Source organism: Podarcis pityusensis (genome assembly GCF_964106645.2).
Source record: "Podarcis pityusensis genome assembly, chromosome: 9".
Taxonomy (NCBI): Eukaryota; Metazoa; Chordata; class Lepidosauria; order Squamata; family Lacertidae; genus Podarcis; species Podarcis pityusensis.
In genome coordinates this window covers 3,079,332-3,149,236 of record NC_138034.1, presented here as the reverse complement: position 1 = coordinate 3,149,236, position 69,905 = coordinate 3,079,332, and the positions used below count along the sequence as shown (strand labels likewise).

The following is a 69,905-nucleotide window of genomic DNA, read 5'->3' as shown; positions in this document are numbered from 1 at the left end:
GCAGAGTCTAGAAATCTAAAATTTAAGAAAAATGAAATAAGCACAAAAACACTCAGTAGTCATAAAAAGACAATTAAAGCTCTTTATAATACAAAAGCTATTACTACTTATGATGGGCCAACTTAGACAGGGGGTGGTATGCAATATTAGACATACTCACAAGGGGAACCATCAAAATCAATGGACAGGTAACTTAAGTCCATTGATTTTAATAGGCTTACTCAAGAGTGTGAGTTGGATATCATCCAATGTTCCACCCCGCCTTGCAAAAAACAGCACCTTTCTGTTTTGTCTTTTTCCATCAAGGTTGACTGTATTTTATACAAGGTTTACTGGCAAACCTTCTGTCAGTTTTACTAGTAAACACCTAGCAACCCATACTGAACACAACCCCTTTCCCCATTTAGAAGACCAAGGTAACATAGAACATTTAAAATAGGGATGAGGAACCTGTGTCCTTCCGGGTGTTGTTGGACTAACCACTGGTCCTGATGGCTGGGGATGGTGAAAGCTGGAGTCCAACAACATTTGCAGGGTCACATGTTTCCCATGCCTTAACTGAAACACAGAAACACATTATTACAACAACCACTATATAAAAGAAAGACATACAGTGGTGCCTCGCAAGACGAAAAGAATCCGTTCCGCGAGTCTCTTCGTCTTGCGGGTTTTTTCGTCTTGCGAAGCAAGCCCATTAGAGGTTTAGCGGCTTAGCGCTACAGTATTAGCGGCTTAGCCGGCTTAAAGATCAGCTGATAAGCGGCTTAACGATCAGCTGATAAGCGGCTTAGCATCAGCTGTTAAGCGGCTTAAAGATCAGCTGATAAGCGGCTTAGCCATCAGCTGTTAAGCGGCTTAAAGATCAGCTGATAAGCGGCTTAGCATCAGCTGTTAAGCGGCTTAAAGATCAGCTGATAAGCGGCTTAGCCATCAGCTGATAAGCGGTTTAGCGGCTTGGGAAAAAGGGGGGGGGGAGGAAAAAAAAACCCCGCAGGAACTCGCAAGACATTTTCGTCTTGCGAAGCAAGCACATAGGAAATTCGTTTTGCGAAGCACCTCCAAAACGGAAAACCCTTTCGTCTAGCGGGTTTTCCGTCTTGCGAGGCATTCGTCTTGCGGGGCAGCACTGTATTTTTAATTAAAAAACTATAATAAAAGTTTTGATAATCAAGTTATTCAAATATGTCTCATAACTGCAGAGCCATCGCCACGAACGGGCTGTAGCTCAGTGGCAGAACACATAACTTGCATACAAAAGGTCCTAAATTAAATCCTTGGATCTCTAGGCAGAGCTGGAATAATTTCTTAAATGCTCGGGTTGATTTTTATGTCATCCCATCTCACAGTCTAGTCCTGCAGGCAATCAAATCTTCTCACATTCAGCTACAACTTCAGAGTCCTTGTTAGGAATGAAAATACTTCAGAAAGCAAATACAGTGGAACCTCAGTTTTCAAACGTAATCCATTCCAGAAGTCCATTCAACTTCCAAAACGTTCAAAAACCAAGAATCAAAGGGCTGTTGGCAAAGTGAGTGGATAAAAATGAGAAACGCGCATCGGAAGCCATTCAACTTCCGAGGTGCATTCGAAAACCGAAGCATTCACTTCTGGGTTTTTGGCGTTCGGCTTCCGAAACGTTCACAGCCAAGATGTTCGAAAATCAAGGTTCCACTGTACATCACATAACTCAAAAGAGGCATGCTTAGATATGTGTATCATTACAATGCCTTACCATAAAAGATTTAGCCCAGGAGCGACACAAGCATCACAATACCCATGAACTGGACAAAGAGCACCACAGGTGTGAGGAAAGACCATATGGGCCATAAAGAAATGTTAAAACTGGGAAAAGAGAGAGAGAGAAACATGTTGCATATGTTGCAAGCAGTATATCATATTACAGTACAGGCAATTTGAGAACCAGCCAAATCCCAAAGTGAGACAAGTTTCACAGTATATTTGAACTGAGATACCATGAGAACATTCCTTTACACATAGCCTCCAGAAGAAGAGGTGTACAATGTGCAGAAGATATCCACATATATTTGAAACTTATGTCTCAGTGTCCAGAGTCTTCAAGGCAAAGTTTTGTTATGGCACGTAGGACCCTGGCACCCCCAGGAGTGGACTGGCCACCTCCCCCATGGCTTGGGCAGGGAGAGCCCATCTACCTGCTTCCATGCGCAGAAGTAGACCATTGTTTCCTACATAATTGAAGCAATTCTCAGCCAGCCACACAAGACAGACAGGCAGCCATTGCATATTTTCAGAAGAACAAATATGTGTGTGGTCTGCTATTACTCCTATCTGGGGTCCATATGTAACACCTTTCCCTCATCATTTAACACACAGACTTTTTAGAAGCAATGCAAGCCTGGAAAACTAGTATCTCTTACCCACCAACTTACCAAACTGCTGCCGCAATAAAACTAGCTGTTGTTATAGGTATCAGCGCAGGGTAGGTGGCATCATAGTCCTCGATTCCATGATACCACTCAAGATATATTATGCAATAAAAGGCCACAGACAAACTGATAATCAATAAGCAAATGCCGAGTATAAACCACCAGCTGCAAGAGAAAGAGAAAATGTGCTTTAATAATGTTAAAAACAAAAATACATTGAATTTAACATTGCCTCAGATCAGATTGTGCTCCAAGCCAGGCCTCTCTTAAGATGCAGGAAGCAACATACCTTATCTGCCTTCTGCTACTGCATCCAAATTTTGCAGTACTCCAACTTCTAACTGGCTCCCTATTGAGAAGAGGTCCTCACTTTCTGTATGTGGAATTCTTAGACACGGGGCTTCTTTAATCAACAAAGTTGGCAGGCAGCACTGATTGTTCAGTCATTGTACGACAGGAGAGAAAGCAGAACAGGAGATGGGAAGGAAGGCTAGCTAGGGAATGGAAATTCTTAATAGGTTATCCGACTACTTTTTGCTAAGACACACGTGTCTGCTCATGCAGAACTAAAAGCAATGCTGGGATTTATCCTGACAGAGTGTAGGGGAGCCCTAAACAAAAAATGTCAAATTTCAATCACAAACCCTTTGAAGTAAGCAAAGGGCGCCAGATGCGGAGAAGCTCTCCTAAAATATAAACTCCACTCGTATTAGATGTTAGGACACATTTCTACATAAAACAGTGCTGGTTTCAGCTGGGTGTCTTACTGTATAAATAGAAAGGTATATGGGGTGGGGGTTGAAGCATAGAGGGTATCTGATCTGAGAAAGCTGCACCAAAATTACTCCTTACTTCTTTTATCAGATCAGAATAGAAGAAGACAATGAGGAACTGCCATTTTCACTCACTGCTGTTCTTAGCAACTAAGATGGATCCCTCCTCCCCCTCACACAGATGTTTCAAGTGTTTTAAATTATATTTCTTACTGTTATGTTATACTGATTAATCTACAATAAAGTTTAGGGAGAATCCAACTGACTTTGTACTGTAAATACCTTTGTGTAACTTCTACTTGTAAACCCTCCACCAAAAAAACCCACCACCTCTTCTTCTTACCTTTCTTGCTGAATAATCTCTTTAACAATTTTAAAAAATTCAATGTAGTATGTAGTAGCTATTGATGCCAATATCCAGAATGCAGAGTGAATGTTAAGTCTGGGAAGCGGCTTCTCCTTCTTCTCTACGCTGGTAGTTTCAACTGTAAATAAAACCGCCATTATTTTGCATACGTCATTAAACGAGACACCACCTTACAGAAGTAAAACATGCACACCAGGTTTCTAAATCATTCTTTGTTGCAGTGCAAATGCCTATCAACTCATCCCAGTGGCCTTGAAATCTACATGACTTCTCAATGCTCTGCTCTTCTTAATCATAGGCATTTGGCAGCAGGGTGGTCTATTTATTCTGGTGCAGGCAAAGCAGGGTGTGCACTCAGTGGAATAATCTACATGGCTTGGGGACAAAAGTGGTAGTGGGTACCTCTGAGTCATGTGGCAGAGGGACCTACCTGTGGAAAGGAAGGCGCAAAAAGGTGGGGGTTGAGTAACTCCTTCCTCCTTTCCCACACCCTTGCAGCCATTAGTTTATCACAAGTTCCCACTTGTCATAACATATTGTTGACAATATACTTTGCTGGCTGCCTGAAATACAGCAGAAACTATTATATGACAAGAGGTTAAGCCAATATATTGCTACATATTTTCAGTGTAATAAATCAATCCATAAGTACCTGGATGGCTTTGAACGTTCAGTAACCTCTAAGGTCTAAGGGGTTAACTGTAGTTTGGGGTACTCCTGGATCCAACAGGAGGCTCAGGAGGCTTTTGTGGCTAGGAATACTGTCCTAGCTTTAACTGGTCCAAAATGAAACGGCCGGATTGCTGGCTAGGGGTTCCGTTTAGAACTCATATAACACCTCTTTTAAAACAGCTGCATTAGTTGCCTGTAAGTTTCCAGGCTCAATTCAAGGGATTTAGTTTTAAATCCCTAAGTGACTTCGGTCACAGATACCTGAAAAAAACACCTCCTTCCCTACAAGACCCCCTTAGGCGTTAAGAGAAGCAGAGTGGGCACTCTTGATAGTTCCACTGCCCTCAGAAGTATGGGGTAGTGGCCTGGGAGAGGACATTCTCTGGGCGGCCCCTAAGTTGTGGAATTCCCTCCCCACAGCTGGCATCTTCATTACACAGTATGCTGAAGGCACAGACCTGTCCTCTGACCTTTGACAGTTGACAGGACTGACCCAAGACATTTTGGCAACTGAGGAAGACCCCTGACTCCCTGTCAGGGAAGAAGGGAGGAGTGAAGATCCACATCATGGGTGGGCCAGCCCTGATGCTTGAGATATGTATTTTAAGACCCACCCTATTCTTCTGACTTAACCTGTTGCCGTATTTTTTAATGGATGACCTGCCCTATGCTATGATGAAGGGTGAGTAATATATCAGAAAAAGGACAAAAGCCATTCACTTCCAGAGCTGGGCCCAGGAATGTGACCTCCTTTACCAGATCAGGGAACCCCTTCAGGAGGGGCTGCCTCCCGGCAGTCTTCAACACTTCCACTCAGCACGACTCCTTGCCATGGTGGAGTCATCCATTGGCCTTTACCAATGATAGCTAGCCAAACCTCACTTTTCATCTTCTGTTTGGGCTGGGAGATAAAAGCAAAGGTATCCCTCGTGAACACACTGAGCTAGGAAGCTACGGAGGGTGATCCTCGCCCAGGGAACAGGAGGTAAAACTGAAGCTCTTGGCATAGCGAGCAGCAGAAGTGACCTGAGAAGCATCTCCTCTGCCCAGCGCAGAAGCAAGTCCTCTGAAAGGGACGCTGGAACAGGGTGGTAGGTGGCAAGGGCATTTCAAGCAGGAGCGCCAGCCACAGCTCAACGCTGGGTTTGCCAAACAACCCTAGCTTCCCTCTTTGGCTCTGATGACAATGGCCGGTGCTGGGTGGCAGAGTGCTGGTCCTCCAAGACGTACCCTCGGTGCACCCGCGGACCGACACCTTGGCTGCCTCCGAGTGGTGGGTGGCAGCAGCGCTGCAAGGGCCGCAGCCACTGACCACCACACAAACAAGCCCCTTAGCCTTCCTCACCCCCCTGGAGCCAGAAATGATGGCAGGGTATGCCAAGTGAGGCTAAAACCCCTCTTCCAAGACCAGCTTGGAAGGTCCTCAAAGCTGCGCTGAGATTCCAAGGGCCTCAATGCATTTCATATGCAGGTCCTGTTCCATGGCCTTAAAGGTAAAAGGAGCCCTGACCATTAGGTCCAGTCGTGGCCGACTCTGGGGTTGCAGTGCTCATCTCGCATTATTGGCCAAGGGAGCCGGTGTACAGCTTCCGGGTCATGTGGCCAGCAGGACTCTGGCGAACCAGAGCAGCACACAGAAACGCGGTTTACCTTCCCGCCGGAGCGGTACCTATTTATCTACTTGCACTTTGAGTGCTTTTGAACTGCTAGGTTGGCAGGAGCAGGGACTGAGCAACGGGAGCTCACCCCGTGGCGGGGATTCGAACCGCTGACCTTCCGATTGGCAAGCCCTAGGCTCTAGGTTTAACCCACAGTGCCCCCCGCGTCCCTTTCCATGGCCTTAAATGCACACTTAAATGCATCTACTTGACCTCCCCCAAAGCCCTCTATGGCTTGGGTCCAAGGGGCCTGAAATACTGCCTGCCCTGCCAGGCCTGTTGAGATCTCCGTCCCGCCCCCCTTGGTGGGGAAAAGGGAGAGGGTCTCCTGGGGGGGGGGAGGCTCCCTCCCGGGCAACTTTGCCTGGAGAAGCTGGACGGCTCCCGCCTTGGCCGCCTTCTTATCCCAACAAGTTTTGGGGAAGTGGCTGCTTTTATCAAGAGTCGCTTGTGCCCTGCCATTTTTATTATTGCAGTCATTTGTATGGTTTTAACAGCACACCCACATATGTAGTTTTGATTCTATCGGCGTGCAACTTGTTTGTTTGTTTGTTTTGCAATGATAGCTACTTCCCCCCCCCCCCCCCGAGGTTTTTAGCTGTTCCTAGTTTTATCCCGGGTTCCTGTCAGGGAAAATGGCGGGGTATGAATTATAAATGCACAGGAATAATTTCAGGTGCTCGGCTCGCGCCCAGGCGCCTTTACCCCGGAGCAAGCGCCGCGGCGCAAGGCGAGATTTACTTCCGAGTAGGCGCGCGTGGGGCGGGGGAGAGCCCCGCGCCCAGGATTCACCCCGCGCTTTATTTTGCTCCACTTCCCGGCTTATCAAGGCCGGCTCCTCCCGGGCGGCCTTCCTTCCTTCCTTCCTTCCCTCCTAAGGGGGAGACCTACCGGCCTCGCCCGGGCCCGGCGCCGGCGGCGGCTGCTGCTGCCCCGCGAGATGCCGCCTCAGCCTCAGCCGCGGATCGCGCTCCTCCTCCTCCGGCAGCTCCTCCATCTTGGGGGCCGCGGAAGTGACCCGGGCCGAGCAGGAAGGGAGGCTGGATGGCGGCGGCGGCGGCGGCTGCTTTGCCCGGGATCCGCCCGCTCCCCCGCCTTCCCTCCGGCCGGGCGAGAGAGATTCCCTGGGGAAATCGGGGCCTTCGCGCCCTCCCTCAGAAAACCAGAAAAGATCCCCGCAAAGATTCCCCTCAGAGCGGGTCGCGCGAAGGGGGAAAGTGCAAAATCCACCTCGCCGCTTCGGGACGCGCGAAAGTTAAAAGGCTGAAACGGATCGAGGCTTCCTAAGAATACAATCTTTCTAAGCTAAAGCTGCTGCTTCGTCGTATTTTCTATCCTGCAGTTCGAGGCAGCTTTTTTTATATATAATTTTTATAAAATTTTCTGCCTTACAATTTAAAATACTCATTTTACGTTCTTAAGATATCAATGACTTCCCTTCTTCTCTTTCCATTCTTCATTTTACATATCATAAATCCCTGCATATTTTACAAAAACTATACCATCCGGTATTCCATTATTGCATCCATCAAAATTATTTACACAGTTGAATTTATCTTAATGCTGCTAGCGTTTTCAGCTGTACACAACTATTTCCCATATACTGTATTCAATAGATGTTTTCCAATCTTCTTTAAACGTACATTCTTCTTGTTCTCTAATAATAATAATACAGTAATTTATTATTTGTACCTCGCCCATCTGGCTGGGTTTCCCCAGCCACTCTGGGCGGCTTCCAACAAAGATTAAAAATACATTGAAATGTCACACATTAAAAACTTCCCTGAACAGGGCTGCCTTCAGATGTCTTCTAAATGTCAGGTAGTTGCTTTTCTCTTTGACATCTGGTGGGAGGGCGTTCCACAGGGCAGGCGCCACCACCGAGAAGACCCTCTGTCTGGTTCCCTGTAACTTGGCTTCTTGCAGGGAGGGAACCACCAGAAGGCCCTCGGCGCTGGACCTCAGCATCCGAGCAGAACGATGGGGATGGAGACGCTCCTTCAGGTATACAGGACCGAGGCCATTTAGGGCTTTAAAGGTCATATCTGGTGACTGGGAGCCAATGTAGATCTTTCAAGACCGGTGTTATATGGTCTCTGTGGTCGCTGCCAGTCACCAGTCTAGCTGCCGCATTTTGGATTAGTTGTAGTTTCCGGGTCACCTTCAAAGGTAGCCCCACGTAGAGCACATTGCAGTAATCCAAGCGGGAGATAACCAGAGCATGCACCACTCTGGGGAGGCAGTCTGTGGGCAGGTAGGGTCTCAGCCTGCGCACCAGATGAAGCTGATAAACAGCTGCCCTGGACACAGAATTGACCTGTGCCTCCGTGGACAGCTGTGAGTCCAAAATGACTCCCAGGCTGCACACCTAGTCCTTCAGGGTCACAGTTACCTCATTCAGGACCAGGGACACCTGTCCCCCAAGAACAGTACTTCTGTCTTGTCAGGATTCAACCTCAATCCATTAGCCTCCAACCGCCTCCAGGCACTCACACAGGATCTTCACTGGTTCTGATTTGAAAGAGAGGTAGAGCTGGGTATCATCCACATACAGTGGTGCCTCGCAAGACGAAATTAATTCGTTCTGCGAGTTTTTTCGTTTTGCGAAGCACAGTTTCCCATAGGAATGCATTGAAAATCAATTAATGCGTTCCTATGGTCAAAAAAAGTCCAAACCATGCCAAATTTGGTACAAAAAGAGTTTATTAAGTGCTCGCTCTTTAAAGTCACACATACTGTAAAGAGCATTTCAAAAATTGAAGGAACAATAATATAAGTTTCTAAACATGACAGAAAAGCATTTAAAAATCACCAAAGTGTACTGTACATACATTTTCTAAGACTCTGGGGGACAACTCGAAGAAGGTTCCTCTTCCACTCTTTGCTTCTTGCTGAAGAACCTGTGAAGAATCAGTGCTTCACATCCAAAAAATTCAAAAGCACCAAACCTCCCAGAAAACACACAAGCTTCCAGATTCTTGCAAACCCCTTCTCAACAATTCCCTGACCCCCCCAGCCACCCACCACACAGAAATCCAAACCCAGAAATCTTTTTTTTTAACAACAGCAGAGTGCCCCAATGGTCACAAAAAATCATAAAAATGCAGAAAACACACACACAAGCTTCCAGATTCTTGCAAACCCCTTCCCAACACCAAGTCGTTGAATTCCAAACACCCCAACCCAAAATCTAAAAACCCCAAAAAAAGTTTTAAAAGTTTAACTTACCAAATGGCTGCAAAAGAAGTTTTGGGAAAGCTTCAAAAATCACCAAAGTCTTCAAAAACCTCAAAAAAGGCTACCACACCGCGTGCTATGAGTTGCTCCTCGAAGTCAAGTCACAACTGCACCTCTTCAAGCAATGCACCCTGGGTATTAACGGTTTTAAGAAAAAGGAAACAAACTTGCAAGACGTTTTCATCTTGCGAAGCAAGCCCATAGGGAAATTCGTCTTGCGAAGCACCTCAAAAAACGAAAAACTCTTTCGTCTTGCAAGTTTTTCGTCTTGCGAGGCATTCGTCTTGCGAGGTACCACTGTATTGATGAATACCCAGCCCAAACCCCCTGATGATCTCTCCCAGCGGCTGCATGTAGATGTTGAAAAGCATGGGGGAGAGGACAGAACCCTGAGGCACCCCACAAGTGAGAGCCCAGGGGTCTGAACATTCATCCCCCACCACCACTTTCTGGACACGGCCCAGGAGGAAGGAGCGGAACCACTTACCGTATTTTTCGCTCTATAACACGCACCCGACCATAACACGCACATAGTTTTTAGAGGAGGAAAATCCGTAGGCATGCCACCCGTAGGCATTCCCTCCATAACACGCACAGACATTTCCCCTTACTTTCTAGGAGGAAAAAAGTGAGTGTTATGGTGCAAAAAATACGGTATTCTATATGTCAAGTCTGCAAGTTGTGCATATTCTGTCAACTTAAATTGCCATTCTTCTTTGGTTGGGACCTCGCACGTTTTCCCTTTTTTGGGCTAACAAAACGTGGGCCACTGTAGGTTACTACAGTAAATAAATAACCTTTTTTAACAGTAAATAAATAACCTTTTTTTTACAGTAAATAAATAACCTTTTTTGACACCCTGGGAATTTCAATCTGAATTATCCCCAACAGGAAGGACTCTGATTTTTTGGGGGAATGTACTTTTAAACATTTTTTTCAATTCATTATGGATCATTTCCCAATACTCTTTTACCCTTTTTACAAGTCCACCACATATGAAAGAACGTTCCCGTCAGCTCTTTGGAGAGACAGCATTTTATCATTGCGCCAACCCTGCGAGGTAGGCTAGGTTGCAGGGAGAGCAACAGGTCTGAGATCGCAGGGAGCTCAGTGGGTGAGCGGGGATTTGAACTTGGGTCTCTCTGGGCCCAGCCTGACACTGACCACTATGTTACACTTTGCAAAGCACTTAAAAAAGAAAAAAGATATTTCCGCCAGGAAGTAACGGATTTATTGGGGCCTCGGTTTGCGTGGACTGGGCCCTGGGGCGCCCTCGGATCTCTGCCGCAGTCACTTGAATTTTGATTTCCCAGTGCTGGGGAAAGAGAGTTTGTTATCGCCAACTTTTGAAGCTTTTGGCAATTGGTCAGTTTTGCCTCGGTCAGTCTTGTATGCCTTAGGTCCAAGTCCAGTACAACTCCTGAGTGATTGACATACACAAATTGGATACTGGCAGTTGCTTTGTATACATGTGTGGATACTGGTCTGTAATGGGTGATGAAGATCGGGGGGGGGGGGCACTGCTTCCTGTCATCTCAGAACATATTCAATAAACAGGCCAACTGACTGAAAATGACGTTTTAGATTTAACCCCTCTAAGTTGCCTGTTATGCTCTGCTGCTTTTTCTCCAACCTCTAGCCATCCCTTGAAGGTGAGAAAGTGAGATCTCCAACTGCTGGGCCAGTTCTAACCTAGCAGCTGTTACTAGGTGGATAATTAGTTCCCTACAGAACACATTTGGGGCACAAATTCTTAGGGAAATTGAAATCATTGGCCACTCACTGGTCCTAGATCCCAAACTATGTCTTCTCTCAATCTTTTCAGGAAGAAATGCTGACTTTGCTTTAAAACCTGGGGGGGGGGGGAATGCTGCCACCACCAACACTCTTATCTTCTTAAATAACCTTTCTCTTATTTTCAGAGTTCACCTGTCCATAGAATATAGACTTCAGCTTGCTTTATTTTATTTTTAAAATTTTGATGCAACTGTGCATGTAGTTCATCTTGTCTTACCGTGACTAAGAAACAGAAATAACACTTAGCATATAGCATTTTAGAGTGCTCAAAGTACTTCACACATGCTATGCTGTTCTGCCTGTAGTTACCTTTAATCCTGCCATTGCTTGAAGGGATTTGGGTCATTATAGTGTATATGGCAGGCTTCCTCAACCTCAGCCCTCCAGATGTTTTTGGCCTACAACTCCCATGATCCCTAGCTAGCAGGACCAGTGGTCAGAGATGATGGGAATTGTAGTCTCAAAACATCTGGAGGGCTGAGGTTGAGAAAGCCTGGTATATGGTATCCTGTTTTATTCTCACAACCACCCTGCAAAGGAAGGAGGCTGAGAAAGTGACTAGTCAAAGGTTAGTGAGCTTTGTGGCTGAGCAGGGATTTCAGGTCCAACACACTAGTTGCTACACCACTCTTGACTCTCTAATCCTTTAATCTGCAGGTTTTCAACCTTTTTGAGTCCACAGCTGCTTTGATCAGCTACATTCTTTATGTGGCTACTCTGAGCCTCAGGAACCCAGTTATGTCACACCTTGTCTGCAGAGCCGGCAGTCCCTCACCTGTTTGCAAACGCCCTCCATTGTGGAGTGTTCCCTCAGCCTCCTTTCCTCTTCCCTCTCCTTGGGAGTCCTCTGGGCAGCAGCTGCCATTGCCCCTGGTCTCTGAGCTACTTTCCCACCCCAAAGAGAGGTGCCTCCTCACGCAGCCCTACAGGGGCCTGGGAAGAGGATGCCCCCAGCCTTAGTGGTCCAACGGAGACTGCCCAGAGGTGAACATGAAGCCAGCACCTTGCTCACCTTGGAAGGCAGCAGTGAGTGAACCAGGCCAGCATGGCAGAAAGTCTCCTCTTCAGCACAGAGGAGGGAGGGAAGGAAAGAGGGACAGAGGCCAGAGTTGCCTGCAGCACCCCTGACCATCATTCAAGGCACCCCAGGGTGCCACGGCATACTGGTTGAAAACCACTGCTTTAATCTATAGTCAATGTAATTTTTCTCCTCAAGGCAAGACAATGGGAAAGCATTATAAAAGGCCAGAAATAGACATTTGTGACTTGGACTACAGACAGACTGTGTTGGGTAGAACTGGGGATCACAAAGCCGTTATAAGTCACTGAACTTCTAAAAGAAAGGCAAAGGCAACAGCACATTTCAAGGGAAAGCTACATTTTCATAGGGTTTCCCATCCTTTACAACAAATGTGGAATAAAACTAAAAATAAACAAAGCAATATAGAAAACCGCTGAAGATTTGTATTTATTGTTGTTGTTGTTGTTGTTGTTGTTGTTGTTGTTGTTGTTATTATTATTATTATTATTAAAAGATCTCATTTCTTTTGATTTATTTCAGCATTTCTATCCTGCTTTCTAAGAAATAGCCAATGCAAATTGGTAATCAGAACAAATGCATGCTTTGATCTTCCTGTTCAAACATCCCAACATCAGCATGTTGGACCAACTGAGTTTCCAAACTCTCTCCAAAAGCATAGAATCATAGAATCTGAAATATACTCAGAGTCGCAAAGTGATTTCATGCTCTTTATTCAGCTCATAGTGGTGAGGAGGAATGAATGAATAAAAGTCCCCTCACAGTATCTGCTTTATATACATTATTTACACAATGGGCTGCACATGATTGGCTAATTCTGGAATTCTACTGTAAGCCAATCAGGTTGTGGATTCACTTCTATCTGGAGCAGGATTGGGTGGTTCCTGCCAACCAATCATACTGCTGCATTGTTCTAGGACCAATCAGACTGCTGCATTCTGAATCCTATTGTTCTAGGACCAATCAGACTGCTGCCTTTTGGATCCTATTGTTCTAGGACCAATCAGACTGCTACAGTTTGGATCCTATTCAACTCAGTACATAACACCCCTCCCCTCTAAGTTCCAGTCCTGCCCGGGAGGTCGCATTCATAGTCCTCAAGGTATGCCGGTGGCCTACGTGTGCGTTGTGGCCTGGGGTGTTCCCTGGTCCGGGCTCCGGGTTCTGGCTCGTGTTCCAAGGATGCTGGCTGTGATGCGGCTGTTTGGTCTGGTGCAACCGGCTCGCTCAGTTGTGGTTCTGGTTCCGGTGTCCTTTCGGCCTCACGGGTCCTCTCTGTATTTACTGATTCTGCCTCTCCTGCTGGCCCCTCCTGCTCTATGGGCCTCACTGCCCCGCTGTTCCCTTGGGACTCCTCTGACCTGTCCTCCTCCTGGTTTTCTCCCGGGAATCGTCGCCGTATCTGGTCGCAGTGGCGGCGCCAGCATTGCCCCCCATCCGTTAGCACCTCGTACGACACGGGGCCAGTGACCCTGGTGATTGTGGCGGGTACCCATGCTGGGCCTGCCCCAAAATTCTTTGCGTACACTGGGTCCTGGGCCTCGAAGGTCCGGGGGTTCCTGCCTTCCCCCACCACTACCTCATCCTGAGCTCTATCGGGGTGAAGGCGGTCCAATCTGATTGCAAGGCGCCGACCCATTAGTAGTTCAGCGGGGCTCCGGCCAGTCGTTGAGCTGGGGGTGCTGTGCTGTGCTAGAAGGAATGTGGCAAGGCGGTACTCCCAGTCCCCTTGCGTCATGCGGCGAAGGGTGTCCTTGGTGGTCCGCACCATGCGTTCTGCTTGGCCATTGGTGGCAGGGTGGAACGGCGCCGAACGGATGTGGCGGATGGCGTTCTGCGCTGTGAAGGTTTGGAATTCTCCTGACGTAAATGCAGTCCCGTTGTCTGAGACGAGAGTGTCAGGGAGCCCGTGGGTTGCAAACAGCCTGCGTAGTACCCGGATGGCTGCGGACGTGGAAGTGGACGGTACCAGTGCGACTTCCAGCCATTTGGTGTAGGAGTCCACCACTATGAAGAATGTTTTCCCCTGAAAGGGGCCAGCGAAATCCACATGCAGGCGTGACCATGGTGCTCGGGCGGACTCCCAGGACTGGACTGGGGCCCTTGGGGGATCTGGGCGGGATTCTTGGCAGGCCTGGCAGTGTTTGACCCAGGCCTCTATCTCTCCATCGATCCCCGGCCACCACACATAACTCCTGGCAAGGGCCTTCATTCTTACTACCCCTGGATGTGTCTCGTGTAGGGCTGTGAGGACCCTTTTGCAGAGGGGCTGGGGAACAACGACTCTGCTTCCCCATAACAGGCACCCCTTGTGGGCCGACAGTTCATGTTTGCGGGTTGTGTAGCCGGCGAATTCTGGCCCGGGGCTGCTGCTGGGCCATCCCCTCCACACCCAGTCCAGGACCCGGGAGATGACCCTATCTTTCTTGGAATGGTGTGCAACTTCTTGTGCCTGAATGGGGCGGTCGGGAAGCAGCTCCAGGCTCATAACCTCTTGTGCAGGTGCTGGGTCAGGGCCTGTTTCCGGTAGTGGTAGCCTGCTGAGGGCGTCCGCATGGCCCATCGCCTTCCCAGGTCGGTGAATCAGTGCATACTGGTAGCTGGCAAGGAAAATTGACCACCTGAGGACGCGAGGAGACAGCACTTGGGGGGTCTGCTTTTCGGGGGCAAACAAGCCAAGCAACGGCTTGTGGTCAGTCACCACGGTGAAGGGCCGCCCGTACAAGAAATCATGGAATTTTTTTACTCCCTTTACGATTGCCAGACCCTCCTTGTCGATTTGCGAGTAGTTCCGCTCGGTTGTGTTGAGTGTCTGGGAAAAGTACGCCACCGGTACCTCTCTTCCATCCGGGAGTTGGTGCCCCAGGACAGCTCCAATGCCATAGGGTGAGGCGTCGCATGCTAGCACCACCGGCAGCCTCTCGTCGAAGTGTGCCAAGACCGAGTTTGAGACAAGCAAGTCCTTGACTGCCTGGAATGCGGCCTCCTGGCGCTGGCCCCACACCCAAGGGGCCCGCTTGTCCAGGAGTCTGTGTAGGGGCTCCGCTACCGCCGCCTTGTGGGGAAGGAAGGAATGGTAAAAGTTCAATAGTCCCAAGAAGGCCTGAAGTTCAGTCTTGCTCTTGGGCGCTGGGGCATCACAAATGGCCCGTACCTTGTCCCCAGTCGGGTGGACCCCTTCTGCGTCCACCATAAATCCCAGAAAGTCCACCTGAGGCACTCCCAGTAGACATTTTTCCCGCTTCACCTTGAGACCCGCCGTCTGGAAACGGTGCAGAACGGTGCGGAGGCGGTCCTCAAACTCCTCTGGTGTGGGGCCGGCAATCAACACATCATCGAAGAAGGGGGTGACGCCAGGAATCCCTTTAAGGAGAGAGTCCATTATATTCTGGAATATGCCTGGTGCCACGCTGACACCGAATTGCAGCCGCTTTACCCTGAACGCTCCTCTGTGCGTCACAATCGTCTGTGCCTCTGCTGTGGCCTCATCTACTGGCAGCTGTTGATATGCTTGGGCCAAGTCCAGCTTGCCAAAAATTTTCGACCCAGCCAGGGTGGCAAGGACATGGCTGACCACTGGCACTGGGTATGCGTGGGCCGTGAGGGCCTTGTTTATGGTACATTTGTAGTCTGCGCAGATGCGGACCGAACCATTAGGCTTGACGGGTGTGACGATTGGGGTTTCCCAGGGAGCATTGGGCACCGGCTCCAGCACTCCTTGCTCTACGAGTCGGTCCAATTCCTCGTCTATACGGGGTTTCAAGGCGAACGGGACCCGGCGGGCCTTGAGCCTGACCGGTCGTACTGCGGGGTCAAGCTGTAGCGCAATGGGGGGGCCCGTATACTGTCCCAATTTCCCATCGAAAACCCCTGGAAATTCCTTGCATATGGCGTCCACGTCCACTTGTAAGCTAGTGTGGTTCACCCCGGTGACAGCTAGCCCCAGTGGTCCAAACCATGCCAATCCCAGTAAGCTAATGTAGGGGCCCTTGACCACAAGCAAGTCCAGTTGCCGCGTCCGCCCTCGGTATTGCACCCTGAAGGTCCCCACCCCCATTGTGGGGACCTTACGTTTCTGGAAGTCCCGGAGGGTGAATGGGGCCGGCCTGAGTTTGGGACCCCCAGTGGGACACAGTTTCCTTAAGGTCCTTGCCGAGATTATGGATAGAGTTGAACCCGTGTCAAGCTCCATGCGGCATGGGGCCCCCTCTATCTGTACCTCTACATAAATTTTCTCTACGTTGGGGTGGGGCAACTGGTATACCTGGAAGTCCGTGAGCTCCGTCGAGTTGCCTTGGTGCGTTGGGCCCCGGGACCTGGGGCTCTTGGATTGGTCATCTGATGCCTGGTGTCGGGTGGGCCGAGCCCGACACACCCGGGCGATGTGTCCCGATTTTCTGCACTGCCTGCACTCTGCGTTGCGGAAACGGCAGGTCCTCCTCTCGTGACTCTCCCCGCAGCTTGCGCAGTTCCCTCCTTCTCGTCGAGGCAGCTGTGGTCTGTGCGCTGCTTGAGTGCGCTGCTGTACTCGGTGCACCTCCTCCCTGTCGGATCCTGAGTCGTCGGTGAGGTCTTCATGGTGGACCCTCGGTTGGGATGGCAGGCTCGGCCGTGCCTCTTGGGTCGACCTCTCGGCAGCTTCTGTTGCCAGGGCCTCCTCCAGAGCGACCTGGAACGTTAGGTCCTTCTTAGCGTAGAGGCGTCGTTGCAGCTTCTCATCCTTCAGGCCACCGACGAGGCGGTCACGAAGCATGTTCTCCAGCTCTGAGAAGTTGCAGAACCGGGCGGCTTGGCGGAGAGAGGTCACAAACCCAGTTATGGTTTCCCCAGGGGCTTGCCGCTTTGCGTAGAAGGCATTTCGACGAGCCACCACTGAGGGCTGCGGCGAAAAGTGCCCCTTCAGCTGTTCCATTATTGTTTTGTATGGAACAGTAGCGACGTCTTCAGGCGCAAGGAGAGCCCGGGCGATTTCAAACGTCTCCTCTCCGCAGACGCTGAAGAATATCGCCCTCTTCTTGGCGTCTTCTTCGTCGGTGACCCCTTTGGCTTCTAGGAGGAAGGTGAAACGGGAGGCGTACGCTTCCCAGTCTCCAGATGCTGGGTTGAATGGCGAGAAGCTGCTGTTGGCTGCCATTCTGAGTTCCTTGTGCCCCGGAGCTGAAGCCTGGATACACGGTGCGAGGCAGCGGTGCGGCAGTTGGCGGTGCTGCGGTGCTGTGTGTGGCAGTCAGCTCAGCGGGATCCCACCTTCGTCGCCAGTGAAATATACTCAGAGTCGCAAAGTGATTTCATGCTCTTTATTCAGCTCATAGTGGTGAGGAGGAATGAATGAATAAAAGTCCCCTCACAGTATCTGCTTTATATACATTATTTACACAATGGGCTGCACATGATTGGCTAATTCTGGAATTCTACTGTAAGCCAATCAGGTTGTGGATTCACTTCTATCTGGAGCAGGATTGGGTGGTTCCTGCCAACCAATCATACTGCTGCATTGTTCTAGGACCAATCAGACTGCTGCATTCTGAATCCTATTGTTCTAGGACCAATCAGACTGCTGCCTTTTGGATCCTATTGTTCTAGGACCAATCAGACTGCTACAGTTTGGATCCTATTCAACTCAGTACATAACAGAATCATAGAGTTGGAAGAGACCACAAGGGCCATCGAGTCCAACCCCCTGCCAAGCAGCCCAAGTCCATTCAGTAATCTAATCTGGTGCTGACCAGGGCATGAATGATTGAGACCAGGAATGATTTATCAAGGTGCTCATTCACCAACCAAAGTGGCAAAAGATTCTGACCATCCAGGAGCAAGGCTGAATCCTGAAGAACCCCCAAACTGTGAACTTGCTTCTTTAAGGTCCTGTGTAGATACACAAATTCCTAGGTTGCCAGGACCCTGACCTGGCAATGCTTCCAATTTACCTGGATTAAGCTTCAGTTTTCTCTCTCATCCACTCCAAAACTCTTACGGCATCCCTGTAATCAAAATAAACAAGAAACAGAGGGTTATCCACACTTCTTTTTGTACCGTGTTTATAGTATTATAAACTCATATTATTTACTATTCATGGAGCCTCCTCAATCAGAAATAGAAGCTTGTTACTCAATCGAACTTGATCACAGAAGACCCTCTAGAAACAAGATTAGGACATTCTAAACCAACTCTATGTGAATTGACTGGGAAAACGGGTGGTGCCCTTTCCAAATGATAGAAACAACTTGCATGCCACCCCTGATTAAGAGCTCTGTAGTGACGATTATTACATTGCTCTAGCATCTGTACATTTTGATGCAGAAGCAACGTCAAGAGTTCAGTAGGTGCCAAGGAGTCAAATTTTAGATGGGATCGGAAGTGGTGCCAAGTCCAAGGCAGGCAAGTGTGAACTTCTAAGCACAGCAAACACACAAAGAGCCAGAAATGGACAGTTTAATCCAAGGCATGCCGGAAATCAGGTTCTGTAAGAAGGGGAGGGGGTCAGAGGATGCACATAGTTTGGCCCTGCAAGTCAGAGGATTGTCTTAAGATGTTCAGTGTGGTTTACATGGTTGCCTCCTCTGCATTTGCTCTTTACAACAACCCTGTGAGATAGGTTGGGCTGAGAGACATTGATTGCCTCAAGGTCACCCAATGAGCTTCATGGCTGAGTGGGGATACGAACCATGATCCCCCAGGTCATAGTCCAGCACACTAACCATTGCACCACACTGGCTCTCAGATATATTTTGGGTAGACTTCAAAGGAACTGGGCCTTTAGATGGGGAGCGTAGTCTTCCTCACACCTCAAAAGGTCTCAAAAGAGTTCAGGCCAGTTCCACAAGGCCAACCTTGCCCCACTCCCTGGGGCAATTCTAGAAGGGCTAGGTGAACTAAACATGTGTAATATCTACGTAGCTCATAGGGAAGAATAGCATTCATCAGAAGCGGTAGCTTTGCTGGGACAGCCCCATCCACCTGCCTCCCCTCTCCCTATCCAGAGTATTCACAGTTCAGATCTACTGTGGAAAGTTCACTCACCCATGTCTTTCCTCCAAAATGGTTCTCATGGTCGTGGTGGCTGCTTCTCTGTGGAAGGTGGAGCCCATTTGTTTGCACACCTGGCTGGAGAAAGGTAGCTCAGACTACAGCTGGGTTTTTTAAAAGGAAAAATGCAAGCGGCAAGTGCATCATTCCTTATTACCGTATTTTTTACTCTATCAGACACACCAGACCATAACACGTACCTAGTTTTTGGAGGAGGAAAACAAGGGGGGGAAAATCTAAATCTCAGAAGCCAGAACAAGAGGGATCACTGCGCAGCGGTCCCTCTTGTTGTTCTGGCTTCTGGGATAGCTGCACAGCCTGCATTCGCTCCATAAGACACACACACATTTCCCCTTACTTTTTAGGAGGGAAAAAGTGAATCTTATAGAGCAAAAAATACAGCAGTTGCAGAACAAGTAGAGAGGCAGGCAGGGTATTTATTTATCACATTTACATCCCACCTTTTTATCCAAGGAGCTCAAGGAGGTGCACATGGTTCTCCCCCTCCTCCTTTAATCTCCACAACAGCCCTGTGAGGGAGGCTAGGCAGAGAGGCAGGGACCGGCCTCCATGGCCACTCAGGGAGCTTCATGGCCAAGTGGGGATTTGAACCCTGGTCTTTCCCAGGCCGTAGCCAAACTTGCGGAACATAAAATGGAAGAATGGTATAAAGAGGTGTGGGATATAGCTATTAATGATAAATTAACGTGCTATTAAGGTAAGACGGGAAATATGCAGGAGAAATTATTTTGAGGAGATATGAAGGTGTTTGAAGAATTTGTACTGTTAAAATGGAAAGGGATCAAACCATTGCAAGAGGTGTTGAAATTTTGGGAGGTTGGATAGTTACAATAGAATGGTGGGGTGCACATTTTTATTTATTTCTATTTATTATTATTACTTTGTCAAAAAACAAACAAACAACTCACTAACTGTCACAGCACACTGGTATGTTGAGGTCACACAGCTCACACTTTCAAACCACGGGAAACCGGCAACTCATAATGGCTCCCTCCTGCATTGTTTTTGCAGCGTTAGCAGCACCAAGTGACCTCTCTATTTTTTTTTTTTTAAGCAATTTATTAAATTTTACAATAAAAATAGACATAATAAACAATATAACATCGGTCTTAACCTATTTTCACATTTTCTTTGGACTTCCTCACACCTCCCGCTCCCATTTTCATCGTTAAAACATTTTGTCAGCAATTTATCATCTTGTTTAAATTCTTATATCCCTTCTATATTTCATAATCATATAATTCTCAAAAGGAGCTAATTTTTCACAGTCTTACTTATTTTCTTAAAAAAGCTTCTAAATTTAGTGGTGCTCAGTTGTTTTAGTCTAGCATCTTATTTAGTATTCACTCAAATTACAATACTTTTGTAAATAGTTCTTAAATTTCTTCCAGTCCTCCTCAATCCTCTCTTCTCCCAGGTCACGGATTCTGCCGGTCATTTCAGCCAGTTCCATGTAATCTATCAGTTGTATCTGCCATTCTTCCAGTGTGGGTAGATCTTGGGTTTTCCAATGTTTTGCGAGAAGTATCCTTGCTGCTGTTGTTGCATACATAAAGAATGTCTGGTCCTTCTTTGCCACCCCTTGGCCGACAATACCCAAAAGGAAAGCCTCTGGTTTCTTAGTGAAGGTATATTTAAATACCTTTTTCAGTTCATTATAGATCATTTCCCAGAACGCCTTCACTTTAGGGCAAGTCCACCAGAGGTGGAAGAACGTTCCCTCGCACTCTTTGCATTTCCAACACTTATTATCAGACAGGTGGTAAATTTTAGCAAGTTTGACTGGGGTCATGTACCATCTATAAATCATTTTCATTACATTTTCTTTCAGGGCGTTACATGCAGTAAATTTCAGTCCATTATTCCACAACCTCTCCCAGTCCTCAAACATGATATTATGCCCAATGTCCTGTGCCCACCTTATCATAGCCGATTTAACCGTTTCGTCTTGTGTATTCCATTTCAACAGCAAGTTATACATCCTTGAAAGTACCTTAATCTTTGGTTCTAACAATTCTGTTTCTAGTTTCGATTTCTCCACCTGGAACCCTAATTTCTTATCATTTTTAAAAACTTCTTTGATCTGAGCGTAATGTAACCAGTCTCGCACTTTGTCTTTCATTTTCTCTAGACTCTGCAATTTCCATTTGTCTCCATCCTTTTCTAGTATTTCCCAATATTTTGGCCATTTAGCCTCCATATTGGGTCTTTTTCGGGCCTTGGCTTCCAAAGGTGAAAGCCACCTTGGTGTTTTATTTTCCAGCAAGTCTTTATATTTTGACCAGACATTAAACAATGATTTTCTGACAATATGGTTCTTAAAGGCCTTATTTGCTTTAACCTTGTCATACCATAAATATGCATGCCATCCAAAGGTATTGTTAAACCCCTCCAAATCCAACACATCAGTGTCTTCAAGAAGTAGCCAGTCTTTTAGCCAGCAAAACGCTGCGGCTTCGTAATACAACTTTAAGTCTGGCAGGGCAAAGCCCCCTCTTTGTTTTGCATCTGTTAATATCTTAAACTTAATTCTGGGCTTTTTGCCCTGCCAGACAAACTTGGAAATATCTCTCTGCCACTTCTGAAAGCACTCCGTTTTGTCCAAAACCTGAAGTGTTTGAAATAAAAACAACATCCTTGGCAATACATTCATCTTAATAGCAGCAATTCGGCCTAACAAAGAAAGTTTCAATTTTGTCCAACTATCTAGGTCTCTCTTAATTTCTGTCCAACATTTTTCATAATTGTCCTTAAATAGACCTAGATTTTTTGCTGTTATGTTTACCCCTAGGTATTTCACTTTTTTCACCACATTAAGTTCCATCTCATTCTGAAACCGTTCTGACTCTGTATTAGTCAAATTTTTCCCCAAAACCTTAGTTTTCTGTTTATTTAATTTAAATCCAGCCACCCGACCAAAGTCATTAATCAGTTGTAATACTCTTTTCGTACTGGGCTCTGGCTTCTGCAAAGTCAAAACCAGGTCATCTGCAAAAGCTTTTAATTTATATTGTTTCTGACCGACCTGAATTCCTTCCACCAACTGATCCCTTCTAATCATGTTCAATAGCACTTCCAGAACCGAAATAAATAACAAAGGGGAAATAGGGCAACCTTGTCGTGTCCCTTTTTCAATTTTAAACTCTTCCGTAACCACATTATTAACTATCAGTTTAGCTTTCTGTTCTGAATATATCGCCTCAATCCCATTTTCAAAACCCCGTCCCACTCCCATCTCTTTTAAATTTCCCATCATAAATTTCCAGGAGATATTGTCAAAGGCCTTCTCCGCATCTATAAAAATTAAAACTGCTTTTGTATTTATATCTGTTTGCAGAAGTTCCAAAATGTCAATAATGTTCCTTGTATTAGCAAACAGATGTCTTCCTGGGAGAAAGCCAGCCTGGTCCTTATGAATTACTTCATTTAAAACTTTTTTAAATCTATTTGCCAAAATGTCTGCAAATATTTTATAATCCACATTTAAGAGAGAGATGGGACGGTAGTTCTTAAGTTGTGTCTTTTCAGCTTCCGACTTTGGTATTAATGTGATAAATGCTTCCTTCCACGACTCCGGTGCCCTCCTCCCCTCCATAATTTCATTGCTGACCTCCATCAAAGGTTGTATCAAATAGTCTTTCAATGTCTTATAGTACTTGGAGGTCAGCCCATCTGGTCCTGGAGATTTGCCAAGTTGCATGTTCTGGATAGCTTGTTCGATCTCCTGTCGTGTTATTTTAGAATTCAGGATTGTCCTATTTTCTTGTGACAATTTAGATAATCCGTTTTTTGCCAAAAATTGTTTAATCTCAACATCATCTTGCGGCCCTTGAGTGTATAATTTTTTGAAGTATCTCTGGAAACACTTTCTAATGTCCACCGGATTCTGGATGTTTTTTCCATCAACCTCCAAGTTTGTAACAGTATTTAATCTTTGTCTTCTCTTCAACTGCCAAGCTAGCAGTTTTCCACATTTATTCGCCGACTCAAACGTTTTTTGTTTCATTAATTTAACCTTCCATTCAATTTCCTGATTTATCAACTTGGAATATTGTGTTTGATAAAGTTTAATTTCTCTCAGAGTTGGCTGTGACTTCGGATTCACTCTTAATTTCTTCTCTAATTCTTTTATTTTATCCAAGATCTTATCTTTTTTCTCATTATATGTTCTTTTCTTCACTGCATTCTGTTGTATCAAGAATCCCCTCATTACAGCTTTGCTTGCGTCCCAGATTATTCTTTTTTCCACCATATTATTCATGTTTATCTCAAAATAGTCCTTCAAAACTTTTTGGGCCTTCTTGGTAATTTCCTGATCTCTAAACAAATTGTCATTCATCTTCCATCTAAAGGATCCAGTTGGTAATAGTGTCATATCCATCTTTACTGCATTGTGGTCAGAGCAGGTCTTTGGGCAGATTTCCACTTTTCTAACCTTAGGTGCCAGGCCTCTAGAAATCCATATTTGGTCGATTCTTGTCCAGGTCATTTGGGCTTCAGAAAAGAATGTTCCCTCTCTTCCTAGTGGGTTCTTTGTCCTCCAAATGTCAATCAAGTCCATATTGTCAGTCATTTCAAAAAAGGTTTTAGGTAGTCTGCCGTCTTTTGTAACATTTTGACTTTGTGACTTGTCCATGTTAGTTGATACGACCCCGTTCATATCTCCCATCATTATGATGTTGTTGTAGTCTAGATAATCCAGCATTGTCTCCTGCAACTTCTTGTAAAATTCCGATTTCCCTTCATTAGGTGCATAAATTCCTAATATCAGCAGTTTCTCTCCTTGATATTGTATCTCGATGGCCAAAATTCTTCCATGTTCATCTTTAAATAGGAATTTAGGTGACAGGCTCTCTTTTGCATATATCACTACGCCTCTCTTCTTAACTTTGTCCGAAGATACAAATTCCTGGCCCAATCTTTTATTTATTAACACTTTTCTGTGGAGCCTCGTCACATGTGTTTCTTGTAAACAAATAATGTCCAATTGTTCTTTTTTTAATATATGAAATATTTTCTTCCTTTTTTCCGGAATGTTACAACCATTAATATTCCAGCTCAACAGTTGCAGAGACATCCTGAATTATCTGGTTATTTTTCAAGGGGTGGTATCTTCTCAGGGACTTCAGGTTCCACAGGTGCTGATGTTGGTGTTGGCGTTGCCTCAGGCCCAGCAGGTAGTTCAATTCTTTTTTGAAGGTCCTCTCCGTGTGTAGACAGGAATTTGTCTCTCTCTTCCAGTGTTCTAACTTTAACCTTTCTCCCTCTAAAGGTAAAAGATAATCCTTGAGGAAATTCCCACCTAAATGGAATTGCGTTGCTCCTTAGTAGTTTAACAAGTTCAGAATAGGCGGTTCTAAGGTCAAGCAGTAGTCTTGGGATATCTTTATAAATTTCAATTCTTCTATCCAAACACCTCCAGTGATTTTACAAAGTGTAGTCCCAGAATCTTATCCCTTTCCTCCTTTGATCTCAATGTTATCAAACAGTCTCTGGGCCTCTCCTTCTTTATGAATCTTCCAAGTCTGAAAGCTGACACAATTTTAAAGTCCTTTTCTTCCAAGTTCCAGAACTTGGAGAATTCTTTAGTCAAAAACTCAGTTAGATTTCCTTCTTCTGCCTCTTGTAGTGATCTAATCCTTAAGTTATTCTCACGGTTTCGCAGTTCTATCATCGAGAGATAAATCTGGTGTTCCCCAACTTGTTTAGTGAGTGGTCTTACCTCTTGCTCTAAATTTTCAAATCTTTGTCTAGTGTCCTCAGTCAATTTCCGATTTTCTGCTGAGGCCTCAGTTAGCTGTCCAATTGCTTGTGCATTCTGTGTCACTTGTGTGGTTAATTTATTTAAACATTCTGTATTTTTATCAATCTTTGCTGATTGGGCATCTGCTTTCTTGTCCAAAGCTTCCAATTTTTCAAAGATTTTATCTAGTATAGAAGCAGATGCTCCTGAGGCCATATCTTCCAATTGTAACTGCTCTGCTTCGCCCTCACCCTCCACTTCTGAGGGCAAAGCAGGCACAGATGATCTGCGTGTCTGTAAGGCTGAGGTTAGAGTTGTTAGAGTTGTTTGTTTAGCTCTCCCTCTTTTTCTTGTGCCACTCATTCCAACGTTATCTATCAGTCAAGGTCACACTGAGTTGTTCCCATGGGAATGGAAAGGTCCAGAGCAAGCAAACAGCAAGGGAATCGAAAGTAAAAAGTGTATGTAAAATCACTGTTATAATCCAATCCTCTAGAGGGAGCTTGATCTATCTTTCAGAGTCTAAATTAATGTCCAAGAACCTTCAGATACAAATACTTAGCAGAGTTTATAAATGATTACCTTGTTGCAGACAGTGCTTATTTATCTCCAAAAAAAATGTTTCAAATTTAAAAGGTATCAATACCCTCAGATTGTTTCCAGTTCCAATATGCTGTATCCAAATCTGCAGTACTGACAGCTCCCTTAGTACTCAGGCAGCTCCTGACTCTGGGTTTCACCTTTAAATTTGTAATCCAATAAGAGGAGGAAAGTCAAGTACAAATAGAAATCCCAAATCTTTAACTTGAAGTCTTTACTTTAAAATGCAAGTTCAAATAGATGCTTAGATCTGTAAGACTTAGAGTCTCTTTCTTTCAGCCTCCACTCCTCCAGCTGATTGCTTTTTTTCAAGTTCAATGGCTGCGGAAGACGGACTTCCTGCTTCCACGTCTCTCCGCTCACAGCCAAGTTCAAGCCAATTTAAATTTCCCTTTTAAAATCTCAAATTTCGAGTGATTCAGTCTTTTACTCACGAATTAGTTGCTTTTTCGTCCGGATCCGTAATTTGGCAGGAAAAGGGATCAGCGCTCACCGACAGCAGCAGCGCGGCTTCGCTCCTCAGGCTGCGAAACAGCTCACAGCGCCGCAACCCCCCTCCGTGCTCCGGAGCCCCTTACGGGGTTCCTTCTGCACTTGGAGGGTCGCTCTAGGCGCCCACCGAGCCTCAAGACCCCAGGCTCTTGCCGCCCGGAAGTGACCTCTCTAAGGTGCAAGCTTAGGTAGTGTTTCTGGAGGTCCTGGGCTGCCCAGACTACAGGACCCCACTCTTGTCCTTGCTGATGTGGTCCAAAGGGAAGCAGAGCAATGCATGTGGCACCAGCCTGGGTGCAGGAGTTGCCAGAAGGAGGCACACAAGATGCCAGCCAAACGACTTTGGGACTCCTCTCAAGATTTGTGCAGGGTTTACTCCTTGGCCTTTTCTTCTTCCAAATATGTCCCTCAAGTGGTAAGTGGACAATAGGACAATAAGGTGGACAATATTTGGGAGAAATGTCATCTGAACTGTCAGAAATAAAAGAATGGGTGAATTCTGTCAATGTCATAGGAAAAGTCAACTGCAGACGCACCCCTGGTCTGAATCAGACAGAATGTAAAAGTGAAAGACAGTCATTGCTGCAAGATGAAGACTGCATGGCAGATACAGACCACCCAAGGAAGTCACCACCAGCACTGGCCTCCAAAAGGCATAAGTTCTGCAAAACATAAAACAGAAAGGTTGTTAGAAATTGGCAAATTTCAAAAAATAGTTGATGGACCATGTCCAGCCTTGTCTGAAGGAATCTCATCGGGCCTGCTCCTTCATTTCCCCCTCCCTCAAAAGAAAGGGGGGGAAACAAACCCTTGGGGGCACTGATAGTCTCTTCTTTAGACAAATGTGTGGAGGACAAGGAAGATGGAGTTGGGTATGTTTAGCCTGGAAAAGAGGAGACTGATATGGAAAAGAGGAGAGATATGATAGCCATCTTCAGATATCTCAAGGGCTGTCACATGGAAGCTTGTTTTTCCCTCCTCTGGCATGTAGGAAGCATGTAGGCTTCAAGTTACAAGAAAGGAGATTCCAACTAAACATCAGGAAGAATTTTCTGACAGTAAGAGCTCTTCAACAATGGAAGTGGTGGACTTCTATTCCTTGGAGATTTTTAAGAAGAGGCTGGATGGCCATTTGTCATGGATGCTTTAGCTGAGATTCCTGCATTGCAGGGGGTTCGACTTAGACCCTGGTTGTTCCAACTCTACAATTCTATGACTCTGCCTCCACTGTCAGATGCCATTTGCCTCTGAATACCACTTGCTGTACATCGCAGGTGGGCAGAGTGCTCCTGCCCAGCTTACAGTCTTCTCACAGGCACCTGGTCAGCCGCTGTGAGGACAGGATCCTGGAGTAAAAGAGCCATTGGCCTGATCCAGCAGCATCATGTTATGTTCTTATGTTCTCCCTAGCCTTCCCCTCAGGGAAAACAATGACTGAGCTTACACATTTTCCCCACCTCGTGCAGGAAGGCCAATTGCATGACTCCTTGGCAACATACCAAGGGGTCCAGAAATCAAACCCTGTGTAGGATTGTTGAAAGATCTAGGTGTGCTATCTTTAGTCCGAGCAGGATAAAAGGATGGCAAGGCAGCAGTCTCCAAATGTGTGAAGGGCTGTCATGAAGAAGATGGAACCATCATGCAGTTCCAGAGGGCAAGACTAGGACCAATGGGTGGAAATTGCAGGGAAGCAGATTAAACTAAGCATTTGAACCACGTTCCTGCTGGTAAGAGCTGTCTGGCAGTGAACAGATTTCCTTAGGAGGTAATGGGTGCTTCGTCACTGGAGGTGTTTAAGCAGAGGCTGGACAACCATCTGTCTGGGAGTCTATAGCTGCGCAACAGAATCTGCATTAAGCAGGAGGCGGGACTCAGTCACTTTCCAACTCTGATTCTAAGAATGGTAAGATGTAAAAAACCATGTCTCACCAACCATCTTCTCTGAAGCAACTGGACCAGAGGACCGGAGCCGCGTATATCTCCTTGTGTTATGCATCTTGGAGATAAGTGATTAGTAATTAATTATGAACTTGGGGACAGCTAGTTAATGGTAGCTCATTAAGACATCATAAATACATTTTGCCTTATCTGTGGGCATTTTTCTTTTCACTTAAAACATTTGAGTACACAGAGGCAGGCGCTTATCAGTACACCATCTGTTGAAATGCAACCAGATGCTACAATCCAACCTAAGTTGGACATTAAACAACCTGTTGCGTTCAAGTGAGAATTCTCAAGTGTGTATTAAATTACTTTGCAACCCTGAACTGACCCTTTAAGGAGTAGACAGTAAATAATGGTGCGTTTGAGGCAAGGAATGTGCTAGCTATAAACATGTGTGCATTTGAACTGGATGAGAGGAGAGGCAAAGGCAAAGCAACTGTAAAGCTAAAGAGCTTGGGAAATTTGAAAAGGGGGCATTGTACAATATTGTGATCTAGTCCACACTATTTGCTTACAAATAGTAAAATTAAGATCAGTGCAAAGTTTCTAGCAAATCTTCATAGAATTGTAGAATTCTAAAGTTGGAAGGGACCCTGAGTGTTATCTAGTCCAACCCCCTGCAATGCAGTAAATATAAGTTTATCCATTTAGGGTGAAAGAACCAGCTGCATAAATATAGAATGGGGGACACCTGGCTTGCAAGCAGTACAAGTGAAAAGGATCTGGGGGTCTTGATGGACCACAAGCTTCACCTGAGCCAACAGTGTGATGGAGCAGCAAAAAAAGCTAATGCTATTTTAGGCTGCATTAACAGAAGTATAGTGTCCAGATCAAGGGAAACCATGGTACCACTCTATTCTGCCTTGGTCAGACCACACCTGGATTATTGTGTCCAGTTCTGGCACCATAATTTAAGAAGGATGTTGACAAGCTGGAACATGCGCAGAGGAGGGTGACCAAGATGATCAAGGGTCTAGAAACCACACCTTATGAGGAGCTCTTGAAGGAGCTGGGTATGTTTAGCCTGGAAAAGTGGAGACTGAGAGGAGATATGATAGACATAGGAAGACAGAGCAAGCTCCAAAGAGCAATGTTCATTTCCAGGCATTCCTCATTCCTGCCTAAGGACCCAGAATTATTACACTGCAGAAGTGTGTTAAAACTCCCAAATTTCACGACTAAAAAACCCCCTTCTTGTTGATAAGAGGAAGGTAAATGAGGAAAGGAAAGTCTTTCATGCTTTTGCAAAAGTTTCCAAATATCCCTCATGGCATTTTTTTCGCTGAGTAAAAAAGCCTGAGGAATAATTGTGAAATCTGTGAAAAATATTGCTGAATGGAGAAAGGATTGCCTTTCACCACAATAACCATTCACCTACCTTTCAAGAATTGCTCACCTCAGTTGCCTTTAGCATGTTGTTTTTTTTAAAAAAAGAAGACATGCAAAGTGTTGTTGTTACAATATAGAAATATAAATTTTAAATACTATATGGGGAAATGCAATTTAAGATAGACCGAAACTTTTAAATCTAATCCCAATAATGGGGCCCTTCCGGAGTCCAGACCCTTAGTTCTCAGGGTAAGGTGTAAAGGTGTAAAGACATTGATTCTATTCCTTCAAGGAGTTCAGGAAACAACGCATAGGGTTCTTCCACTTTATCCTCACCAAAGCTTGGTGGAGAAATAGTGACCAGCCCTAGGTCTACCAAGGCTAGTGCGGATTTGGGCTTAGGATTCCCTGGTCCAGCTTAAACACTCTGGCTCACAGATGAGCTGTTAGTTGCCACAGGCGATGCATTTTGCTGACACTTCCCAGTCCAATTCTGGTTGTTTCCTAAGTGAGGCAGGAAAGCCATCTTGACTATAACATGCATCGAACAGAAGAACCTAAAACTCCTCTACTCTGCCTCCACAGTTGGAGGCAGCATCTAGATACCAGTTGCTGGAAGAGGGCCCTTGTGCTTGGAACCTGCTGGCTTTGATTTTATCAGTGCATGGCCAGGCTATCGCTTACCACTCCACCAGTGGCTGAGATGTGGGGTGCTCCCAAGCTGCATTCCTGATGCTTCAGAGAGAGATCCCGTTCGGGACACGCAACTCGCCTATTTCCCAGACATGGGAACCATTCACTGACAGAGCCTCTGTCTTCCTAGGATTCAAGCACAGTTTCTTGGCCCTAATAGATATGGCACGGAGAAATAGAGTTGCGTGTGTTGTCGGTGTACTCACAACACTTTGCTCCAAAACTTCTAATCACCACTCCCTATGGTTTCATTTAGATGTTAAATAGTACTGAAAAGATAACAGTATCCCATGGAACCCCAGAATACAAGTGCCAAGGGTTGGTTTCTCTCATGGTTTGTCAGCATGACCAAGGTTGATTCAGTTCAGCAACTGGGTCTGAGCCCGGATCTAAATAATCAGTCTCACCCAGCAATACCTGCTCCACAACCACCCTGGCACCACCTTTGCCAAGAAAGGGGTGTTGGCAAGTGATCTATAGTCCTTACATTCCGTTGGGTCCAGAGTGGGCCTAACTTTCTAAGTACCGTATTTTTCGCTCCATAGGGTGCACCGGACCATAGGGCGCACCTAGTTTTTAGGGGGGGAAATAAAGAAAAAGAATTATTCCCCCCCAGCCCCAAAGAACAAAGCCAAGATAGCGAGCGGGATCCATCCCGCTCGCTGTCTTGGCTTCCTCTTTAGCCGCACACACCCTCTCCCGGCTGGAGAGGTTGCGTGTGGCCAAAGAGGAAGCCAAGACAGCCAGCGGGATGGATCCCGCTCCCTGTCTTAGCTTTGTTTTTAGCCGTGGGGCTGGGGTGGGGGAAGCCCGAGCTTCCCCCGACCCCAGCCCCCAAAACAGGTCCAGGAGTGGCGGCAAGATTGCGTGCAACCTCGCCGCCACTCCCAGAGCTTGCAGATAGCTGCCTGAAGCCCGGGGAGCGGAGCGGGAGTTGGCGCTGCGCTCCCCGGGCTTCAGGCTGCAGGCTGGTATCCGCAAGCCTTCAGAGCCCGGCGGGAACTCCCGGCGCACTCAGAAGGCTTGCGGATAGGTGCCTGAAGCCTGCATTCGCTCCATAGGACGCACACACATTTCCCCTTCATTTTTGGAGGGGAAAAAGTGCATCCTATAGAGCAAAAAATACGGTATTTACTTAGCACAAATCAAACGTCGGCTCCCTCTCTATTTTTATCAGTAGCAAAATCAAGTGTGTGTTTTATGGTGGAAGACAAGGAAACTCTAACAAAAGTAGATTGTCTTTTTAAGGGATTCACCTGAGAGGAGAAGCTCGTTGTTTAAGGAAGTGGCAGTGAAAAATGAATGAAAGGGTAACGTGGGTACGTAATTCAAATATATATTTGCTTACATATAATTACTTTCCATTATATAACAGTGTTTATTGTTCAAAACACTTGATTATGTTAGTAAACCTATATGGAGGCAATTCAATAGGGAGTCAGAAGAAGGATATCTTTTGAACCAAATGCATTTTCTGTTTGCTGTAATAATAGTCCTTACATGCAAATTGCCCTGTGCATAAGCAGAAAGTGTTTCTGTGGAGGTAAAGGGCTTCCCCTTCTAACCAAAACCCTCCTCATCCTCTTGAATTCTCCTCTGATCACCAGGAACAGCTTTTCCCAGGAAAAGAGGAGCTATAGCACACCCTCCGCCATTTCTCTGATGAAAATAGGGATGTCCTGTTTCATCCACATCATCATATTTTTATGATTTATACCTTGCCCATCTGACTGGGTTGCCCCAGCCACTCTGGGCGACTTCCAGCATATACAAAAACATAATAAAGCATTAAACATTAAAACTTCCCTATACAGGACTGCCTTCAGGTGTCCTCTAAAGGTTACTTATTTCCTTGGCTCGGGGCTTGCATAACTCTATAGTCTCCAACATTTCTCCAATGAAAATAGGGGTGATGTAAGGAAAAGTGGGGCATTCCAGGATCAAAATGGAAGCCGGGACAGCTTCTGTTAATCCGGGAGTGTCCCTGGAAAATAGGGACACTTGGAGGGTCTGCTATAGTTGGAAGGGTAGTGGAAATGTCCCAGCGTGTAGCACCACAGCACCACTATGTTTGGACATAGTTGTGTCCAAACTATTATGTCTTTGTCTTTGTCTTTGTCCCACTGCACTTTTGATAACATCATTTATACATTTCTATTTGCTAGTAGCGGAGTGCCTGGGTTTCAAGCAAAACATGGCAAACCCCCCAAAAAGTGCCGGTTACCACACATACCCAAGTGACTCTCTAGGTATGTAGAAGTATATTAGTCTGTAAATTAACAGCGATTTTTTAAAAACCAAAACAGAACGGAACAAAACTGGCACAAGAAGGACTTCTAAGCTACTAGGATCTTCAGATTGTGGAGATTGATGAGCCCTGGAATGTTATTGGAGAGGGAAATTAACTCTCTTTATATCCTGAGAGAGATACTGGGGATTTAATAAGGGAGTATTAAAAGGAAACATTTTTTCAATGTAACTTTAAAGAATCTGCAGCAGGATGATTTTTGTGTGTTTAACTCCAAGCCACGCCATGGCATGATGTGGTATAAGTCTTCTCCTGTCACTTCAAGCTTTATTCAGAGCCAAACACTCCTGATTAAACAGTTCTCCCTTTTCAGGTCTTGTCATAGTCCAAACATTCAATGATGCGCCAAAGGATGTCTGTCTATGTTGCTACCACTGCTGGATCCCATGAATTTCCCATGAGTTCCCCTTTGCTTCTTGCAGTGCTCAAAGGTGCTTACTATCCCCCCCTCCCCGTTTTCCTGTTTTTAACTGCATTGTGCCGCAACACTAAATAGGATTGGGGGTGGGATGGGGAGCAGCCTGTGCTTCGTTTCCCTCCCCTCATAATCCATGAATGCACACCCCAGGCCTTATTGTGAATCCCCAAGGAAGATGCTGTGCCCCTCTTGGGAGACATGTACATCATCCCAGTACAGATGCATGAAGAAGTTATTTTTTGTCTCCAGCTGCTACATAACTAACCTATTTTCAGCATCAAGTGCCTGTTCATCTTTTGCTTCCACTCTTCTGTCTGTTTGGGTCTCTGAATTTCCAAACCCTCTTTTGTAACATATCTAACGCTGGAGATAACAGCTCCCATCACAGCAAAGCCAGCTGCAGAAGTTTTCTCTCAGATGCTGGTTTCTGTGTAACCATAACAGCCTATGGAAAGCATCAGCCCTCATCCCCTCAGTAACCTTAATTTCTCCATCACATTCGCAAGCCTACCAGGCTGTAGATGCTCAGGTGCCTGAACCTGTTCTAACCCATGAATAACATTATGAAGAAATTCATCTAAACCTTGTTCACAATTGAAGAATTGCCCTTGCGTCTGAATAAGAGTATTTTGGGAGAAAAGAGCTCCCAAATTCTTAAAAGATAAACTCAGCTGTTTCTTCTTGCCTCCTTTCTTCCCAAGTCCTCCAATTGCCTCAGGACAATGTCTGTCTTATGTTCCTCACATATTTGATAAGTCTCAGCATCTCCTTCATTCTTTCTTGGACATCACAGCTGGTGTATGACTCTCCCAGGCACCCCATAGTAGGCCGAGAACCAGAGAGTCCCACACAACATGGCAGCATAGGAAGTGCCCCCGGGTTCTGTCCTGTGGGGTTTTCCCCCTCCCCAGTCTCCATACTTGCCTCTGCTGCCCGCTCATTTGCAGGTGCTGTTCATGATGCCAAAAGACAGGTGCAAGTTTCCTTGAAGTTCAGAGTCTGAGAAGGAAGGCTGGAAGCCTACACAAACACCTTGGTTAAAACGAGTCTTATCATAACTGAGCAAAGGAGTAACTCTTCTCCAGAATACAATAGCCTTGTACTGCAAAGCAAGATAACTAAGGGTGGATATATTTGGCTCTTAAGAACTTGCTTGGAAAATTGAAAAAGGTACTGAAATACCTGTATTAGAACAGAAACTGACAGCAGAGGGTGGGGAGGAATGATTGAAAGGACAAAATACCCAGTGTGGACAAAATGCTGTGCAATAGCAATGACCATTAATGTCTGAAGCACTGGGAATGTACAGAAGCCAAAAGCAGATACTGAAAAATCAGACCTGACTCATTTGCAATATGGGACCCCTCTCTGGAAGCACCCTTAGAGGATGGTGTCTTCTTGTGGAAACGAAGCAAAACTAAACAATTGCCGAATGTCTGATAGCAGCTGATCTGCATTTCCTCTCATCATACTCTGCTGGATGCCACAAGTTGATTGGGCTTGCACCCAACCATTGTTTAAATAGCAGCATTGCCCCTTCCCTTCCCTTCCCACCTGACCCAGGCTTCAGTGTGGAGCATCCTTGCTAAGGAGTGACGAGTTTGGGAGCTTTTTAATCTGTCAAAGGATCATACTAACGAATGATCAGACTTAGGTTGCAAACTTCTAGGGACTGCTACTTGCTTGAAGACTCCCAACAGTTTGACAAAGCCTGTTTTTAAACGGTCATGAATCAGAAACTTTTCAGAGATCTTTATTCAGTGTCAACGTAAACAGAATATCAAGATTAAAACATTTTTTCTCCACATGTAAGATTAAGCTGGTTTGACTGTCTTAATGCGAGCAAGGAGAGAAGCTTCTCAGCAGACATCTTCCCCAGCTGAATGTTAAACCTGAATATAAAGTAACACTTCCTGTTAATGTATTAAGGGGAAACTTAATCTGCTCTCCTTGGCCAACAGAGCAGAAAAGAAACTTAGACTTGTTCTGTGCGTGTAGGATTCCCCCCCCCCCCCCGAAAGCTTAATTGGGAGAAGGGCTAAATTTTGAATATATTGATTGTGAGATCTGGTAACCTGTGACTGCAGCTCAATGTACAGAACAATATAGCCTTTACAAACTTTCTGTGAATAAGTTTAATATTTGCTCTCTGGTTTCCTTGTTACAGAACACTGTTGCAGCTTTCAAGTATCTGAGGGAAACAATGCGCTGGTTCTGTCTCCAGTGGTCACCAGGTATATTCCACTGGAGACGCTGTTGTTCAGGCGCAATGAGAAAATAGCAGGAGGCGAGACGATCAGTTTTCAGTGGGAGGAAAGAGAGAAGAAACAGACCAGTAATGCAGAAGCAGTGCCAAAGCAGAGCACAAACAAAGAGAAGATCAATGTTCAATAACCACAATAGTTAAAAATATACACATTTGTATTGAGGAGACATATGCTAATCTGCGGGAAAGGAAATCAGTATGATATAAAAAGAATGTCATTCTGTTGGTGTTCAGAGTTGGGTTCCTAGACTGCCAGATTGACGAGTTAGTTTATACCAACAACAATTTGTAAAGTTGCTAGGGAACCAGAAATATTTTTTCCCCCACCTGGGTTTTGATACCTTGCTGTAGAACTTGTAGAAGCTTCTTTGCTGATAACTTTAGAGGTGTAACCATTGGCTCTGTTACACCCCAAAACCTATAGCCTAACCTACAGTTTGTGGATGCAGGCGCCATGGTTCATGAGAAAGGCTCTCTAGGAAGACTGTCAGTGGCTATTTAGGAAAATGGCTTCCACACCTTGACTTCTGCCAACCTGTTTTGTCCAGCTATATTTTCCCTCTGTTCCAAATCGTACTGTGCCACCTAAGTGGAAACTGACATCAATAATGACTTTTCTTTGGAGTATTACAGGGACTGTGTATTGTTTAATGTAAAGTCTCAGCTGAAATTGAAACATGCTATCTGGACCACTGCAATATGGTTCAAACAATCCAGCTGCATGGGGAGCAGGGACTCATAAAAATATCACATTGTCCACCACTGTAAGATAGATAAAGAACCTGTACAGCTTTCTGGGTTTAGGTGCGGAAATACTTGCTGACGAGACCCTTCACTATCGGGTGCAAAGCTAGTGTGATTTATTTCTTTACAAAAACACACACACTTCAGAGTAAACTTTCTTTCACTGGGTACATTGCAGTAGTGTTTTTTTTTTTAAAAAATGAGTTGTATCTAAAAGTTCTATTCTGTGATTAGAAGAGAACCATTTATGGCCCATTCTGAGCTTTAGCCAGCCTGACTTCCCCCCTGCAACTGTTGGCTACTCGTGTATACTCCTCCTTTGTGATTTCCCCCTTCTTATATATGCCCTTCTTAACTCTCAGCTCATCTGCAAGCTCCTTAGGCAGCCACACTGGTTTCCTCAGATGCCTCCCACTTTTCTTCCTTGTTGCTATTGTCCGCATTTGGGCCTTCAATACTTCTCCTTTCAGAAACTCCCATCCTTCTTGGACTCCCTTCTCTTTGAGTATTTCTGACCATGGGATCACACCCAGTAGCTCGTGGGTGTGATCATAACCATAACTTAAACTTTTATAAATTGCAACAGAAAGATTGTCATTATATATATTTTAAAAAACCACATTTTTTCCTAAAAGTAACTTTTTAATCAGTACAAACTGTATGTGAAATAAAAGGAAATTCACAATCAAATACAGGCAAGGTTTGCTGCCATATACATCTGAAAAATCTCTTTACATCTGATAACAAAACTGGGGACATATTAAAAATCCTTATTTTAGAACTAAAAAGCTATTTTATAAGCTTAACCTTTTCCTTTAAAACTCTAAATTTAGGATTGCTGCTGACTTTCTTATTGAACAGGGCCAGAATTTCTCCTTCAGCCTTATGATGATGATCACCTGCCACTGCATAATACTGTGATAAAACCTGCACGAGAAAAAAGGAGAGACAAAAAGAAGTTACATTCAAACCTTTCACGCCATTATCAGCTTAAGTGTCTTTTCTGGAATATGAAGCATCTACTCCAAAGCAAACCCAGCAAGGTCTGTCATATTCCACTTGGGCTTTAAAGCCTGCACTGGCTCCCAGTCTCTAATTCCAGGCACAAAACCAGCGCTGGTTTTTGACTTTAGAGCTCTGGAAGATCCAAAGGGGCCACGTTCTCCCATAGCAGCCTGCCCACGTTAAGATTTTCTGGCAGAGCCCTGTGCTGCCACCTTTGAAGGCAGGGGCAGCTGGGGGAATGAGGCCCTTTCTATGCGCCTGGTGGCATCTGACTAGCTGTCACTTCTCCATTTGTAACGTTATGAACTAAAAGAAAGAAAACCTGAGCTAAATCTAGGCTGACAGTTTTTGAAACTGCCATAGCTATTGGTTACATGACCAAGTCTTCGGTTGCATTACAGTGGTACTTCCAGTTCCAGAGGTCTGGCCGGATCCAGAGGTTTTTGCAACCAGAGAGACTGCTTCTGCGCACACGTGTGGCACGGTAGAGTGCTTCTGCATGTGCAGCAAAACCCTGGAAATATACTCCCGGGTTTGCCACTTACGTATCCTGAAGTTTACGTAACTGGAGGGATACATAAGCAGAGGTACGACTGTACAGGAGCTTTCCTAAACATTGGCTTAGCTGCTGAGTTGTGGAATGCTTAGGACCATCCCACCTGCCCAGAACATATATATTTTAAATGCAATCAGCAAACAAGGCCTTTGGACAAAAGGTGCTAAATGCTGTTGGTGGAACAGCAGAAGTTCATCAGAGAGGAAAGGGGGCAGCACTACGGTTTAGCAACTGCTCATTTAAATTGGAATTTGGCAAATGGTTGTGCTCACAGAAGCACAGGTTTTTAAAAAGTTAAGGCACAATCCAAAGTACGTTCTCCTACACAAAACCTCACTGAATACAGGGAGTCGGGCAAGGCCGGGCGCTGGAGTTAGGCAGCAGCCTGAGGGGAGGCGATGAGGTGGGCAGCCATTCTGGAGCCTGCTCCGTTTCCTCAGAGAAGCCTCAGAGTTGGCCCTTCTCGGATCAGGCCTTTCCCTTCCTGTCCTCAAGCCTTGCGGCGTTTTCTTGCTTGGCAGTAAGGGTCCTGCGTTGCGCGTGGCGTGCCCCTGACCATATGCAGAGTGCTTTCTCCCCAGAGCAAGACGTGTGTGTGTGTTTCCTTAAAAGGCTTCAAGGGCCAAATGGATAGAGCATGTGCAAAGTTATTTTTGCCTTCTGATCCCTGGATTGCAGGGGGTTGGACCAGATGAGCCTGAAGGGTATTTCCAACTCTTTGATTCTACGATAGGGAACCATTCCCTGAACAGTACAATTTTTTCTTTATTTTTTAAACAGGCAAATTATGAAATAATTTGGAAATAAGGAAATAATTGTGAATAATGCTGTGAATCGCCCTGAGTTCTACAATGAAGGGCAGTATACAAATATTTATTCCAGTGGTGCTTATGCAGGGGAACTTTGCCCTGCCCTGTACTCTGGGTGTCAGAAGATGCTCCAATATACCTTCTTCCTTAGTTTTTTCATTGGCAGTTCATTGTCAGGTGCTTTCCTCAGAACAGCTTTTATAGTTCCCTTCCAACTGAATTTACCTGTAAAAATTTGTAAAAAGACATGGAAGAGAGAATAAAATAAATTATCCCCATGCATTTTGGCCAGGTCACTATGGAAACCTAACACCACTTTCAAATGTTTACGTGGTCAGGTCAGTTGTGCCCTGCTTGCTAAGCAACCTGCTGAACTGAGATGATTTTGGAAACTGAAATATTGCCAAGCACAGCAGTGCAGGATTATGTGAACAAGGGAGAATGGGTTATAAATCAAACAATAAGGAAGTATTACTCCTCAAGCAATAAGGAGTTTTTTTAAAAACAACAACCATGAATAAGGCCTCGTTGCCCAAATCAGCAGCCAGTCCCTATGCCTCTCTAGCTCAGAGGGGAAACACACCTGGCTGGTTCCAACCCAGAAAACCGCCAGCTGCATCCACCTGGAGAAATGACCAACTTTTTCCAGTGGTTATTTTAAAAAATCTCATCTGTAAATATAAACAGCCAAACTCACTATAATAACCTACATACATTTTCTACCCGATGTGATCTACTACAAACATTTAGAGGCTTAGGGAGGAATTTGACGTCAGACTCTTCTGACTGCTCTGTCAGTGCAAGAATTCTTGCTTGCCAGGTGGGATTCTGCCCCCTTTCCTCCCACTGCTCTAGGGCTTGTCTGACCCTCCAGATGGATCTGGGGGAGGCGCAGGGGGCTCATGGGTGGGGAGTAGCCCTTGCACAGGCTTCCACTGGCACACCAGGTTAGTTAACTCCGGGCCCAACTCTATATTCTATAACACTTGAAAACTGTGGCAGTGGATTTTCTTGGGCGAACCCCTGCTGGCATTTCGGCAAAATGTGGGCTGCAAGCTGGAGAGGATTTGCTCTGTCCAAGAAAAGAAGATTTAAAAAGAAAGGAAACAAAATGAATTGAGACTTGGTCTGGCTATTCCTAACAGATTAAATATCCGTATAGGGTTGGATCCAGAGCTTGCACGTACCAGCATCTGCTTGTCTAGCAGAACATTCCCCGCCCCCTCGCAGACCCCAATGTCGTCCCCTGCCCCCAACCAAGCCTTCTCAATGTTGGGAATCTTCAGGAAAGGCCTGGGTGTGGTAACAGTGGGAGATGGAAGATGGCAAAAACTAGTCAGAGGCAGTCTTGTTCTAGCAGGGCTGTGGTGAGACTGAGAGGGCAGGAAAAACTCATTCTCCCTGCTCTGGATCCATCCAACCAATGGTATGTCGTTTTGCCCTAAACAGCCTTGGCCCAGTACACCTGAAGGAGCGTCTCCACCCCCATCATTCAGTCCGGACACTGAGATCCAGCTCTGAGGGCCTTCTGGTGGTTCCCTCACTGTGAAAAGCCAAGTTACAGGGAACCAGGCAGAGGGCCTTCTTGGTAGTGGCACCTATCATGTGGAATGCCCTCACATCAGATGTCAAAGAGAACAACTACCAGACTTTTAGAAGACATCTGAAGGCAGCCCTGTTTAGGAAAGCTTTTAATGTTTGATGGACTACTGTATTTTAATATTTTGTTGGAAGCCGCCCAGAGTGGCCGGAGAAACTCAAGCTGATGGGTATAAATAATAAATTATCATCATCATCAGCTATATAACCTTTAGAAGACATCTGAAAGCAGCCCTGTATAGGGAAGCTTTTTAATGTGTAATTTTTTATTATGTTTTTATATATGTTGGAAGCCACCCAGAGTGGCTGTGGCAACCCAGTCAGATGGGTGGGGGACACATAATAAAATTATTATTATTACTATTGCCATCCATGAAATTATAAGCCCCTGTCCTCCTTGGACACGAATATCCTGTGTTATCTAAGCCTGGTACTCACTAACCCACTTTCAAGACAAGGGAACTATGTCCTTATAAATGTTACAACTCTCCCTTATACTTTAACAATGATTCTAATCATTATATTGACTAAGTTGCTACTTCATTGTTGCCATCAACAAACAGATCTAGCTCATAGTTGCAAACTGCTAAAAGCATCCAAGCGAAGGTTACCTTCAAGCTGATCCTCATTTTCTTCGGTTTCTGAATTGTTCATTCTTTTTTGTGCAATGGGAGATTCGTCAACATCTGGGGTGGGATTTACAGGGAGAGAAACAGTCAAAATAAGCGTCAGGAAGTCCAGTAACAGAATCATTAGGGAACCCACCAATTGGAATAGTGGTTAAATCTAAAATCTGCTCTGCCTGACATTTCATAAAAACCTCCTACAACAAGGAAAAATCAGAAAAGGATTGACGTTGTCAGATGAGATTGTCGGGATTCACAGAATGCTGTGTGAGATAGTAAGTCTGCAGGCTTGAGTTTGCTAGCTGATGCAATTGGCTGATGCAGTCAGCCTGCAATACTTTCTATGGAAGTGCTAGGTCAGAAAGACTCAGCAGTAATGTGCTGTCAGTTGATTGGCTGTCATCGGTTTAAAGGGGAAACCTGTCCAGCAGTAAGTGGGTGGTGTAGTGGAGTGTGGTCAGAGAGAGAGATAGAAAGGTCTTCCTATTTGCCTTAAGGTGCAGCCAGGTACTCTGCTTGACTGTATGAACTGCTTGTGTGTTATAGCCTGTAGATACTTGTATATATAGCTTACAATATACTGCACTGAAGAACCCGGAACTCTGAGCATTTCTGCTAAAGCGCCGCAGAGAATTCACGACAGAGATGGGTAGAAAACAGGATCTCTCTCAGGCTGTCACTCTCACCCCGATTTCAGCTCCAAGCACTGAAATTTATCCTGATTTATATACCGTACATCCTATATACTACAAACTGTCTTTTTTCCCCAAACTGCACCTCACACCTAGAAGCAAGAACTGCAAGTCTGATACCTTCAGAGACGTTACGCTTGCGTTTCTTCACATTTGCTTTGGTCCCTGCCTCTTTTGTACTGACACCATTTCCATTCATTTCCAGTTCAGCTGAAACATCTGCTTGCTGCTGCTTTGTCAACTTCAAGCCATTCCTTTTGGAAATATTTCCATTCTCATTTTCTCTCTCTTCTTTCTTAGACTTTTTACTTTTTTTGAGATCTAGGCCCTCTGGCTGAACTTGCAACCTTAATTCTTTTGCCTTTTTCATATTTTTCCTCTCTTCCTTTTCTTCCCTCTTATTCTTTTTCTTTGCAGGTTTCTCCATTTTTACTTGGTTGTCTTCTGATGGCGTTGGCATAACTTCACTGTCTGCAGACTGGTTTTCAGCTGTCTCCTGTTGGGAAGATGCAGAGGGCTTATACATCACTATGATGACACCCCCTAGTCAAAAAGTTGGGGCAGGGGGGACTTCAGCAGTTTACTCCAGGAAGTAATCCTATCCACTTGTCATATCTGGCCCTGATAAGGATCTGACCCATGGAGCCAAAATGGTTCCCCCTCGCTGCTTTAAGCAAAACACAGAATTGCTTTTTGGTGCAATGAGAAGGTACACTCACAAGTACCACCAGCAAAAAATAATCAGTATGTTTCTAGGATGTGGGACTTGCAATGGGCTTTTCTGAATGCGTGGAGGGAGGTGGTGAAAAATCCATCCCTCTACTTCTGGGCTATTCCCCCCACCCCCAGGACCCTCATCCCAAATAACCAATTCTTTCTTGCTTTATCTTAGGCTACTTCGTCTATATCCTGCAAAGCAGAAAGCTGCAGAAGCTTTTTGGGAAGACACTTTCCCAGAAGTTTAAAGTTCCTAACTTCTGTTCACACGAGCCCTTAAAGACAAGCATTACTGTCATCTGTGTGGACATTAAACTAAGAAATGCATATGCAGCACATTTCTCTATTGCAAAAGGGGAACTCTGCACATGGAGGGGAAAGGGAAGCCTACAAGGTTATTAAAAGCAATTATTTATTAAGCAAGTGAGTACAACTAGCAATCCATTTAGGAGGCAATCCTAAAGTCCCACTGTTATTGTGGCACGACTGGACTTAGCTGGCTAATAGAAAAGAAAGACTGGCTACAAGTTCAGCCACAATTTGTGGACTTTTGACTATGAAACATTGCTTCCATTAAACAGTTTCCAGTTAGCTTACCTTCCTGGTAGCTTGTGAAAAAATGTCCCACACCTGGTCCTGCAGTGCAGTGCTATGTATTTTCAAACTGTTAGACATCCAGTTCTGTTTAGGTAGAAAACAGCAGAATTTCTATTTATGCACTGATCTGTTAGCAAGACACTTTTGCAGTATTCAGATCGGCAGAAGGGACAAATGGGACCCAGCAATCATGCCCCTTTCTTCAGAATCTAATTAGAGGCAGATGCCAAGTTATAGATGCGAAACATCCTCTGCTGCATTCAGTAACAGTCACAGGTAGAACTGTAATACACATTAGAATCACAACCTGGTAGTGGCAAAGTAGTTCCAGCGCAGCGGACATGAGCCCAAGTCATGCATTATTTCAGTATGTGAGGCTCACACATGGCAGACGGGGCGGAGGGCAATGCCAGGCTGTGTGTGTGTCTACCTGCAAAGAGCTGCCTATGAGTTACAGGTTGGTAACACAGAGACACACCCCTTGGCAGGTATGCACACTCAGTTCATGGCTTCCAAGGGGTGGAACCAGGAGGTGCAGCCCCATTCCACTTCCCATGTGTTAGCTGCCCAGGTTGAGGTGTGAACAGGGCTATGGAAAGGCAGCGGAGATCATGCGGCCAAGGACAGGCACCAACTTCCTGACAGGAAGCCCCTGAAGCTGGTAGCTATCGCAATTCAGTGTTAATGCTTCAACTGTATTAAGCGCCTCTGCATTTAGGGTGGCCTTTCAATTAGCTTTGAAGTACATGTTTGCAAACTTCTTTGCTTTGCACTCCCTGAACCGTTTTGCCTCACTTAACCTCTTTGATCACTTTCCTGTGCCTGTTGCAGATCAAAGCAGCGAATCATCCTTCTGCAGCCCTTGAATGCATGTGCTGCTCCCACTCACTTCAAGGCACCGTGGTGTTTATCACTGCATTTCGTGATTGCACAGCTGCAGCAACAAGAATGGACGGTGAGAGCAACAGCGGGAATATGAGGGAAAGGGGCTGTCAAGAAATGCCCACCCCCACTCTGCCAACAAAGGGCGTTGTAAATTGCCAAATCAACTTGCCTGCAGCAGAACCCCTGAGCCTGGAGGATTCTGGTGACGCTTTCCAGAGAAGGGGTAGCCAACATGGTGGCCTCCCAGAGCCCCAGCTATAGTGGCCAATGGTCAGGGATGATGGGAGTGGGAGTCCAACAACATCCTGGAGGACACCATGTTGACTACCTTGGTTCTAGAGAATAGTTGTTTTCTTGTGACATATTGGCCAGGAGCATCACGTATCGTGGTTGCCCTGCGTGAACTGAGAGCGCAATACACAACACACAATTCTGCCTTGTGAGAAATATTATTAGTTGTGGGCAAGCAGCCCGTGAGGCTAAAAAAAATAATATAAATACAATTTTACCACTTATCTGCATAATATGTGATAAGATTAGGGTGCCCATATGCAAAAGAGGGCAGGGTTCCACCATTGCTAACGGTTGTGTAAAACAGGAAATTTCAGAAGGTGTAACTTGTGGGACCTGTAGAAATTCCCTTACCATCTAGCAGGTGGGCAGGCAGGCATACTGATCTTTACGGTACAGCAGCAGCTAAGTTATATTGCGCCACTTGGATGGATAAGGCAAACAGCCACCCAAGTGATTGTCATGGAAACGTGTCTGTCTTTCTCATGAAGAAACCTCATTTTTTTTAAAAAAAATCATACGGTATATTTGTCTATTCAGAAACAAGTCCTATTCAGAAACAAGATCACTGGGGCTTGCTCACAAGTAAGCAAGTACAGAATTGCAGTCTGAGCTGTTTACTTCTAAGCATACCTGAAACTTGCCCTTTTTTCTTGGAATGTTGTCATAGGTATACATCTGCTCCAAAATATCTCGAACTTTGGGGTTAATGTTGGTTTCCTTTATCGCTTGATGAATCTTCTACAAAAGGAAAGTGGGAATGATAGCATCTGAGACACAACATACTTAAATCACAAGTCTGATGCACTGAAATCAAATCTATGCTATACACATCGCAGGTTTAAATCTGTCCATTTCCCCTGTCTGCATCAGGGTCTGGAGGTTTGGGAATTGTGTTATTGCTTCTGGGGTGTTTATGTTCACTGCAGATAAAAACAATGGCCCACACGGAGCCTGAAAGCTTGCCTATGACAATCAATACATTGACATTTTAAAACTACATTTTGGGTAGATAACACATGAAGTAGGAGTAAGATAAAAACTCTGTATTAGTTCACACTCTCTCATGATGTTTATGCTGCAAAGTACCGCAAGGATCTAGTTTCCATTTCCACACACACACACTGCAACACTATTTAACATCTACACGAAACCACTTGGTGAAGTAATTTGGACATTTGGAGTGAAGGGTTATTAAGTATGCAGATGACACTCAGCATTATTTATCGTTCTCATCAAATCTAGGTGGGGGGGCTGGAAACTCTTAACACAAGCAGCTCAAGTGAGGAATGGGATGCGCAAGGGCTAATAAAGTGAAGCTCAGTCAGGGCAAGATTAAGGTGGTGACTCCCAAGGGAACACACAACTTTTTCAAAATGGGGTTGTATTTAGTCAAGGCTCAAGTCTGTAGTTGGAAGGTGTTTTCAATATAGTCTCACGTATGGACACATGTGACTAAGAATGCATTTTGCCACCTTGGGCTGGTATGAAACGTATTGCTTCTTGCTGGAATAGCAACCATCAATTAAGAAACTTCCAATGCTTCAGAACATGGCAGCCAACAAAGTCCTGGTTTTGGTTAAAAGCTCTGAATGGCCTGTGACTTTAGTATTTGAAGGACTGCACCAGCCCATGAGCTGAGTTTGTCAGCCAAGGCCCTCTTCTGTCAGATGGGCAGAAACAGGGCTTTCCTCTGACTATGAAATGCCCTCCCAAACCAACAAGCTGGCATCTACTCTTGCATTCAGTGTGTGCCTGCTGCAAGGTGTCCTGTTCCCCAAATGTTTGATGGGTGAAGTTAGATAATCATATGTAGTGTTAGTGGGTTTTCTTATTGTCTGATTTTTAAATGTATTCTTGTATTGTTTTGATCTGAGGTATAAATTGCCTCAGAGACCATTGGTTGAAAGGGAAAAGGGACAATCAATCAGTACACAGCTTTCCCTGTAAATTAAGTGTCATATTACCCTGCTTATGTGTGCACTTGTTTTTACCTGAATCCATTCCTGCTGTTTGACATCTCCTTTATGAGCTTTGGCTTCATAACCCTTGCCACCATATTTCTGGTCTTCACTTAGGCACTTCACATGACATTTATAATCATCACCCCTTAAATATTAAGAACAGCATAGGTAAAAAGCCATAGTAGTAGTAGTAGTAATAATAATAATTTTATTTGTACCCCACCCTCCCCAGCCGGAACCGGGCTCAGGGCGGCTAACATCATAAAACTAACACAGTATACAAAGAATATAAAAACAGGCAATCAATTAATTAAAATACATCTTAAAATCAGTTTATAGCACAACACTAATAGCACAGTAGGAAGATTTCAGCTCTGGATATATTGAATAGCCTTAATTCCCAGAGAAGCCACGGGTCAAGCTAATCCAGAAAGAACTATGACTGGCAGAAGCTGACCTGCAATTCTATATAGAGCTAAGCATGCCTAATCCTTATATGGGATTATGCCAATGTAACTCCGCACAAGATTAGGCTGCACATAAAATGAAGTCACACACAGGGCATCAATTCAGTAACTCATATGCTTTAAAATAAGATTGGGCTTATGCGCAGCTTCTTCTTTAAACAAAAAGGTTTTATTTACAGGGGCAAAACTGTGTCAGAAGAATGTCAGGTCAGCATTAAGGTCAATGTCATCATTTGGAGACCTCTCGGCTTCAGTAGTTCTTATTATTCTAGTGGTACCACTGTTCACTTTTTACATAGATTTTCAATTAACAGCACTACTTAGAATTAAAATCCAAGCAGAATCCACCATTTGTCAAGTTGTGCAGCAATAGCACAAAAGCTTGCATATCCACATAGAATCCTGTAATGTCATCCGTTGCCTTTATCCCACATCAGCGTGACTGAGAAAATAGCATAAATTAATCCTGCAGTGCAATTCACAGTTATATCCTGTTGCAGCTGTGGGTGCCGAGAGAGAGTAGTTTCCAGCATTTTGCAATATAGGCAAGAGAACAGTTCAGTTTGGCTTCCCAGTCATAAATCCCCCATCTCTCTCAGGTTGCAGGAAAGGTCAAATCTACTTGCCACCTCAGACTTCCTCCCAGGCCAAATTAAGCACTCAGTAACACAAAAGTCTCTGCTTCCCTGGAATGGGAAAGCATTTAGACAGCCAAACGTTCTTCAGCCATTTCTTGTACAATCAAAGGCTACTGCCTTCACCCTTTGAGATTTCTTGAGGGTTCCACCTTGCATGGCCAGGGAGATGCTTTTATTTTATGGTGATCTTGTTACTGTAAATCAGATTTTATTCTGCTACTCTTATTTTCTTTAAACGATTCTATTTATGATGACTTTACTAATTTTTTATGCATTAGCTTCAACTTTTAAAGAAGACATTTTTGGCAGTTCTCCCTCCCTCCCCCCCTTGCATTTTTTACCATCCTAATCAGGAGTGGAAAACTATATCTAACCAGTGGGCTGGACTCATCAGTCCACCACCCTCCATATAGTAACTTATGACAGGTGGGCAGGACTGTCACCATAACGTCAGGTGACTGACACCTCTCAACATTCAAAGGGGATTTGTTGGTCTAAGGCTTGTGCCCACTTGTTCTTGTAACACCAAACCAGTTTCATTGCAGATTTTTGCACTGAGCTCCTTGGGAGGAAGGGCAGGATATAAACAATAATAGCAATAACAATGAATTGTCAAAACCAAATAATGAAACAAGACTCTGATAACCTACCAGAAATCTTTACCACAATCCATGCAAGAAAGGCATTGGCAATTGCGGCATACAATTACATGCTTTTCAACCTGTGCCTTTTTCACAGACTCTCCACATGCGTTACATGTGAAAACCACCATTTCTTCCAAGATAGCAGTATCTTTCTTCAGAGACTGTTAGAATTGATCCTCTTCCAACAAATTCTAGAAATTAATTAAAAATAGTGTTTTACATGTCCTTTTAAAAAGGCAGGACTAACAAAGCAGAAGTTGATACAATAAAAATATATTTAAACAGCCTGCGGAGCATTAAAGACAAAACTATTAAGTTAGCACTGCATAAATAGCACCATACACCCAGGTCCATTAACATTAATGATTCCAGGCATGCTGGTATTTATTGTAAGCAACAAATACATTCAGAATGGGAACAAAATTTCTTAAGGGCTTGAGGGAATAGGGGGCCAGATCCTTTGGACTACCAAAAGAACTGCATGCCTAGAGGAAAGGACCCACCCATCAAATGGAGAGAACTCTGTTTTATATTTTGCACCATTAGGGGAGGGAGTATTTTAAAACTGTAACTGTTCCAGGTACTTTGGCAGAAAACACACACACAAACATACACACAAGCAAGTATGCTATTTCACAAGCAGCCAACCAAATATGATTTCTCAGAAATCTGGAGGAGCAGCTGGCAAAAAATAGGGTCTGCTGTTTCATGCTTCATATTTATTGTTTTTTTAAAATTATTATTATTAATGTATTTATACCTCACTCCCCCCCCCCCCGACAGGAGACTCAAGAATGCTTACAGATAAAAATAAGTGCATCTAAACATGAGGGGAGGGGAAACTATTAAAAATCAATTAAACATTGATTAGAATTAAAACTATAGATAGATAGATAGATAGATAGATAGATAGATACACTATGTGTGTGTATATACACACGCGCACGCGCACATATGTAGTTATACATAAGTTATAGTTATATAGCCTGTTAAAATACAACATAAAAGTTGATACAGGACATAATCCGTTTACCCGGACTCGCCGCCGGCGCCACTTTTGCCAAGGAGCCCAACTTGCCACCGTTTCCCGGAGGAGCGTTGCCGCGCGGGAGACACGTGTTCGCCGCGTTCACACACTCGCCGTTCTAGCCGCGGATCTAGAAACCGGAACGGGTCCCGAGGGCCGAGACGGGCTCAGCGGCGGAACTCACCGGCTAAGGCTGGCTGGTGGTCGTCGCCGCGCCGCGCTTCCCCCGCCGGGTCGCTCCCCTCGGGCTGCCACCCTCCGCTCCGTCGCGCACCTGTGACGACACCGCCGGCGACTCCTGTGAACGTCTCAGGCCTAGAGAGAGAAACGTTGAGAGCAGCACCCCCGACGCCCGCAAGGGCGGCAGAGCGGCGCGCTCTAGCCCTCAGCATCTCTATGGGCAAGGAGGTCGCGCGTAGGCGTAGACTTACAGCGTGCAGACTCACACGCCAAGACCAACTTCCGGGTTGATATCGGAAACCTTTAAAGGAGACGTACAGGACCTTAGCGCCGCAGCTGTGGTTATTAGCAGAGAGTCATTAGGGCTGATTTTACATTTAAAATGGGCGTGGGGTGGAGGAAGAGTCAAAGCCCTAAACATTTATTTTAAATCACATTTTGTATGCCCGCGCACTGACAGCCTGGAGGGAGAGGCGGCAGCTTAGGTCCGGTCTGCAACTAAGGCCGCCAGTTGCGGATCAGGGCGAGGCCGAAATCCTGAGAGACACAGCAAAGGAACCACGAGGAGGTCCCGCTCAGCTGTTCTCCTGTCGCCAGCCCTGGCTGAAGCCCCGCCGGCTGCGGGAGAGCGGCGACACCCCTGCAGCGCAGGCCCCGCAGGAAGAGGGCGGACTGGGGACCGGGGGGGGGGCCCGGCTGGTTTTTCACTCCCCAAAAATCCCCTGCCGAGAACCCTGCCAGCCCGGGATGCGGCCATCGGACCCGCTTAAATTGCTCCGCCTCCGCGGCGCCTCTCCCGGCACAGCAAATCCAGCGCAGGGCGCTTTACTCGCCCGCAGACTTTGCGCGCAGCCTCAACGGGCTGTAAGAGGAGTCACCTCTCGCGCAACCCAGCCCAGAACAAAAAGAAAGGCATTTCACTCGAACAGCAGAGAACACGGATTTCCCTCTTTGCTCCGACCTTTTATATAGAAAATCTCTCCGTTGCTGATGGGCAGCTCTCGCTCCTGCCCAGCCGGAGAAGGGCCTTGCGAAAAATAGGTTCGGGAGCTTCCTCGACGTAAACACGCCAGCATCTCACAGGCCCTCAGGTAGCGCCTGGGGCGCTGCTGGGTTTCTCGCCTGCGGAAGGGCTGGTGGCTCCTCCAGGGAGGGCGGGCGAGGGGAGAGACTCGGCGACAGGCCCTTCGGGGGCTCGCCTGCTCCGGCGCAGGAGCCGAGAGAGAGGAAAGCCCTTTCCGACACGGCAGCAGCGGGCACAGAGGCGGCGTGCCACTGAATGCCGGAGTCTGCAGGCGGGAGTCTATGCCCGAGCTTGCACCAGGGGCGCCGTGACGCGACAGGAAGCTGCTGCGGACGAAGATCCCTCCTGCCCGCTCGCTCTCGCCTGCAATGCCTGCGAGGATTTTGCCCTGAGGAGGAGCGCGGGCGAGGAGCCGCCCTGCCGGGAAGGGCCGCCGAGGTCTGGGATTCAGGGCAGCTCCAGGCTCGACGGGGCAGGACGTTTGCCCAGCAGGAAGCCTCGCGGGTCGAGGAGGGGCATTTCGGGTGGCACCTGAAAGCCCGCCGCTGCCCGCCACAGACTCACCGCTGGGCAAATGCCAGGTGCGGGCTGCGCTTTGCCCTGGCATGCCGCTCAGGTGCCGAGGAAAGCTTCCTTCGTCTGGGCGACGGCATTAAAATGCTCACAAGCGATGCACAAAACAGCCGAGCCAGGCTCTGCCACCAGAGCAGCAGCAGCAGCATAAAGTCTGGAGAAATGTGACCGGGAAGTGGAAGAGTCGAGGAGAGCCGCTGTGAAGGCGCAGGAGCAGAGGCGAGGAAAACAGGTGCCTGCCCGCCTTACCTGCTGGCTGGACTTCATGCAGCCTAAACCTGCGCGTGTTTACCGGGCAGTGAGACTTGCCATGTGCCGTGAAACAAATGTTCGGCTAAGTCTGCGGAGAACTGAAGGATGAGACAACTTGCCTCCCTTCTCTAGCATCCCCCGCCCCCGCCCCTCTCCCATCACTCACAATGTACAGGCGCATTTTTAGCTGTCATTGCAAACTTTCGTTTGCCAATTTCAGTTTTTAAACATCTTGGCATCTCGGGCAGAGACCCTGTGGCCAGGGTTAGAAACTCAGGTATACAGTCATACCTTGGGTTACAGACGCTTCAGGTTGTGCGTTTTTGGGTTACGGACGCGCCAAAATCCAGAAGTACTGGAACGGGTTACTTCCGGATTTTGGCACATGCGCAGAAGCACTAAGTCGCGCTTTGCACATGCACAGAAGCGCCGTATCGCAACCCGCGTGTGCGCAGACACAGCACTGCAGGTTGCAAACATGCCTCCCGCAAGGATCACGTTCGCAACCCAAGCGTCCACTGTATAAGTTCAGTGCCAAATTGGCTCCTTAAAGCAAGGTTGCGGTTGCCAAAATGGAACGTTGCCATTTTGGGGCAAGGTTGCTCCCCCCCCCCCCCCCCGCGCTCCAATGATGGACTGAGTATCATTTATTATCAGTTAAATATCTGGGTGGTTCAGATTACAAACTTGAGCTGGGTTTAGAGTGTCGAGAACTGAAAGAAGAAAAGTCACTTGATCCAGGGACAGTCCACATGTCTATTGGCTTATTCCTGCCTCACAGGAGGAGACCTGAAGGCAGCTGCAAATGTCCACCTTCCTCCTGAAATGTTAGCCATGCGCTATACGCTAGTTGAGGTCTGCTGCCGCACACTCACTGACTTCCCTGCATGGGAAAACAGGAGACTCCTCTTTTGAAACAGTGCCTGTCATCTGCACTTCTTAGAAGCGATTGTACTTAAAATAGATACTTTAAAATTAATTGGGAATATCCTTTTAGTTGAGTAAAAGACTCTTCAGATTGTGCACCTAACCATTTGGCTGATTAAATATTGCCGCCCTTGTTGCTACTCATTGACGCAGGACTGGTTCCACAGCATGTCGCAGGCATGCTGCTCCTTCCAATTTGTGGCAGCATCCCCTTGGCCTCCCCATCTTCCAGAAGCATGGTGCACTATGCTTTGGCAATGTACTTACGTGACTTACGCTGCAATATTATTACTTCCAGGCTCACTGGGATTGTTTCTGTCCTCCCTTATTGCAACTTGCATGGATGATAGGAAGAAGGCCTGGCTCTCGAACATCTGCTCACTTCTGTTTAATTTAGTGGCACTTTATTTCCTTGTAAGTGCTGAAAATGTCACCCTTTGGTTCAGTCTCTCTGCATTGTGCCCAACGCCACGATCCCACAGGATCAATGCTGGGAAGGGAAAGGATTTGATATGGCTGTTAATCTCTCTCTAAGCATTTGCCAGAGGTATGCGCAAGTGCTCTGTTACGTTTGCATATGGACAGCATTTTGTAAAATAGGAAACCATTTAAAATTTTGGATTAAGAAATTGTTTTATAAGTAATTTAACATATGCCATTTTGCATGTAGTAAATCTATTATAAAACATTACTTCATTGACGCCAGTGCGCTGTATACACAAAACTCTGCTTCCTGAGATGCTATGTCTTTTTAATTTTATTTTAGGCAATTAAGGCATATCCTAGCATGGATGCTGTTGCGAGCCACAGCTGTCACCTTCTTCAGCAGCTACATGAGCAACGCATTCAAGGCCTTCTCTGTGACTGCATGTTGGTGGTCAAAGGTGTTTGTTTCAAAGCACATAAAAATGTGTTAGCTGCTTTCAGCCAGTACTTCAGGTATGTTAATGAAAACACTTCAGTGAAAGCAATTAACAGTGCAGTTTAGGCCACAAACTTTGGCATGTATAGAATTGTGTTCCAGAAATATATAGGAGTGTTATTTTTCTTATAAAGTAGTTGTGCTGATACACACAGGTCTAGGAAACAAGTGAAAAGTGTAGACATGGAAATTGGGGCAGACATCAATGTCTGGCACATGTGGTGTCACTGGTTAATAAACATGGAGATGTTTCACAATCCCAATGAGGCTTGTGATAGCCCCACACACTTTTGACACACTCCTCTGTGTGTGAGAACTGAGGATGGATGGATGGATTGACTGATAATTATATTGACTAGATTCTGAAAATACTTACAGCACAACAACGGTGCCAACTTAAATAAAATATGGGGGGGGCAGGTAAACCCTGCCCCACATAATCAGTCACATGATGTGGCTCACACACACCATTTGAATGGCAATGCCCACCAAATGGGGGGGGGCAGCCCCCTCAAATATTTTATTAGGGGGCAAAGACCCCCCCCCAGCCCCTAGGAGTTGGCTCCTACAGCATCCAGAATGTTTGTGTGTTGTAGCCTAAATTACTATATTATTCATATATTTTTGCTATGAGGACTGGCCGTTTTAAATACGTGTATGCATTTTAAAGAGTTGTGCTTTTTCTCTCCTAGGACCCTGTTCCAAAATTCCTCAGGTCAGAAGAATGATGTGTTGTACTTGGATATTAAAAATGTCGGTGGCATTGGCCAGATCTTGGACTACATGTATACATCTCATCTTGAACTCAATCAGGACAATGTGCGAACGTTATTGGATATTGCACAGTGTCTGCAGGTGCAGAATGTTTTGAACATGTGCCGCACCTTTTTGAAAAGCCCCACGGGTGTGGAGCAGCCCGCCGGTGTGCCTTGCAGCAGTGCCTTCTCGTTGCAAAACGCTTTGGCTGAAGATACAAATGGGGAGAGTTATGGCGCTAGTTTACTGCCTGGAGGTTCATCGACTGTGGAGCCGTGTAAAGTCCTGGATAACTATAACCCCCGTGGGCCGCAGCCTGTTTCACCTCACGTCTCATCTGGTGATGGAAACAAAGAGAAAGAGGGTTCCGTGGAGACTAATTGCACAGATCTCTCACTTAAACAGCCAAATTGTCATTACAAACTCCGTAACTTTTATAGCAAACAGTTCTACAAGCAAACCGCTTGTCCCAGCAACAAGAGATCACCAGAGCCATCTTTTGATTTCAGTCCCTCCGCAGAACAAAGCATGGCCAAAAATGCAGCTTCCTGCACTATCGGTCATTCTGAATGTGTTTTGGAATCATCTGATCACTTACCAGCAAACTTTTTGGTTCAGCCCTTAAATGAGAGCCCCGAGGATCAGGAATCGGAAGGCGCGTCTTTGCAGCCAATCAAAGAGATGAGGCTTAAAAAGGCCACACATCTTAAAAAACTGAGTTTTCTAAGGTCTCAAAAGTCCCCCGAACAATCTTCTGTGCTTAAAATTGCTGATGGAGAGTTTGCAAGGGAAAGTGAGGTGGAAAGCCAAAGTAGCACAAAAAGGGCAAATGCTGATGCTCTTGAAGGAAAAGAAGTTAAACGTCTAGTGAGTTCAGAATGCTTGGAGGAAAATGTTGAACTTGAGGCATCTCATGGAGCTTCTGAGGCAGGTGGCCAGATGCAGACTTTCCTGCCGGAGAGGCAGTATCCTTGTTCATTGTGTGGGAAAGCTTTTAAACACCCGAGCAATCTGGAGCTGCACATAAGGTCTCATACAGGTACAGTCATTGAACATTTCTAGGCTAATTATTAATTACAAAACCAAAAGGCAAATAGAATCTAGTCTTCGCAGCTGAAAGGGCACAGGACACCTGCTACTCTGGTAAGGCCAGCCCATCAAATGCGCTTTCTGTGGAAAAGCAGACTATATATTTAATCTTTGCCATATAGTTATGTATGTCCCTTATAAAAGCAATGTGATGGCTAGTCTGTGTCTGATATTTATGCTTATTAACACCTGCAAAAGAAAACTATTGCAAAGGAAAAGATAGCAGTTTGTAAAAAAAATGCTGCTTCCTATATTTTCCTTTTCCCATTCTGCCAGTGTGATCTGACTCTGTCACTTTTACAGTGAGGCTAAAATGCTTATGGAATCAGATCATCCCACCAGATGGGGGGCTGTTTTTAGGATCAGGGCGGCTTGCCTGCAAATCCCAGCTTCCCAGGGGACTTGGAAGGCTGCTGAAGATTATAGTTCTGTGCCCACTTAGTTGTAAGTCCCATTAAATGCAGTAGGAGTTACTTCTGAGTAAACATGTACTGGGTCATGTTGTAAGTCATCTCTCCTCCTGTCACACCTTACTCAAACAACAGTATTGAGCTTCCTTAGGACATACTTTCAGAAGTAAGATAGGAATACCAGCCATTACCTAAATAATGGTGAGGCACTATTTGTAAGGTACATAATATTTTAAAGATGGTATGCTCAAGCTAGGATAAGCACACAGAGAGGGCCTGTTGATTTCAAAAGAAAAGTGAAGCCTGTGCTTATTTTCTCCCCTCAAGGTGAGTGGAATTTAAAGCTGGTTAGCTTTGTGTCCGGCGCATATGAAATTGTTTAGGGCTTTCAAACAAGTAAGTAACGTTTAGTTGGTTAGAAGGTGACTGCTAAAGCAATCCAGTAGAATAATTTATCTGCATTACCCTTCTGGAAGTGGGAGCAACAAACCACGATCTTTGGCTAAGCATTACATCCAAGCCAGTGATCATAGTTTATCTGCAAACCTTGGTTGGTAAGCCAACAGCAAACCTCGGCTTCATATTCTAGTTTGCTTGGAGTGAAATAAATCACAGTCCCTGGTTCAGATATAGAATACTAAGCCAAGGATTTTGGTTTGCAAAGAAGTACCCAAAGCCATTTGCACACTCCTGGGTAACTATTAATTATGGCTTACCATGATGTGCAAATATTTTAAAAAATGCATACATTTTGCGTTGCATCATTTCTTTAAAAAAAAAAAAAAAGTAAAGTGAACCAGAAATCCCTGATTATTGTTTGGCTGAGAAAGGCCAGAATTCAGACCTGTCAGTTGATCAAAGAGTTAAAAAGCAAAATGACTACTTGGTGTATGTGGAAGGAAATGGCTGTAAAATGACTTCAAGATGCTTCCTTCATTCTAACTTATTGTGGAAGCTTGAAGCTCCTGTGCGCACACACAAAGCTCTCCTGTTCAGAGGAGATTTCCAATCGCATCTATTAAGGAGACACTATTCTGTGCTGTGTGTCAGCCTGAGGCAAACCACCTGCATTATTAAATGGGGGGATCTTCTTATTATTTTATTTTTGAATTTCACTTTTATACATGTCAATAATTTTACAAGGCATCTTAACATGCAGAAATAATTAGTACTGTTGAGCAAAAAATCAACAAGCCATTAACTGGGAAGCAACTCTAGAGCTGTTCTTCAAGCTTTGGTGAAAATTCTGTGCTCAGGCGTTTATGAATTATAGTTAAGCAAAGTAGCTAATGTAAAATATAGCTTGTTGGCAACTGTTCTGAATTTTTTTTTATATGCCAGCTTCAAACTTCTGTACAGCACAAAACATTATTGCTTCTTCTTTTAGGTGAGAAGCCATTTGAATGTAACGTTTGTGGCAAATGTTTTTCACAGGTAGGTGTTTGAGTCTGCTTTTGTTGACATGCCACCCACCAAGTCGACACTCACTCACATTGCTATATGTGTAGTCCTGTAGGAACTGTGGAGAAGAATGTTTTCCATCTCTTTAATACTTGAAAAAAATCAGTGTTTTTCTGTTTGCCATCCCCATCCTCCTTGAGCTTAATGCTGAGATGTTTTTGAGAGCATTAGTCATGCAAGATATTCAGGTCTGAAAAACATTAGGTCCATGAAATCCAGCTCCAGTTAATTTCTCAGTCCTAAATATGATCCTTTTATTATTTTTGTGTTTCAAACCCCAAAGCTCTGAGCAGAATTCAGATTGGATCATACGATTGGACTTGGGGCTCTGAGAGCTGGTACAATGATGCCACTGTCCCCTTGCTCTAGAGTTGACCCTTCCCCTATAGCAAAGGAGGTAGACAAGTCCCAGCAAGGGGCTTTTCATGCAGGTAAGAGATTGAGAAACCTCTTCTCACCCAAAACTTCAAATAAAAGCACAATAATGCTCTGGTGTAAGGGAGGAGCCAGGGAGTTTTCCCCTCTGGTGTACACACAATACATGTTGGTACCTCTTTCGGCTCAAGAAAATTGCCAGCCTCTAGTCTTTGGATTAGGGACGCAGGTGGCACTGTGGTGTAAGCCACTGAGCCTCTTGGGCTTGCCCATCGGAAGGTTGGCGGTTCAAATCCCCGCGATGGGGTGAGCTCCCGTTGTTCAGTCTCTGCTCCTGCCAACCTAGCAGTTCGAAAGCACATCAAAGTGCAAGTAGATAAATAGGTACCACTCCGGCGGGAAGGTAAACAGCGTTTCCGTGTGCTGCTCTGGTTTGCCAGAAGCGGCTTAGTCATGCTGGCCACATGAAAAACTGTCTGTGGACAAATGCCAGCTCCCTTGGCCAGTAAAGCGAGATAAGTGCCGCAACCCCAGAGTCGTTCACGACTGGACTTGACTGTCAGGGGTCCTTTACCTTTACGTCTTTGGATCATCAACCTGGTGCCTGCGGATGGCACGGTGTCTGCAAAAGCCTTCATTGGTGCCCCAGGGAAGGGGGTCCAGACTCTGAGCTTTACTTTCTAAAAAAAAAAGTCTCTAGTCCTTCTAGAAAGTAAATTCTGAAACAAAACATATAGATTAGGGTTGCCATATTTCAAAAAGTAAAAACCAGGACACCCTGAAAGTTGTTGAGGAAAGTTTTCGGGAAAGCCCCAGAATTGTTGATCTTTTTAAAGACAAACCCCAAAGTTTGCAAAAATGCAAAAAAAAAAACCAACCCAAAAAAACCCAACCACAATTTTTAGATTGATTTGCCTAAGATCCAGGACAAAGTGCCACCTTTCGGAAATTCCCCTGGACATCAATTCTGCCTTTGAAATCCCATTAATGTCTGGGAGAATCCAAATATATGGCAGCCCTAGTATAAGTACCCTTCTAAGTGATTTCTGTGAAATATACCAGCCTGGCTGCTCCTGCCTGCCAGCGTTTTTGTCCAATGACTAAAGGCAGAGCGGTGATTGATAGGCGAGTTGGTTTGACACCAGGCAGTAGGAATCCCTGGGTTCCTAAGCTGCTCTTGTTCCCCCTCCATTCATGGAAGCCGCCCAGAGTGGCTGGGGAAACCCAGCCAGATGGGCGGGGTACAGATAATAAATTATTATTATTATTATTATTATTATTATTATTATTATTATTGAACTTGTCCATTTTCCAAGCATGGGAGCCTCTGTAGTTTTCCTTCCTCCTTCCTTCCTTTCTAGCAACCACAACGAATATTTCTGTGGCTTGAGGTATGGTAGTTCCTAGGAGTTATTTCCTGCAAATACTGCAACACAAGAGGTGTGGGTGGGTGTTAAAAATAATCTTTCTCCTCCAAAAAGGCAAATGTGAAAACTTTGCACAGAAACTTAGGCATGTCTCCTGCCATGCGCGAGTTAAAGAGCAGGCACGCATTTAGAATTTACAGTGCAGTGGTACCTCGGGTTAAGCACTTAATTCGTTCTGGAGGTCCGTTCTTAACCTGAAACTGTTCTTAACTTGAAGCGCGACTTTAGCTAATGGGGCCTCCTGCTGCCGCCGCGCCGCCGGAGCACAATTTCTGTTCTCATCCTGAAGCAAAGTTCTTAACCTGAAGCACTATTTCTGGGTTAGAGGAGTCTGTAACCTGAAGCGTATGTAACCTGAAGCGTATGTAACCCAAGGTACCACTGTATACTTAACTTGAGCTACAACTGCTTACATGTCTACTCAGAAGTAAGTCTTTGTGATTAATGGGGCTTGCTCCCAGATAAAAATGGGGACAGGATGGCAGGTCTTGGCTTAGGGTTGACAATGAGGAGGGAGGGAAGACTTCTTGTGCCTTTAACAGCTGTGTGGAATATTCAACAGGTTCAGCAATTTCTTGTATGGAAACAGAATTATGGGCAAAGCATCCGCATGACTGTTCTTGTTCTGTTTTTGTGTTATGCCCCCTTGGCAGCCACTTTGTGACTGGGGAGGCCCTAGCATTCTCTCAAAATTCAACATGCGCCTGCTGGACCAAATGTTTGGCGATCCCCAGTGTAGTCTAAATAGCAGCACTGATCCTACTAGCAGAAGACTTTGTTTTTGAAGTGTCATAGTTCAGTAAAGTGCAATCCTCATTTTCAGTCGTAAACTTTTACCAATATCACCTATTTGGTTAGTTCGGCTGCTAAAAGTGTTTCTTCTCTTTGTAGGCAGGTAATCTTCAAACGCATTTACGGCGGCACTCGGGTGAAAAACCTTACATCTGTGAAATCTGTGGGAAAAGGTTTGCCTTTCATTTTTGTATTTTAAAATGTGTATTTATTTTTTGCGTTACAAGATTGTGCACGATAAATCATAAAACATGACCGAAAACAGGTCTTTAGAGGGGGGTAAAATCCTAAACATATTATTTTACAGGACAGTACATAATAATGAGGTAGTTACAGTAAACCAGTTCAATGAATTCTTCAATAAATCAACTTGGAAAATATAGAATAATAGGAATGAGCTCATGAGTTCACACTGAGCTGTTGATTTACGTTAAGTTCTAAACCATATTGCAATATATATTGCAGGTATTTCTCATCTGTATGTTGTTTTATTTGTATATCTAATAAAATTATGCCATATAGTGTAAAAATCAGATTTTTTTCCTCTCCCCTTGCGATTTTTGTAAAAACTTTTCCATTACAACTGTTTGCCAGAGTATATTCCATTCCAATGATAAAACAATAAATATTCATTAATTGTAAGGTTTTCCAGGTTCTGGCTACTACCGTTCTAGCTGCTGTTAACAGATGTGTTATTAAGTCTTTACTTCTTAATTGGTCCATATTATTCATATATATATATATATATATAATAGTCTCAGAGTTATTATTTTTTATTATTGTTTATTAAACTTGTATACCGTCCTATACCCACAGGTCTAAGGGCAGTCCAGTGGGATTGCCTGAGCTGTAACCTGAGAGATCTCTTTTAAAACTTCCATTCAAAATTGTTCTATTTGTGGACATGTGGTAAAAAGTTTTTATAACTGTGGAGTTCATAAATTACTATTATGATACAGTACAGGGATGCATTCGGGTGTCCTGTTCCCAGTCTGCCAAACTGTGCAACACTTGTCTGCCTTTAATGGCGGCTTCCTCATTGTCTTAAACCTTTTCTTTCTTTCTTTCTTTCTTTTTTTTAAATATTTTATTAAGGATTTTCTTGTTTTACAGAAGTGTAGTGCCTCGTATTTTTTTTCCCCCATGTAACATTTTTACAAATCCGTTTCATTTGTTGAGGCATTAGGGGGAGAAGAAAAAAAAAGAAAAAAGAAAAGGGGGGTGGAGAGAGGGAAGATGGGGTCGGGTGGCGGTGTTTCTATTATGCTTAATGTATGTAGAGTTTGGTGTCAGCATTGCTTGTGTTGTTCACTTGTGTTCCTTTGGTGGTGAGAGAGGTTGGGGTTGGCCTAGGGTGTGATTGTTTGCTTGTGATTGGCTGTGGTGATCTTTGTTTTCGTGTGTGAGTGAGGTGGGTGGGTGTTTTGGATCAGGTTAGCCATATTGATTTGTATGCTGTTGGTGGATTCTTGTCATTGTCCTGTTGGGCTGTGTATGTGATAAATGGGAGCCATACCGGGGTGAAGGCGTCTTCTTCTGTTTGTCCCCGTGTCAGTTTCAGTTTATTAGTTAATTTTTCTAGTAGGGCTGTTTCCCATACTATTTGGTACCATTGGTCCATGCTTTCTCCTGACAGGTCTCTCCAGTGTCTGGTTATGGTGTTTCTGGCTGCTGAGAGCAGGTGGGTTATGAGTTCTTTGTGGTGTAAATGGGCATTGTTGTCTTGGAAGATGTTTAGTAGGGCCAATTCTGGGGTGATGTCTATTACTTGCTTAGTTATTTTACATATTTCTTGTATGGCTGTTGTCCAGAATAGTTGGATTTTGGGACACTCCCACCACATGTGGAGGTATGTGCCTGTGGAGGTGCACCCTCTCCAGCATTTTGGTGAGGTTCCTGGGCGTATTAGCGCTAGTTTCCTTGGTGTTAGGTACCACCTGTAGGTGAGTTTCAGTGTGAGTTCTTTTCTTTTCGTTGATATGGATTTAAAGGGGGGTTTAGACCACATTCTGGTCCATTGAGTGGGGTTAATCTCATAGCCTATGTCATTCTCCCATTGTTTTTTGATTGCGTCTAGGGGATTTACAGGATTTTGGAGTAGTATTTTGTATATTGCGGATACCGTCCCTTTACCGTTTCCCTTTGTTGTTAGGAGGAGGTTTTCGAAGGTTGTCAGGGGCCTAGTTGCTGTTGATTTTACTGTTGGGTTGTTTAAGAGGGCATGAAGTTGGTGTTGTGTTAACCAGGGCATTTGGGTGTCTTCTAGTTTGTCTTGTATTTCTTGTGTTGACAAGGGTTTGTTATTTTTATAAAAGTCTATTAGGCGATATAAGCCTTTGGTTCGCCAGGTTTCTATCTTGAGGTTTTGTGCTGCACGGTGGAATAATGGGTGGTACGCCAGGGGGATTAGTGGGGATGGGGTTGGGGATAGTTTGCCTATTTGTGTTTTCCATGCTTTGAGCATGGTCTGTGTGTACCTGTTAAGTGTTGTGGGAATTTTCTTTAGTTTGTTTGGGAGGAGTGGGTATGTTGTGGTGCAGGTGTTTTCAATTGTGTCCCTCTCTAGGTGTACCCATTGTTTTGTCTCATCTTCTAGTATATATGGGATTATGTGGCGTATTTGGTTGGCATTGTAATATGCTTCTATGTTGGGGATTCCCCATCCTCCTTCGGAGGTGGGGAGGTGCAGGTATTTGGGGCTTATTCTTGGTTTTTTATGTGAGAAGATGAAAGAGTGTAGTTTTCTCTGCCAACTGCGAAGTTGGGTTGAGGGGATCCAGATTGGGAGGGTTTGGAATAGGTAGGTTAGTTTTGGGAGTGTGATCATTTTGATCATGGCTATTTTGTCTGAGAGAGTGAAGTTCATGTTATTCCATCTCTTTAGGTCTTTGTTAATTTGTCGCCACAGGGGCTTGTAGTTGTGGAGGTACAATTTATTGAGGTTTCTGGTTATTTGTACCCCTAGGTATCTGAACTTGGTGTGGCAAAGTTTTATTTTGGTGACCTTCGTGAGTTCTTTTTGGGTGTGAGGAGGGGTGTTGAAGCACATAGCTTCTGACTTTGTAAAATTTACCTGTAGGCCCGACACCATTGCAAATGTGTTGAGTTCTCTGATTAGGGAGGTTGCTGTGCTTATGGGGTCTGGTGTTGTGACCATTAGGTCATCTGCAAAGAGCCCTAATTTATAGGTTCTGCCTTTTATTTCAACTCCCTTGATGTCTGTGGCTGCTCGGATGCGGATTGCTAGGGGTTCCAGAGCCAGGATAAATAAGAAGGGAGACAGTGGGCATCCTTGTTTCGTGCCTCTTTGGATAGCTATAGTGTTAGAATCCATATTGTTAGTTCTGCATTTTGCTGAGGCTTGGGAGTATATTTGTTTGAGGATTTGAAGGAAGTTGGGGCCAAATTTCATGTTAGTTAGTACTGCTAATATGTATTTCCACTCCAAGCAATCAAAGGCTTTGAGGATGTCTAGGGACATAATTGTCAATGGGAGTTTGGTTGCCTTGCTGTGTTCGATCAGGTTCAGTAGTTTCCTGATGGGGTCTGTTATATTGCGGCCAGGGACAAAGCCAGTCTGGTCTGGGGCTATTAACTTGTGTAGGAAGATTTTTAGGCGGTTGGCCAAGATTGATGTGAATATCTTGTAGTCTTGGTTTATTAATGAGATTGGGCGGTATGATTCTACTTTGAGGCTGTCTTTTAGTGGTTTTGGGATGGAGACTATTTTGGAGTGGGTCCAGGTTTTGGGGATGGGGCCCCCTTTTATGATGTCGTTGAATAGGCGGGTCATGTAGGGCATCAAGGGTTCTTTGAATTTCTTATAGAATTCTGCTGTGAAGCCGTCTGGGCCTGGGGCTTTGTGTGGTTTCAGGTTTTTGAGGACCGCATCTATTTCCTCTGGGGTGATAGGGCTGTCCATGAATTCCTGTTCCTCATTAGTTAGGGTAGGCATGGTCAGTCCTGCTAGAAATGTTCTGATTTCCTTCTCTGGTGGGTTATGGGAGGTGTATAGGTTGGAGTAGAATTCTGCAAATTCTGAGGTTATTTCTTCGGGGGAGAATGTTATGTTGCCGTCTTTTTTGGTGATGCAGTGTATTCTTGTTTTGAGTGCTTTTTTCCTACATCTATTTGCTAGTAATCTGGAGTTTTTCCCTCCATATTCGTAGAAACGTTGTTTAGAGTATAGAATGTTGATCATTGTTTTGTTAATTTCTAGGGAGTCTAGTTCTCTCCTTTTTTGTTCTATAAGTTTGAGGAGTTTTTTAGATCCTGTTTGTTTGTAGCGTGATGAGAGGGCTGTGATGTCTTGTTCTATTTTGCTAATTTTTGAGGAGGTTTGTTTTTTAAGGAATGTTTTCTCTTTTATGCAAGCTCCTCTGGTGACCGCTTTCATAGGAGGGGGGTTGTTATATTGTTTACATCGTTTTCTTTGAAGTAATTTTGGAGGGTTTTTGTGAGACTCTCTCTAATTTGTTTGTTTGTAGTTAGGATGGGACTGAAGGACCATGATGGGGTGGTTTGTGTTCCTTCTCCTATTTTAACAATGACTTCTACTGGGGCGTGGTCTGTGATTTTAATGTTACCTATGTTTGTTGATTCTACTGAGGGGATCAGACCCTGTGTGAGTAGAATGCTGTCCAGTCTGGACACTGTATCATGGCGTCCCGATTGGAATGTATGGCTGATGTCTCCCGGGTTTTGCTCACCCCAAATGTCGTAGAGACCCCTGTTTTTTAGCATTTTTAGTAACTTGTAAGAGTTCCTGGTTGTTGGGGGTTTCCTTCGGAGGAAGGTTGCCCATGGGGTTGTGGGGTGGATATCTTTCAGCGATATACCTTTCATATTTAGATTGAGGTCCCCTCCTAGGATTGCTTCCCCTTCGGAGAAGGAGAGGAATTTGTTTAGTGTCTTCTGGAAGAATTCTAATTGTTTCGTGTTTGGGGCATATATGGAGCCAATTGTCAGTTTGATTTTGCCATCTAGTGTCCCTTTAGCGAAAATGAATCTGCCTTTTTTGTCCTTGAGGACTGTTGTGGCAGTGAAGTTCAGGTCTCTACTGAGTATTATGGCTACACCACGAGCTTTCCCTGAGCCTTGTGCGACCCACTGTTGACTGAAGCGGGGGTCGCTCAGGAGTTTGCTGCCTTTGGGTGGGTTGTGTATTTCTTGTAGGAAGGTGATGTGTGGTTTCATGGTGTTTATGTATGAGGTGATGCGTTTTCTTTTGATGGGGTTTCCCAGCCCCCTCACGTTTAATGTAATTGCTTTTAGGTTAGCCATCTTGCTTATCTATTATGTGGGGCAATTCCCTGCCAACCCATTCGGGTTGTCTTGTGTCTCTCTCTTCGTGTTGTTTAAAAAAGTGGGGTTGCGCTGACCTAGGGTGTGGTGGGTGGGGGGCTAGTGGGATTAGAGTAAGATTTGGGTTAAAGAGTAGGGGGTAAGTTGTAGAGAGTTTCCTATATGTAGTCATATAGGTGTTTGTTTGGGGTATTTTAGGCCATCTGGCATTTAGCCAGTTGGTCCTAGGTCTCAGCTGGTGTGGAAGGCCGTGTTCAAGGACAGGCCATCCCCCCTGTTGTTTGCGATAGGGGGTGATCAGCGAGACAGTGTGAAGTGACTTTGTAACTTCGCTGTCAGGTATAAGGTCCATAAGCAATGTTGCCAATGTTATGAGCAACATTGTTGGTGTGTTGGGGTGGGGATGTGGGTGCTGGTACGCTCTGGTGCCACCATAGTGCTGGTTGGGTATCAGATTTTAGCCTGATTGTGGGTTGTGTTATTAAGGTTGGGGGAGTTGTTTTTCCCTAGTATGGAGTATGGGGGTGTTGAAGGTGTGGGTGATGGGGAATGTGGTTGAGGTCGTCTGGACTGGTGTTGGGTTGGGGATTCCTGTGGGGGTGCGGGGCTGGGGGGGATGTTGATGGTGTTAACTAAATCTATGTTTTGGGGGGGGGAGAGAGGGGAAAGGGGGGGTCTTAAACCTTTTCAAATGGATGTGGTGGTTTCAAACCACAATTGCAAAACAGGGGTGAATTGTGGTTGTTGATCCTGGTTTGGGAGGATCTGCTCAGAATGCAGTTTTCTAGTCACAGAAATGGGTTTGAGGACATCAGGCGGTCTTTTGTTGAGGTCGGAGTGGGAGTTGAGAAAAAGTAGTTCTTGAGCTCCTTGGCGGTTTTGTTTCCTCCAAACACTTTGGGAATGTGATGTCTGAATGCAGCCACTGTTACATTACTGCAGTAACTGCTCTAGAATTTGTTGAACCTAAATATATACCTGGAGGTTGGGGGGTCTGCATCTCCTTTTCTTCTTTTTCATTTTTAACAATACAGTCATACCTCAGGTTGAATGTGCTTCGGGATGAGCGCGTTCGAGTTGTGCTCCACGGCAACCCGGAAGTAACTGAGCGTGTTACTTCCGGGTTTCGCCGCTTGCACATGCGCAGACGCTCAAAATGATCTCATGCGCAGAAGCAGCGAAAAGCGATGCATGCGAACGCAGATGTGCCGTCACTAGTTACGTTTGCTTCTAGATGCGAACGGGGCTCCGGAACAGATCCCGTTTGCATCTAGAGGTACCACTGTACCGTTAAAAACCTACAGTATTGTTATTGCTTCATTCCGTTTATCAAGACTGTATGTCAACTTCTGAGTGAGTGCAGCCTAAATAATTGGCTAGAGAAATAGCAGTCCACAGTAGCACTGTTTTAACATTTATATCTGCAGGAGATTTCTGGCAGCATCTGACATGAGATGGTGCTTTATATTTCACAACTGCATCTGTCCAGCACTTTTAGCTTTGACTATAATCGAGGGCTGAGCGTAGCAGCTTCCACTGTGACACATAGCTCCAATTCGGTCAGCTTCCAGCGAGACAAACCACTGGTGTGCTCACAGCACTGCAGGAATGTGATTGTTTGAGCCATCATCTCCTGGTGGGAATTGCAGGCGTGGCCCTTTCCATTCGTGGCATCATGAGGGCCAGAAAAGGACAGACCATGTGGAGGTGCTAAATCGATGCTGCTCTGCAATTCCTCCTAGGAAGCCTGACATACTTGTGCAGATGATTGTATCAACACTTTCAGTTTTAGCATAAGCAGCACAGCTGTGAAAAGGCGTACAGTGGTACCTCGGGTTAAGAACTTAATTCATTCTGGAGGTCCGTTCTTAACCTGAAACTGTTCTTAACCTGAAGCACCACTTTAGCTAATGGGGCCTCCTGCTGCTGCAGCACCACCGGAGCACAATTTCTGTTCTCATCCTGAAGCAAAGTTCTTAACCTGAAGTACTATTTGTGGGTTAGCAGAGTCTGTAACCTGAAGTGTCTGTAACCTGTGGTACCACCGTATAAGGTTTATAACCAAACTGAAGGGACCTTTTAAATTCCTGTTCCAGGTTTGCTGCATCCGGAGATGTCCAACGCCACATCATTATTCACACTGGAGAAAAGCCACACTTGTGTGATATTTGTGGTCGAGGTGAGTTGGAGCATATCCTCCAGATGTAATCGTTGGGGATGGGCCACAGCTCAACAGCGGAACATCTGCTTTGCATGCAGATTGTGCCTGATTCAGTTACTGGCTTTTCCAGGTGGGTGCTGGGAAAGTTTCCTCCCTGGAGCCTGGAGAGCCACTTCTAACCTGTGTAGATAAGGCATGAGCTAGATGGAACAATGGTCTGTCTCAGTGCAAGGCGGCTTCCAGTGTTCCTGGTCTGTGGATAGACCTCATTCACAAGCCCTCTAGAGGCAACCACTGATCAGCGTACATCAGAATGATGTGCCATCACGCATGCAGCGCCAAACCTAGAAGTGACTCAGAAATGTCATTAACATGTCACTAAAAGGGCAGAACGGGGCAGGGTGCACAGAGGCCCGCCCAGATGTGGCATAGGTTCCCCTACTTGGTGTGTCTCTCCTCAGCCCAAGCAAACCCCACCCATAACTTGAATCATGGTCCTGCTAACCTGCAGCAGTTGGCAATCTTGTGCCATGACTAGTAGGAGCAGACCTGTCAGTCCAAGGGGCTGGTGACATCCCATATGTCCCAGAGTTGCATCGGCGTAATGGAGCGCTTTTGTGGCTTGCACCCTGTGAGCAACTGTCCTGTGTCTCTGTCCTTCTAGGATTTAGTAACTTCAGCAATTTAAAGGAACACAAGAAGAACCATAGAGTCGAGAAGGTGTTCACCTGCGATGAGTGTGGAAAATCATTTAACATGCCCAGAAAGTTAGTAAAGCACAGGATCAGGCACACTGGAGAGAAACCGTACAGCTGCTCTGCTTGTGGTAAGTCTGTGCTTCAATTTATATATAGGAATATCATTTATTTGTGTAGCCAAAAGATAAAATGCATAAAACAGAGTAAAATACATTACACAGTTAAAATAATCAGTAAACCAAGCATTCTGTCCGATAAGAGCTTGCTCCCCTGAAAAATGTAATTTATCACCCCCACAAATCGCCACTCTAAAGATAAAACAAGCCACTTTTTCAAAAGTGTAGCGGGACATGCTCAGTTTGGAAAAAATATAATAAATGGTTGTAAGTGCTTCTTTCTTGCTCTTGTGGGTTTTCTGAGCACAGAAATAATGATGACTGAATTCAGCAGTTCCCCTCCCCGGATTCATAAGACTTTGCTTTGGCAATGTTTTGTTCCCGTGGAATTTCCCACCTATAATGATAGCCTCTTTGGCTTAAACAATAAAAATGATTCCATCCGCAATAGGGCTGCATGCAAGCTTAGCTGCCTTCTGGCGCAAGGCCTTCTGCATTAAAAGACAGGTGAGTTTTAGTATTGTACAACAGAGGACTCCAACCAAACTGGTTATTGGAAACTCATTGTGCAACAGACGGTGCACTCTGTTGTGCAACAAAGCTACCAGTAGCTTGCTTATGCATTCTCTTGTGCAACAGCATTCTGCACAGAACATTTCACCAGCGGAATAAATTTACCGCATTCACTATACAGTAGCTATTGCCATTTAACCAATACAGTAGCTATTGGTTAGAGTGATTGCTCAGAACGATGACTCTCCTTAGCAGACATGCATCTACAGGCCATTGAACTCTGGAATGATCCTAGAAGTTTAGGAGCACAAATGCCTGGAGCACAAATATCAAGGAAAAGGATAGGATACATGTCTGCGGTTGCAACAGTGATGGTAGGGTCAGTTAGAACCCACACACCAGTACTGCAGGTGTTACGCACTTTCAAGCGGGAAGTATTATTGATCCTGGTGAACTCTTCACATCTGTATTGTTATACTGAGGAAGGAAGGTTTTAAGCATGTATTTTGTATTCTTATTTTGTATTTTTCAGTTGTGAACCACCCTGGGGTCTTCAGATAAAGGGTAGTATACAAATTTTAATAATAATAATAATAATAATAATAATAAATTAAAAAAGATTCCTGAGTGACTTTAACTTAATGCTGTGTTGAATACATCCCACAGTTATCTAATAGTAATTTCTGTTATTGAAAGATATACGATACATTATTTCAACTAAGGAATAATACATGGGCAAAATAATTAAATGCTCCACCGCGTGTAAAATTGATGGACAGCACAGCCTTAATAAAAAAGCAGGTTCCTATAACCTATTGCATATGCCATCAATTGGACACATTTAACAGCACATGGGACCCAGGTAACAGCAAACTCCAAGAAATACTAGACACGCTAATTATTCATTTGTAGCACATACACAAGACAACTGATACCTGTTGGGAGATACCATTTCCAAATAACCTTTCTTGTTTTACAGGAAAATGCTTTGTGGGGTCTGGCGACTTACGGCGACACATCCGGACTCACACCGGGGAAAAGCCTTATAACTGTGAGACCTGCAATAAAGGCTTCAGTCGCTCTGCCGTCTTGCGTCGGCACAAAAAAATCCATTGCAAAGTTGGCAACAGTGGTCCAAATACACTGGATGACTTTTCCCAGACAGTAGAAATATCTGAACTTGAGAAGCCCCAGAGCTCAGACTCATTTGCCCAAGAAATATCCGTAACTTTATTGCCAGTGTCAGTGAAGTTTCCCATCCACCCAAACGGAAATTCGGCCACTGAATTTGACAGCCCTGGGGCAACATTCCGCAAGGCACGACCCACCGCGCAACAGAATGAGTGTGCAAACCAACAGAAATTGAGCTTGGAGCCTGTTAAACTCTGCAAATCTCAGCAAAGACCTAATCGGACATGCTATTATAAAGGCGTGGATTTACCCCCTGAGGAGGAACCTCTGCAATCTGAAGGCAATTCCATGACTCAGACTTCCATGACTACACTGGGCAGCGGTTGCAGCAGTCGTGCGTCTTCTGCTGAATACAGAAACAGTGAAGGACCATTTTTCTCCAGTGTGACCCTCTGGGGTTTGGCCATGAAGACGCTACAGAATGAAAGTGACCTGGGCCAGTGACAAGTTCGCCTTATGGTTTGTCGTCTTAATAAATGAATAAAAACAAACATTTGTACCGTGCACTGAACTATTCAAAGTGCTTCCTGTACAGTGCTTTATAATCCTCACAACAGCCATATAATATAAGGTCAATCCCATTAACCTCCTTGGAGTTCCTTCATGGAGTTGACCTGGGACAGCTCAGTCCATAGAGCAGGGGTCAGCAATCTTTTTCAGCAGGGGGCCGGTCCACTGTCCCTCAGACCTTGTGGGGGGCCGGACAGCATGGGGGGGAATGATGCAAGAGCACCACGAGACCCGGTGGCTGCTTACCTGTGTCTTGTGAGCAGCAGGGGCTGGCGGCAGCGGAAGCAGAGGGACGATGATCGGCGCGCGAAAGGGCTCTGGAGAGGGGCTGCTTAAAATGGCGCCTGCTTGAGCGCTGCTGCTGCTGCTGCTGGCACCGACAAAGCCCAGCCCCCTTCCTCCTCTAGGCAGGGCAGGGAGAAGCCAGGAGGAGGGAGGGAGGAGGTGCTGCCGCCGCCGTGTGAGGGAGAGGGAAAGAACGCGCACGCTGGCGATCCACGCGGCAATTCCCGGACCGTCCGCAGGCCAGATCCAGAAGGCAATTAGTTTGCCTTCCTATGCCGTAGAACATGAGACTCTTAAATCTCAGGGTTGTGGGTTCGATCTCTGCGTTGGGCAAAAAGATCCCTTAATTGCAGGGAGTTAGACTATATGACCCTCAGGTTCCCTTCCAACTCTACAATTCTATAAACTATCTATAAACTAAAGAGTCTGAAGTTCGACAAGTGCTGCTGAAGTGTAATTGTACCTTCAGCAGAGACTGGCAACCATGCTCATTTTGGTCACTGAAAAATATTTATAATACCTAGATCTGCCTCAGTTACTACCAAGCCTTCCATGTGGCTGTGGGGATGTGATCATTGTGGGTTCCCACATGGGCATAAACTAGGAAGGGCAGCCTCTCAGTGGCTGAAGACGTCACATGGCAAGCTTTTAAATAGGAAAAGTGGTTACGGGTTGTCTGAGTAAGCAGCCAAAATATTTCTTCAGCCATTTTCTTTTCTTTTCCAGGATACTATTGATTTTCTATTCTGCTTCTCAAGAAACATGAGGCAAAATAGATTTCCCTTCACTAAGCCAGATTTTTTTTTTTTAAATCACACTAGTATTGTTGATTATCACAGTGTTACTGGCACAGTACTGATAGATCCATTTCATTAGCTAACCTGCTGATG

The 69,905-nt window shown here is 45.2% G+C and overlaps 4 protein-coding genes across 9 annotated transcripts in view; 1 reads left to right on the top strand and 3 right to left on the bottom strand.

The window, feature by feature from the left end:
• The window catches only part of TMEM128 (transmembrane protein 128), a 7,791-nt gene extending 798 nt beyond the window's left edge, over positions 1-6,993 (bottom strand). Inside the window, exons 1-5 of one of the 3 annotated variants that reach the window (XR_013990673.1) lie at positions 6,767-6,993; positions 3,522-3,663; positions 2,409-2,570; positions 1,733-1,842; positions 451-558 (exon numbers count right to left, since the gene is read on the bottom strand). Coding sequence is in view for 2 of the 3 variants with exons in the window: in XM_081021632.1 (XP_080877758.1) it covers positions 1,743-1,842; positions 2,409-2,570; positions 3,522-3,663; positions 6,767-6,872 (510 nt within the window). In the remaining variant the exon portion in view is untranslated. Of the gene's footprint in view, positions 1-68; positions 559-1,732; positions 1,843-2,408; positions 2,571-3,521; positions 3,664-6,766 lie in introns of those variants that run through there. The other 2 variants (XM_081021633.1, XM_081021632.1) reach the window with 2 other exon arrangements.
• Positions 6,994-34,639: 27,646 nt separating this feature from the next.
• LYAR (Ly1 antibody reactive) lies at positions 34,640-48,343 on the bottom strand. 2 transcript variants are annotated; one of them, XM_081021590.1, is made up of 9 exons: positions 48,234-48,343; positions 47,029-47,213; positions 45,304-45,418; positions 43,943-44,050; positions 42,134-42,217; positions 40,940-41,315; positions 40,113-40,187; positions 38,042-38,127; positions 34,640-36,459 (listed from the first exon to the last, which is right to left on the bottom strand). In XM_081021590.1, the coding sequence occupies exons 2-9, from the start codon at positions 47,148-47,150 to the stop codon at positions 36,322-36,324; spliced, it is 1,104 nt and encodes a 367-aa protein (XP_080877716.1). In that variant the 5' UTR covers positions 47,151-47,213; positions 48,234-48,343; the 3' UTR covers positions 34,640-36,321. The 2 variants fall into 2 exon arrangements, with proteins under 2 accessions (XP_080877716.1, XP_080877715.1); XM_081021589.1 differs by having other exon boundaries at positions 48,101-48,253.
• LOC308485672 (uncharacterized protein) lies at positions 48,217-49,860 on the bottom strand (the record flags this gene model as incomplete). Of its 2 annotated transcripts, XM_081021594.1 has the most annotated exons (3): positions 48,300-48,364; positions 48,481-48,530; positions 49,191-49,860. In XM_081021594.1, the coding sequence occupies 3 exons, from the start codon at positions 49,858-49,860 to the stop codon at positions 48,359-48,361; spliced, it is 726 nt and encodes a 241-aa protein (XP_080877720.1). The 2 variants fall into 2 exon arrangements, with proteins under 2 accessions (XP_080877719.1, XP_080877720.1); XM_081021593.1 differs by having other exon boundaries at positions 48,217-48,530.
• Positions 49,861-49,912: 52 nt separating this feature from the next.
• Positions 49,913-68,724, top strand: ZBTB49 (zinc finger and BTB domain containing 49). 2 transcript variants are annotated; one of them, XM_081021527.1, is made up of 8 exons: positions 49,913-50,058; positions 51,772-51,944; positions 52,620-53,722; positions 55,570-55,616; positions 58,337-58,410; positions 65,638-65,720; positions 66,367-66,528; positions 68,009-68,724. In XM_081021527.1, exons 2-8 carry the CDS (start codon positions 51,793-51,795, stop codon positions 68,662-68,664), a joined length of 2,277 nt encoding a protein of 758 aa, XP_080877653.1. In that variant the 5' UTR covers positions 49,913-50,058; positions 51,772-51,792; the 3' UTR covers positions 68,665-68,724. The 2 variants fall into 2 exon arrangements, with proteins under 2 accessions (XP_080877653.1, XP_080877652.1); XM_081021526.1 differs by having other exon boundaries at positions 49,979-50,106.
• Positions 68,725-69,905: the final 1,181 nt, after the last annotated feature.

Coding starts and splice junctions, on each gene's coding strand:
- LYAR (XM_081021590.1), bottom strand. CDS start 47,150: ATGGTGGTTTTCACATGTAACGCATGTGGAGAGTCTGTGAAAAAGGCA. Junction 42,218..43,942: donor GAAAAAAGGGCAAGTTTCAG/GTATGCTTAGAA, acceptor CTACCTAAACAG/AACTGGATGTCTAACAGTTT. Junction 38,128..40,112: donor AAATGAGGATCAGCTTGAAG/GTAACCTTCGCT, acceptor AAATTTTTACAG/GTAAATTCAGTTGGAAGGGA.
- ZBTB49 (XM_081021526.1), top strand. Junction 53,723..55,569: donor GCACATAAGGTCTCATACAG/GTACAGTCATTG, acceptor TTCTTCTTTTAG/GTGAGAAGCCATTTGAATGT. Junction 58,411..65,637: donor TGTGAAATCTGTGGGAAAAG/GTTTGCCTTTCA, acceptor TTCCTGTTCCAG/GTTTGCTGCATCCGGAGATG.